Raw genomic sequence first — 70,090 nt, 5'->3', positions numbered from 1 at the left:
CTGTCCATGTCAGGAACTGTCCAGAGCAGGAGAGGTTTTCTATGGGGATTTGCTGCTGCTCTGGAGAATTCCTGACATGGACAGAGGTGGCAGCAGAGAGCACTGTGTCAGACTGGAAAGAACACACCACTTCCTGCAGGACATACAGCAGCTGATAAGTACTGGAAGACTAGAGATTTTTAAATAGATGTAAATTACAAATCTCTGGCACCAGTTAATTTGAAAAAACAAAAGTGAACTACACCTTTAACAGTATATATAGATTGGTCCCTTTAAGAGTATCTCTTCTGATAAGACTCCTCTGCAGGCCACAATCTGAAGGATAGAAGGAAATAAATCAGATGAATAAGAATCCACCTACCTCATACTATAGGGGGGTGCGGATCGTGAGACGCGTCTCGCATACAGTTCGCTGTCAGGCGACGACCTTTGTATTTTGCAGTATAGTATAGAAAACCCTAAGTACCGGTTAATGATTTGTCATTTATTACACTACTAGGAAGGGAGCTGTGCATAAGTCCCTATACAGGGCACTCAGTAACATATGGTATAGTGTATGAGATGGGGGCAGCATCAGCATGATGGTTTGTGCAGTCATACGTGGCCTATAGAGGGCGCTATATGCATCCACTATACAGCTGACACAGGGGTGCCCCTTACACTATTTAGGAAGCTGTAGGCTCATGTTATGTGCTTGGTGTAGCAGAGCTGAATTTGTTGGTTCAAGATATGTTACAAAAAAAAGCTGGGTGGAAAGTGGATTTTAGATGAGAAATACATGGTAGTAAACATAGAGCAGCCAGACTTTTGAGATCTTTCCATCTAAAACTGCAGATTCTCTCTTCATATCTGCTGAGGGGTGGAGTCTTCCTCCACAGCCAATCAAAGTTCTTCTCCCTGCTGCTGCTCATCCTCCCCTCTCACAGACACAGAGAGAGAATCTGCAGCTGCATCCCCCTCCTGTGTCTTCTATTCTCAGTTTGAGACTATGTATACACAACTTATGTGTTGTAGAAATCACGGCCGTTGTGTCATCAGAAAGTAACTTATTGTATAAATAATGTTTTTATGTTAAACACATTTTTTTTTTTAGGAATTTTGGTGACTTTTTTACATTTCTCTCTATATTATAAAATAATCCTGAGATCTTGCTGTTCTCAGTCTCTCCACTGGGGAGAAAATTAAGCTGAGACTTTCTGTTGTGTCTGTAGTGATAAGAGGAGACTGCTGTAAAGTGATCTGTACAGCATTGCAGCAATATGTGACACTAGTACAGGAGACAATAGCAGCTCCCTCTTCACAGGTCACAGAGTACTCTCAGTAATGTTTCACATTCATCTCAAGGGGATAGACTCTGTCTATTGTTGTCTATGTCCATGAGCTTTGCTGTAAAGCATGTCGCCAAATGCTGTTAAGAACAGCCCAGGCAAGATGGCTGCCCCCATAATAATGTACAAAAAGTGAAATAAAAAAATTAAAGTCAGAAAATAGAAACAGATTGGAATAAAAGAACAATTTTTTGTATCTGGCTCTAATAGGCAAAAGAAAATTTAAGTGAGTCCCTTACTTTTTTTTTTTTTACATTTTATTATCTATTTTTAAATTAATCCTTATATCTTGCATTTTTTTATTCTCACCACTGAAAACTAAAACTTAGCTGAAACTTCCTGTTGTATCTGTGATGATAAGGAGGGGTTACGGTAAAGTGATCTGTGCACCTTGAGGCCCCCTGTTTCCTGACCATAAAAATAAGGGGGGAAAAACCATACTCTACAGCTCCTCCAGCTTCTCACTCTGTCTTCTGACTCTGGCTGTGTGAGCACATGGGCAACGTCACTTATGCGTTTCAAAGTTGGCACAGAGAGAGTGCCCTCTTGTGGCCAGCAGCATAATGCCGCCTCTATCCAGAAGAGGCCTTGTCAACCGCACTTCTGGGCAGAAGCAGCATTATGCCGTCGGCCACAAGAGGGCACTCTCTGTCAAACACAGCACCACATTTAACTGTATGCGCTCTGTGATTAGGAGCATGTACAGTTAAAGAGCCAGCATCAGCAACCCAGGGACGCTTGCCCGGACTGCCAAGCAATGGTTCCCACTAAATAATGTATCCAGACCCTCACAGCTCAGCGTCCGTCCCCCCAGTAAAGTTCTCAGAGCATGTCCAGTAATCTTTCCCATTCATGTAAATAGGATAGCCTAAGTCTATTGTTGTTTATATCCATGCTATTAAAAGGACAAAATGTGTTTGTTTTTTTAAAATAAAAAAAATACAATCAGAAAAGAGATTCTTGATCTGGATCTAATCAGGGGGGAAAAAAAATCAATTTATTGCTACTTGTGTTGCCCATGTGGATAACAGATCTCCAGAATAAGGTCCTCTCTCTGTCCTTCAGGCTTCACATTGACTTTGATTCCCGTTCCTGGCTCCATCCATCTTGCTGCTGGTCATCTTCTTCTAATCTCTTCGCCTTATGACATTGTGAGTCCTGGTGGGGGGGATAATATATGTGTGTAATATCTGTAAATGTTGTCAGCTCCCCCATGACCCTTGTACACGGGTCTGGACTCCCTATAACTATTACGACTCTACAAAGCAATGCTTTATCCTGGACACCATCTGTCCCAGCAGGGGCTTGCTACATTCTGAGCCATGTTATGAACCATGGTTGGGGTCACTTACTTAAAAAGTTGACAGCGTCTTGGAGTCCTCCTTCCTTAGATAGGTGAACCTGTATTTTTTGTGCTCTGTGCACCCCTTTGCCTTCTAAACGTGCACACTCTCTCTATGTCAACTTAGTAGGTGGAGGCTCGGGTGGAGCACTGACAGCCAATCAGACGTTTCCTCCCTGTTTCTCCTCCTCCCCTCTCATAGACACAAGGAGAGAGAGGGAATCTGCAGCCCCATACCCTTCTTCTCTGTCTTTTATGCTCTGTATTATACTTGTGGTACCCACCACAGTGGTGATGAAGTGCACTTTAAAGTTTCGCCACTAGATTTCAGTATTTTGTATATGTATGCATTTATGTATTGCACAGCTAAAGTTAGGAATGGTGTGCCATGTGACTTATAGGAGATTCTCTTTACTTCTCATCTTTCTTCTTTCTTTTGCACACATTCCTTTCCACCACTCACAGGGTAGATAACAAATCCCCTGTAGGAAGTTACTTGGTGGGAGGAGTTGTAGCGTCAGTTCCCACCCAGATTCTGGTGGGAGAAGGACACACGGAACAGATGTCCCTGCTGTAGCCAAGCCAGGACTCGGCTCTGCCAGGACCCTTGTCTGGGACAAGTCAGTCTAGTTCAGTCTGGTCTCTCTTGACAAACTCCTCTCTTCTATGCTACTTTACTCTTCCTTTAACTTTTTAAGCACCACTACCTCTACTCTACTTCTTAAAGCATCTCCACAACACAAACGAGCTCATGCACTAAAGTCTATGAAAAGATTTATCTACTGCTGCCAAAGTGTTTTGTACTATTAAGAGACTGCACAGTAAAGCTGTTCTATTTTTCACTGGGACTCAGTAATGCTTTTCTCCGCACCAGCACCTATACACACTGTCACTGTACGATAATGTATAACACAACAGGTATGGAGGAAATAAATGGTTATCTCACCAGTCAGTGGATTCACTCGGTCCGGTATGAACCTTCATGCTCTGAGGATCCAGGACACAAAAAACTCACGAATGCCTTCTTGACATATATTCCTTTTATTTTTATCAAGTTCACATTACATGCTGCAGCTCACAGCTGATGTATCCATCAGACACGGACGCCCATGTACGTCCAGACCGCGGACGTTTCGGAGGACATAGACTCCTCCTTCCTCATGCGCACTGTACGATAATAACATATACATATACATATGCTGGGATATACATATACATATGCTAGGTAAACGTTAAGAGGCTGGAGCTACGTATGGTGCCCATATAGATAGCGTAGCTCCACAATGTCCTGTCATGGTCCTTTAGGCTTCACATTGACTTTGATTTCTGCGATTGCCTTCATCTATCTTCTCCGGTCTCTTCTCTTTATAGATCCAGTAGGAGACAAAGCTCCAGTGAAGGGTAATGTATGTGTGTAATATCTCTAAATGTTGCCAGCTCCCCTCATGACCCTTGCACACAGGTCTGGACTATTAAAGGGTCTGTGACTTCACAAAGCAATGCTTTATCCTGGACACCATGTGTAACAGCAGGGACCTTCTGAGCCCCGAGCAGAGTTATAAACCATGGCTGGGGTCACTTTAAACGTTTTATCTTTATGACTAGTTAGAAATTAACACAAGGATTTCATATGTTGTGACATGTCACCAGGGTCTGGGTCATCTGTGCCAGGAAGAACTGCACCAGGGTCTGGGTCATTTGTGCCAGGAGTGACTGCACCAGGGTCTGGGTCATTTGTGCCAGGAGTGACTGCACCAGGGTCTGCGTCATCTGTGCCAAGAAGAACTGCATCAGGGTCTGGGTCACCTGTGCCAGGAGTGACAGCATTAGGGTCTGGGTCATCTGTGCCAGGAGTGACAGCATTAGGGTCTGGGTCACCTGTACCAGGAGTGACTGCACCAGGGTCTGGGTCACCTGTGCCAGGAGTGACTGCACCAGGGTCTGCGTCATCTGTGACAGGAAGGATTGCACCAGGGTCTGGGTCATTTGTGCCAGGAGTGACTGCACCAGGGTCTGCATCATCTGTGCCAGGAAGGATTGCAACAGGGTCTGGGCCATCTGTGCCAAGAAGAACTGCATCAGGGTCTGGGTCCTCTGTGCCAGGAGTGATTGCACCAGGGTTTGGATCACCTGTAGCAAGCATAATTGCACCAGAGTCTGGGACGTGTGCCAGGAATGACTGCACCAGGGTCTGGGTTATCTATTCAAGGAATGACTGCACCAGGGTCTGGGTCGCCTGTGCCAAGCATAATTGTACCAGGATCAAGGTCATCTGTGCCAGGAACGATTGCACTAGGGTCTAGGTCATCTGTGCCAAACATAATTGCATCGGGTTATGGGTCATCTGTGCCAGGAGTGACTGCACCAGGGTCTGGGTGACCTGTGCCAGGAGTGACTGCACCAGGGTCTGGGTCATCTGTGCCAGGAGTGACTGCACCAGGGTCAGGGTCATCTGTGCCAGGAGTGACTGCACCAGGGTCTGGGTGACCTGTGCCAGGCTGGGACATGATAACACCAGGATGTAATAGATTTCCGGAATGGTTGCAGGACAGACGGTTACTTGAGAATAACTTATTCACTGGAAATCTAAAAAAAAAATGTGTCCCTCCCTGGAGATTGCAGCCTTGGATGTGACATTGCTAAGAAATTTGTTTCTCCTACTTTTTATGTTGGTTTATTGCCTTCCTATAAGTATCATGTAAAACATGGTTCATCCTGAGCCTCCTGATTCATGAATAGAATGCCAAAGCTACAGTGCAGACTGAAATACACGAGCAGTGCCCATCTGTGCCACAAGCTGGCGCCATCCCTCATTGCAGAAAAAGTCATGCTAGCCCTGGGATGGGGAACCTCGTCTCTCCAGCTAAAGCTTTGGCTGTCCACGCATGATAGGAGCTGGTCCATTGTCTCAATAAGATCAGCTTATCTGAAATACTCTGTGCTGCTGGAATTGTGGCCCCCTCGTTTCCGTTCTCCTGCTGACATTATGACACTCCCCATATTGCGTACAACCCTGTCCTTGTCACTTCTGATTTCCACAAGGTCATCACAATCCTCATCTGAAATACTCTGTGCTGTCGGGGGACCCCCCACCATCTGACAACCAGGTTTCTATATTCTCTCCATTTTACTTCTCACATCATGAGACCCCCCCCCCTATAACACTGTCCACACATCAACACATAAGTGGACAAGCCAGAGCCTACCATTAGATTAGCATACTCCTCTCCTGAAATACTCAGTGCTGCTGGGAGAACCCTGCACCTCCGCTATCTGTCAACTAGAGCTATCGCTGTTCTCAATTCTCCTCCCAACATCATTACCACATGGTCCAAACATCATCACATGAGTGGATGGGTCTTTGTTTCCAATAAGAGACAACTCAATCCTGAAATACTTTGTGCTGCTGGGAATACCCTGCTTCTTTCACTTTTTGTCGATAGGATCTCCCAATTTTCTTATATTCCCTCTTCACGTTATAAAAAGAAAAAGATGACCCAAAAATTCACGGTCAAATCCTTCCACAAGGTGAACACACACTAATGCTGAAATACTCTGTGCTGCTTGGAGAGACCCTTCCTCCCCCCCCCCCCCTACACACACACATACAAATGTCAACTGGACCTCCCAATTTTCTCAACTCTCCTACTCGCAATATGACTAAGCCCTTGTCACATGGTCCAAACATCACCCTCCATAAGATGAAGTCACATCTCTCCTGAAACACTCTGTGCTGCTGAAAGAACCCTGCATTTTCCACAAACAAGGCTCCCTTTTTAATTTTTTTATTTCATGGCAAAGCCCCCTATCACATGTATAAAGCATAAATCTATGAGTAAACAGGTCATTGCCCTCCATAAGCTCAATCAATTTCTTTCCTGAAATACTTTGTGCTGCTGAGAGGAACCTCCACCTTCCACTATATGTCTATTGCATGTCCAAATTTGTCCAGTCTTTTCCTTATGCTGCCAAAGTCCTTGTCACATGGTCCAAAAATAATCACATGGTAGGAAGGGTCACTGCTTTCCGAAAGCTTGGTCCACTTCTCTCCTAAAACACTTGCACCTTCCACTGTAATTTGTTATGATGCCAAAGTCCTAGTCATGTGGTCCAAACATCATCACATGGGAGGACGGGTCGTTTACCTGGCACAATCTTATTGCATTCCTCTTCTTAAATACTCTGTGCTGCTTTAAGAATTGTGAATCTTTCATTATCTGTAGCCTCCTTACATGGTCACAGGGGGCCTGACCTCACCGGGGTGGACAGATCAGCGGTGACCGTCATGTCCAGGGCTTTCGGTCACGGTAGTGTCTTCTCTAATGAGAGAGTCGGAAAGGCATTGAGGCCGTGCAGACATCTGTGCGGAGATTACAGGTTGTGTCAGTGGCCGTGTGATATACAGACGTAATTATACACAACAGCACCTTGGACAATATAACATTTGTTACCGTTTTACCCCGAGCGCCTTCCAGGATCCATGTTTCCCATTACGCGCGCGGCGCTCTGCATGTTGTGTCGTAAATCGTTCAGCGTTATCAGGGGGAAGCGTTCAGACGTCTCCCTGATACATAGTTACCTATTACCCGCTCGCACATCTGCGTCTGCCGGATCCCCGTAGGTTTTTCTTCCATCTTAATTGGGAAGTTACCGCGCGCCAAAACTCTAACACTGAAAATAGCCGAGTCTTATCGGATCTCGGTGACATAAGTCGTAAATTCACACGTAGCGGTCTCTGCGGTTCAGGACGAGCAAATCCAAAATCCCCCCCCAGATAATTCAATTATGATGGCTTCCAAATGTCTCAGTCCGAAGGCGTACAGCTCGTGAGCACCGACGTCCGAAAAGCAGCGGCTTGGTTGCTATTGTAAGCTCGGTGCTCCTATACTTTTTTTGGTTAATTATGCTAGTTTATTGTCCGTGTCTGAAATTTATTGGCCGTGTGACCATGGATAAAGGGGCTTACAATAAAAAAAACAAAATTCTATACTTACCCTTCCCTGCTCCCCCACCACCTCAAGTATCACAGATCTCTAGTCCTGCCGTGCAACAGTTCCAGGTTTAGGGCTGGCACATGGAATTGGCCACTCAGCCAATCAGTGGTGGAGGCGGGGCACTGCTGCAGACGCTGATTGACTTTGTAGGCAATACCATATCAAACCAGGAAGTGCTGCTCGGTGGGACCAGAGGTCCATGTTAGCAGTGGAGGTGGGGGAGCATGAAAGATAAGTATAGTTTTTTTTTATTATTATTATTTCAGACTTCTAAAAACCATATATCTGGTGTTTCTGTGGTGTCCCACTAGGGGTGTTGCTTTACATACACCCTTCGAAAAAGTCTCTTATTGTATTATTATTGTGATGAAAGTAGTACTAAAAGTTTGCCACTAGATGTCGCTGTATTATGTATGTGTATATAGAAGCTGCACAGCTAAAGGATCGCAAAGGGTTATTGTTTTTATGTGTCGCCAGAATCTGTAGACCAGTAGGGTTTCTGCTTTCTTCTCTCTCACAACTTCTTCACTAATCACACTATAAAGCACTATGCACTGTTAAACTCCTCTTAAGAGAGGACTAGCCAGAGATAACCTCAACCCAGGCTGAGGACAAGGAGAAGTCACAGTGCAGGACAGTATCCATAACAGAGCCACAGAGCCAGGAACTGATCCGGACAGAGCAAAGTTGCAGTAGCCTAGGAACTCTGTCTTGCAGCGCAGGTGTCAGCAGGGAACCCTCAGCATTCCGCTCATCCCAGGTAACAAGGTCTGGGGCCTGTGTCACCCATTAGCAAGGTTCAGCCGAGTCTAGTGGGCATAAGGTGGTGTGAAAACTGAAGTCAAAGGTCAATACACAAGCACAGATGGGCACAGAAGGGGCGCAGTAGCAACCCAGCAGGACACTGACCACAGAGGGAAAAGGTACAACCGGCCTTCCAAAATAAAAGCATGCGTACCATCACACCTGTGTGCCTACCAGGCACTGGCGTCACGTGAGAAGATACCAAGGACCGGCTGTATCTCGGCCAATCACCATCGGAGTGGTGTAACACTACAACACCTAGCAATAGAGATGAACGAACCGGGTTCGGGTTCGAGTCCATCCCAACCCGAGCGCTCGGCATTTGATTAGCGGTGGCTGCTGAACGTGGATAAAGCTCTAAGGTTGTCTGGAAAACATGGATACAGCCAATGACTATATCCATGTTTATATCCAAGTTATCCAACTTCAGCAGCCACCGCTAATCAAATGCCGAACGTTCAGGTTCGGATGGACTCGAGCATGCTCCAGGTTCGCTCATCTCTACCTAGCAAGTAATGGCCGTTCCTCCGACCAACATTACCGGGGGTACACCACATTTCTACATATCCTGGCGTAGGTTTGGGTCTCTTACATGAATCTTGTAGATGCCACCATCCATGTTGGTCATCCTCTTCTCCTCACTCGAATGATAAGCTGGCCATATTTATTTTAGATCCTTCCATATTCAGTCGAGTGAATTCTGAATGGGGAGAGCGCCACTGGCAGACATCTGTTATGTCCATGAGAACACTTAGGGTCTCCATACACTTTAGACTTTGATCTGCCAAACACCCTGGTCGCGGTGGATTTGACTGACAATATATGGCGTATGAGGCCCTCTAGAACCACCACCGACATCATCTCTGATGGAAAATCACGGCCAACCCCTTTGTTCACTCAAAAGATAAACCATAGCGAGAGCACTCCCGCAGCAGCTTACCCCTACCCTTCCTATAGAGAACACAGGAACATACAGCTGTGCCAAATGTTTCTGTGCATGGGGTGTTGGGCAGACAACATAACTGATGTCTGGACGATCATTCAGCCATTAGTTATTGAAGGCGTATGAGAGGCTTTAATGTTGAAATCCAGCATTATGCCCAATTCTTCTCATCCCTCATTAGCCTTACCCGCCAAAATCAATGAGTTTAGATGACTTTAATCTAGTGTGTATGGTTTACTTAACTACATTTCAGCTCCTTTAGATGTTCTTGAGTATTGAGCCCACCAGGACTTATTGTAACAATCTGATAGTCCTCTGCTATTAGGTCTTACCCTGGTCTTGATATCTTCAGAATAAACAGAAGGTCCATATGGGTAATAGCCGTGAAAAGTTGAAGCTTCATACTGATTTGACCAAAGCTCATTTGATGGTTTCCTCGCCAACTGCAGTGATTTTGATCCTTGACAAGTCGCAATGGTTTATCTTTATTTTCAGAAATGTAAGTTTGGAATAAAATTGAAACTCATTGGGATGGAATGTTCTCTTCCCCCTTTCTTCCCAACAGCTTATTCAACGTAGACACTGGACTTGGTTGATCTTCCAAGTCACTTCCCTTTTTCTAAAGGGTGGTAGGTGCTCTGCGGAAGGCAAGGATCCATAACACAAAGGCAAGTCAGAGTTGACCAGAATTTCCAGGGATGAAGTTATAGTTGGAGATCAATAAGAGGAAGTGGGAAGGTGACAAATTCATAACCAAGGTTACGACAAGGAACACTAACCTGAGGTTTGGACAAGTGTTGGAAGACGATATTACTTTTTAAAAATTCTGGTTTAAGTAACTTTCATGGACCAGGCCAAGTGGCATGGCCAAGCACGTCTCCTGAGGAGGACACCACACATACAATACAGTGTAGCAATGATTACTGCACACATGACATCAACTGTGACTAGGATTATCCATAAAATTCAAAAAATTGCAATGAAACTATGACTTCACAGCTTCATTCACGGAGGGAGAGTGGGTCAGACGTGATAAAATGCTGCCGTGAATACAAATCACTGTCCGTCTCACGGACAGATCCCCGGCCATGGAATAATGTTACTGGTACTTGTCTCGAACTAAAAATAAAGATAAAGGCGGGCTCAGGAGTGGAGGCATCACTCGCCACGTCTTACAGCAGACAGCACTAATCTCTTTCAGAGAAACTGTGATTTACAGATTAATGCTGTCTGCTGCACAGAGTGGATGGGAGCTGGGGTTGGGGGGCGCCACATTCTGTACAATGCTAAAAGGATAATAGCATAGAATACCATTGTGGCGCGCTCACAGTAAGTATCTCTGATATGTACATGTTTGGTTAATGGGTCTGTGGTACCAAAAAAAAAAAAAAAAAAAAGATGATATCATTGATACATAACGGAACATACATAATCAGGGGTAAACGATTATGTCAATGAGTGCCAGCACTTCACAAATGTCTTAAAGGGTATGTCTACCAAAAAGAAAAAAAAAAGTAATGGTCAAAGTTTTTTAAGTATATTAACATAAAATATTACTTTATGTACATTTTTGTTCTGATGAATTTATAGGAAGTCATTGTGAATATGTTTAAGATCATACAGTATTAAGTAGATGCTATGGAAAGGGGAGGGGTTATGACAACCTCCCAAAGTGCATGTGCAGCTTTGTTGTAGAAATATGAACTTACACAGCTCAAGTTCTCTGTTTGTGGAGCTGCAGGTTTGAAGCTCAGTGGGTGTCCTTTGCTTGTGGAGCTGCAGTTTCAGAGCTCAGTGGGTTTCATTTGCTTGTGGAACTGCAGGATCAGAGCTCAGTGTGTGCCCTCTGCTTGTGGAGCTGCGGGATCAGTGCTCAATGTGTATGCTCTGCTTGTGGGGCTGCAGGATCATTGCTCAGTGGGTATGCTCTGCTTGTGGAGCCGCAGGATCAGTGCTCAGTGTGTGCCCTCTGCTTGTGGAGCTGCAGATTCAAAGGTCAGTGGGTGTTTACTGCTTGTGGAGCTGCAGGATCAGAGCTCAATGGGTGTCCTCTGCTTTTCAGGATGTGGGATCAGTGCTCAGTGGGTGTCCTCTGCTTGTGGGGCTGCAGGATCACAACTCAGTGGGTGTCCTCTGCTTTTGGGGATGCAGGATCAGTGCTCAGTGGGTGTTCCCTGCTTGTGAAGCTGCAGGTTCAGAGTTCAATAGGTGTTCTTTTGTGGAGGTACAGATCAGAGCTCTGAGTGTGTTCCTTGCTTTTGATGGTACAGATCACAGCTCTGTGTGTTTTCCCTGCTTTTAAAGGTACAGGATCAAAGCTATGTGGATGTTCCCTGCTTACGAAGCTGCAGGTTCAGAATTCAGTGGGTGTTTCCTTGCACATGGACCTGCAGATTTGAAGCTCAGTGGGCATTCCTTCTTGTGGAGTTGAAGGGTTAGAGCTCAGTAGGTGTACCCTGCTTAAAATACTGAAATTTCAGAACTCAGTTTTTCCTATTTTTTAATAGGAAGGTTCAGTGCTCAGTAGGTGTTCCCTGCTTATAGAGCTGCAGATTCAGAGGTCAGTGGGTGTTCCCTGCTTATTGAGCTGCAAGTTCAGAGCTCAGTGGGTGTTTCCTGCTTATCTAGCTTAAGGTTCAGAGCCCAGTGGGTGTTCCCTGCTTATAGAGCTGCAGGTTCACATGTCAGTGGGTGTTCCCTGTTTATAGAGAGCTGCAGGTGCAAAGGTCAGTGGGTGTTTCCTGCTTATCGATCTGCAGGTTCAGAGCTTAGTGGGTGTTACCTGCTCATAAAGCTGCAGGTTTAGATGTCAGTGGGTGTTCCTTGCTCATAGAGCTGCAGGCTCGGAGCTCAGTGGGTGTCCCCTGCTCATAGAGCTGCAGGTTCGGAGCTCAGTCAGTGTTCCCTGATTATAGAGCTGCAGGTTTAGAGCTCCGTGTTCTTTGGGAAGCACCTTCTTCTCACTTTCCTTGACTCAATGATCTAGTCTAGACAGACAAAATAGCTGTCTACTTCAGCACACTATTCTTTAGTGTTGATTCATAGAAATTTAAAACAAACTCTAAGAGATCGTTGTCAGTTATAAGGAATCAAATATTTTTAGGCACTTAATATATCAGACTAGGAGCAGCACAATAGAACACAATTCAGAGATAAGACAGGACTTTTCTTCTGTCAAATACAGCTCTCAACGTGTAATAGCATTAATTTGTAATACTACAAAAACAGAACATGCAATTCCTGACCAGTGCATTATACAAATTACACTAAAACATAAATAGGGTCTCTATGTAGTGACATCTTCTGGTCATTGTTTGTACTGCAACCTTTGCATGATTTTCTTTTCATGCGTAAAGCAGACATTGTTATGCCTTGTGTGTCACTTTTACAAAATTTTATTCCCAGCTGTGAGCCCAAATAATTTCTGCCCATAGAACGTGTTTTGAGAAGATGAAAAGAAGACCTAGGCTGCAGCATCACTTTCATATAGATATATTGCAAGGTCCCCAGAGCTGGAGAGGGAATTAGCATTGTATGGCAGGTTGAGGGTATTTCTGCCAAGATAGGGGCGGGGCTTAAAATGTCCCATGGATGGGAGTCAAATGTCGGTCGGGCTCTTTAAGACTTGTGAGAGAGAGAGACGGACTGGACATTACAGCTGTGTTATAATTACCAGCAGAGATTATAACATTCCTTCACAGGCAGACTGTAATACAACTTAATCCCCTCATCCATGAACAGTAGATCAGGAAGGCACTTAGGACCCGTTCTCTACTTCATCATCCTGTCCACAGTCCTGCTCTCCATCCACAGTGCCGCAGAGGAGCAGGCCTTATCACCCCATTGATAACATTACAGTATTTAGACTTTTCCTTTACATTTTTCAAATTTATACTAGAAAAAGTTCTCTCTTTTCTGCATTCTGGAATTTCAATTTGCAATTTTTTTTTCTTTTTGGCCTTTGATTCCATAACGCAACTGTATGAGGTTTTTGTCTTTTGTGGGACAAATTATAGTTTGTACCTTGTTCTTTAAACTTTTATGCACTTTCTTTTTTCTTTTTATTATTTTTCTAAGCATTACAAATATTTGCACTTCATTTAACAAGACCTTTTACAATCTAAAATATATATATTTAATTTAAAATATAGTTTGGGTTAAATGTGTATGCTTTCTTTTTTATGATATTTTATAACTTTAATATTAATATTTTATTATTGTTTATAATACTATTTTTTTTACCTTTTTGTTTCTACAACTTTATGCACATCTTGGTTGGTCCAGCATTTATTGGAATATATATATATATATATATATATATATATATATATATATACTTACAAAACAGTATCCATCTTTAAAATTATATAGTACATGTTTTTTGTTTTCTTAACGAATTCGACCTGCTGATAAGGAGGGTATGTCTATTACCTTTCTCCTCTGCACCGTTACGAGCACTGCCCCGTCCCAGAGCGCGAGGCGGCCAGCCCCTTCTAATGATAATAAAGAAGGCCAGATTACACTCTGGGAGCGGGGCAGTGCTCCTAACGGTGCTCCGGACTGAGGGTTAACAGCATGGAAACGGTGCAGAGGAGGAAGGTAAGAGACATACCTACCTGTGCTGATAAATCCCATGCTGATAGTTCATATGTCACTGTACTGCATCCATCAAAACCTCTGTGTACCATGTTTGCTGTTATGTTGTAAACTTTTCGTGCTGTATATGACAGGGGCCATGACTGCCTTTCCGATACTGGGTGGCCATACACTTTATAAGGTGTATAAGGGTTGTATGTGATGAATTTCCAGTACTCAACTCAACTGGTACCAGAGCTGTCTGTCTGCAGAGACTGCAGCATAGTCCTCCCCATACGGTTACTGAAAGCCACCTTTAGGGTATGCTCACACAATGAAAAATTAGTGCAAAACAACGGCCATTATTTAAACGGTTTGCTGTACATGTCCATACCCCCGCTGATCTCCATTTCAGGCCCTCGTCTTCTTTGTTCTGAATATTGAATGAAACGAGCGGCAGACTTCACACTTACTATGATATATATGTGGTAGTTCGTTGGTGGTAGTACTTGGCCAGTTATGGTGATAGTCGTGACGCCGGTGCTAGTCCAGCACACAGGTGTGATGTTGATACCTGCTTTTAGTGTGGCCAGTCTGTACTGTCCCTTGGGCCTCTGTCACAGTAGTCTGGAGTGGAAATTGACCCACCCACACTATCGGTACTACCACCCACAGTAAGGGGAAAACTAACCCAAGGTGTGCGGCTAGTGCAAAGGAAAGGATGACTGAGTCCCAGTGACGAAAAACTAAAACAGCTTTACTGTACAGTCTCTTGAGAATACAAAACACTTTGGCAGCAAATAGATAATCTTTATACAGACTTTAATGCTTCAACTTGGTTTGTGTTGCGGAGATCCTTGAAAATGTAAAATAGAGGTAGTTGTAGTGGTGCTTAGAGAGTTTAGAGTAGAGTGGAACAGCGTAGTTTGTCAAGGGAGTCCTAACCCAATATTGTACTTTTGCTCTGCCTGAACTTAGGAGACACTTGAGAGTGAGAGTGATACTTGTACCCGTGTCGAGGTACTCGTCCTACTAGAGTGATACAAGCCCCAGCCGTGGTTACCTGGGTGAAGCTAAGTGTCAGAGTCTTCCGAGTTTTACTTGCACTTTCAGATAGAATACATAGACCTTCTGGTAGCTTTGTTCTATACAGAATTCCTCTGGTGTTGTAGGATACTGCCCTGCACCTTTTAGACTGGTTCACGGCATGAGCTAGGGTTATCCCCGACTCTTCTCCCTTGGTAGTGTCTAGCACTGCATAGTAGATATAGTGGATGGGACTGTAAGAACTGAGTGTCTCTGGTTGCTTCTGCATACATGTGTCTCTTACCTGACTCACTCACATACTGTCTCAACACTGACTGAACTTCCTCCCACATGGGACTAAGTAGCTACTTCCCCAGGGGCTGTGTGTGTGTGTGTGTGTGTGTGTGTGTGTAGAGCAAGGATAGGCAGAGAAAGAAAGAGCATCTCCTATAGGATAACACTAAACATATGGTATAATGGCAACAGTAACCCTTTGCTAACTTCAGCTGTGCAGGAGATTACAATGCTTTAAAGTAGCACTGACACCTAGTGGTGAAATTATAGAATGCTACCTTCATCACCACTAAACTGAAGAGAGAACTTTACGACAGGTGCCTAGGGCACTCAACTGTGGGACACCACATATATGTATTATGTTATGATATATATATATATATATAGTATGATATGAGATGTACAGCCAATGGCACAATGGCAGATTATTTTTTGACAAGTCAAAAGTTAGTGATCAGCAGGGACAGCAGTCACAGTTCTTGATGCCTGAAACGCCCATGTTAAAGATCTTACATTTGGGGCCTGGTGTAATGGCATTGACTGGTCACTAGATGGCAGAAACAAACTCCTCCTATAGCAATCACCTTTCCAGGGTCTTAACCATGGTTTGACTACTCAAACCCCCCCAGAACTTACAGTTGGGCTGAATAACATAACAAAAACAAAGTCACAAGATAAAAAAATATATGAAAGCACATATCAATGCAAACAGGTAACAGATAAAAAGAATGGAATCTCAGTTATAGATGACAGGAAATTAATGATAGTGGGATGAAGAACAACAGGCCCTAAAGACAAATAAAAAACTAGTAGTAAGCTATGGAGCAAATGCAGCAAGTTAAACTGATCACAAAAACAGAAAATTACAGGAACAGGAAGTAAAGTAGGCTAGAACAACGTACTAGAGAAATACAAGGAAAGTATAATCCACACCAAACTGCAAAAGACTGGAATCTTCAAAGAAAGTTTAACCAATGAGAAGCTTATATTCTAAAGGTCTGAGCTAAAAAGTCATCCCGGGTAAGAGATCAGCTACCAGATACGATTTTGTTAATACTCTGCCCAAACATTTAACCCTTACATTTTTTTTAGATCATTGTATATAATTGACTTTATATACTTGTTTTTTATTCTTTTAAATTCTTTTTATGTATATAAAAATATGTTTGGCCTCAACACAAAAAGCACCATTCTGGCCCAACCCTTCTCGGCCATTGTGTTTGACATAAAAAGCAGACATCGATCAAAATCCTGGCACTTCACACTCTCATATTTGTTATTTCAATTTTTTTTTTTTTTTTTACTATAGATGGTGTTAATAAATGAGTTGTGTATGCAGCTGAGCAAATACAAAGCGGGACTGGGAGAATACATCTTTCTTGGTAATTATGTGGAGACGTGCAGGTGAAAATGAGGCCGGTGGCAGCCAGTGGACCTCAGATGGCCCAGCCAGGGGGACCACACGTGTGTACAGCGCCAAATTCTCCCATCATGATGAGACTTGTATAACGGCTGCTGACACAGACACCACTTTCACCCGGAGTATTATCACTTCTGACTTACAGAAAAGCTTTGAAGACTGAAGGGGAATTCAATGACACCACAGGCGCTGAACCTCTACATGTTTATCCTTCCAAAAATTCCATCTTTTGAATATTTGTTTTTGTAATATTTTCTGGGATTACCCAACACTTATACAGTATAAGATATATATAATTCAGGGGGTCAGACATCACAATTACTTTACTTTTACTGGATGTTCTGGTCTTAAAAACAAGAAAAATAATAGAAATTATATTATATAAGAAATATCCACTAAATAAATTATATAGAATATAAGAAAAAGGCTTTCCTGTATAGACTGAAAAAGGATTAGCAGAGTCATCTCAATATCATTAGAAGGAGGGGTCAGCAACATCATCTCATTATCATTAGAGGGCGGAGTCAGCAGAGTTATGTCATTATTATTAGAGGGAGGGGTCAGCAGTCATCTCATTATCATTAGTGGGTGGGGTCAGCAACATCATCTCATTATCGTTAGAGGGCGGGGTCAGGAGTCTTCACATTACCATTAGAGGGCGGGGTCAGCAGTCATCTCATTATCATTAGAGGGCAGGGTCAGCAACATCATCTCATTATCATTAAAGGGCGGGGTCAGCAGAGTTATCTCATTATCATTAGAGGGCGGGGTCAGCGGTGTCACCTCATTATCATTAGAGGGCAGGGTCAGCAACATGATCTCATTATCATTAGAGGGCGGGGTCAGCAGTTATCTCATTATCATTAGAGGGCGGGGTCAGCAGAGTCATCTCATTATCATTACAGGGCAGGGTCAGCAGAGTCATCTCATTATCATTAGAGGGCAGGGTCAGCAACATCATCTCATTATCATTAGAGGGCGGGGTCAGCAACATCATCTCATTATAATTAGAGGGTGGGGTCAGCAGTCATCTCATTATCATTAGAGGGCGGGGTCAGCAGTCATCTCATTATCATTACAGGGCGGGGTCAGCAGAGTCATCTCATAATCATTAGAGGGCGGGGTCAGAAGAGTCATCACATCATTAGAGGGCGGGGTCAGCAGTCATCTCATTATCATTAGAGGGTGGGATCAGCAGAGTCATCTCATTATCATTAGAGGGCGGGGTCAGCAGAGTCATCTCATTAGAGGGCAAGCACAGCAGAGTCATCTCATTATCATTAGAGGGAGGGGTCAGCAGTCATCTCATTATCATTAGAGGGAGGGATCAGAGTCATCTCATAATTAGAGGGAGGGGCTAGTAGAATCATCCCATCATTAGAGGGTGAGGTCAGCAGAGTCATCTCATTATTACTAGAGGGAGGAGTCAGCAGTCATCTCATTATTATTAGACGGAGGGGTCAGCATAGTCATCTCATTACCATTAGAGGGCAGGGTCAGCAAAGTTATTTCATTATCATTAGAGGGAGGGGTCAGCAGTCATCTCATTATCTTCAGAGGGCGGGGTCAGCAAAGTCATCTCATTATCATTAGAGGGCGGGGTCATCAGAGTCATCTCATTATCATTACAAGGCGGGGTCAGCAGTCATCTCATCATTAGAGGGCGGGGTCAGCAGAGTCATCTCATTATCATTAGAGGGCGGGGTTAGCAGAGTCATCTCATTATCATTAGAGGGCGGGGTCAGCAGAGTCATCTCATTAGAGGGCAGGCACAGCAGAGTCATCTCATTATCATTAGAGGGAGGGATCAGAGTCATCTCATAATTAGAGGGCGGGGCTAGTAGAATCATCCCATCATTAGAGGGTGAGGTCAGCAGAGTCATCTCATTATTACTAGAGGGAGGAGTCAGCAGAGTCATCTCATTATCATTAGACGGAGGGGTCAGCAGAGTCATCTCATTACCATTAGAGGGCGGGGTCAGCAAAGTTGTTTCATTATCATTAGAGGGAGGGGTCAGCAGTCATCTCATTATCTTCGGAGGGCGGGGTCAGCAAAGTCATCTCATTATCATTAGACGGCGGGGTCATCAGAGTCATCTCATTATCATTAGAGGGCGGGGTCATCAGAGTCATCTCATTATCATTACAAGGCGGGGTCAGCAGTCATCTCATCATTAGAGGGCGGGGTCATCAGAGCCATCTCATTTAATAATGTAACAGGTGTAATAGCTGACATCTATGTAGTAAAACTGCACAGACAATAAATTCCACACTTAATACCAAAGTTAACTTCTAAATAACTTTACATGAGTACATCAGGAAAATGCAAAATACTCTTGGCCCTCTACACAGCTGCCTCTAGGTCAGGCTTTTATCCACTGTGGGTCTTTATTGGAACAATAAGTCCCATGTTGATTAGGTTGGACTATGGGAACTAATTTAAGACTAGGATATGTGACCAAAGGATTCAAAGGTTTTGCTTAAAATTCTCACCAATCCTCTGTGCACCATCACTATCCTACGAGGATAAGAGAACACTGGCAGACTTCCCATTACAACCACTGATATAGGTGACACCACTGCTATTCCATACACCAGTTTACTACACAGCTCAATACTGTCTCCTTTCAGACATGTATCCTCCAAATTCCTGCTGTCCTAGTGCCCAGGAATCCTCTATCCGTGCACTGAGGATCACACAGGCTATTATGTGCGCCTGCCACTGACATGTGCAATTAGCTCCATTGTCTCCTTGTGATGTGTAAACTCATATGATGAGAATGACCTCAAATATTCAAGTCAGTGACCTGAGCTGAATGTCTGGATGGGTCATCTTCAGGCCAAAAATCTGTCCAGTCCCTAAATTCTGGATCATGCTGTGATGACTGATAGGGAACAAGATCTACATGCAAAGTACAATATGTCTAGAACAAATCAATATCATTAATGAGGATTTATAACTTACAATACAAACAAAAATAAAAGATATTAATTCTGATAAAAGAGCAAAATATAAATACATACAGTACATACTGCCCTCTAGACCCAAAATACAACTATTATAAATCTGGCAACTTTGTACAAGAACATAACTACTATGATACTGAGCCTAAATACAAGAATATAACTACTATAATACTGCCCCCTATATACAGGAATATAACTACTATAATACTGCTCCTATATACAAGAATATAACTGCTATAATAATGCTCCTATATACAAGAATATAACTACTATAATGTGGCTCAGGGAAGAAACAGAGTGCTGCACCTCACACCTATGGCTGATACTAGTGCCGCTTGGCTAAATAAAAAACACATCAGAATTTTGTGTATGAATTGATCAAGCCATACTGCCCCATGTACCTCGTGCCGGTATCTGATACACATGGGTCCCTACACTAAGTCCACACCGTGCCAGTCAGTGGCCACCAACCCCGCAGGCGTGCACAGCCAGGGAACGGGGGCCATGGGACGGCCCTGCGACCCCCATGCCACAGGACCAGACCCAAAAACACCACACCAGAACCCGGCCAGCACCGCCGGCGGAGAAGGTCGCCCCCAAGCAGCACAAGTCTGGATAAGGTATTGCGCTCACCATAGCTGCAGCAAACAGAATGGGAAAAAACAGGAGGGATTAAAACCATGTGCACTCAGGTGTCTCCTGCTAATTGCGGTCATGTGGGTCTCACCAGGGGGAGTGCAATACACGGAGAAAAGAGAGAAACAAAATGTGGCTCAGGGAAGAAACAGAGTGCTGCACCTCACACCTATGGCTGATACTAGTGCCGCTTGGCTAAATGTTGGCGGTCGCTGACCGACACGGTGTGGAGTTAGCGTAGGGACCCGTGTGGACCAGAGGACCTGCGCGGTGGTACACGGGGCAATATGGTTTGATCAATTCATATACAGACACTCTGGTGTTGATTTTTAATATAGGCCTGGCGGCATTAGTATCAGCCATAGATGGGATGTGCAGCCGTTCCATTCTCTCCAGTTCGTGTTTTGCATAACTACTATAATACTGCTCCTATATACAGGAATATAACTACTATAATACTGCTCCTATACACAGGAATATAACTACTATAATACTGCTCCTATATACAAGAATATTACTACTATAATACTGCTCCTATATACAGGAATATAACTACTATAATACTGCCCCCTATATACAGGAATATAACTACTATAATACTGCTCCTATATACAGGAATATAACTACTATAATACTGCTCCCTATATACAAGAATGTAACTACTATAATACTGCTCCTATATACAGGAATATAACTACTATAATACTGCTCCTATATACAAGAATATAACTACTATAATACTGCATCTATATACAGGAATACAACTACTATAATACTGCTCCTATATATAGGAATATAACTACTATAATACTGCTCCTATATACAATATAACTACTATAATACTGCTCCTATATACAGGAATATAACTACTATAATACTGCTCGTATACACAGGAATATAACTACTATAATACTGCTCCCTATATACAAGAATATAACTACTATAATACTGCTCCTATATACAGGAATAGAACTACTATAATACTGCTCTTATATACAGGAATATAACTACTATAATACTGCCCCTATATACAGGAATATAACTACTATAATACTGCTCGTATACACAGGAATATAACTACTATAATACTGCTCTTATATACAAGAATATGTAAATTCAATGTCTATAGGATTGCCACTCAGGTGAAGCAGGGCGGTGTAGTGACTGATTCTCTTGGGGGTCAGCACTCAGGTCTCCAGCAGACATGTTTCTCCTGTTTCCTCCATGGTCCTCAGTGAAGTTCTGTGCATAGAAATGTGGCATAATGCAGCAATAGACGAAGCCTGCAGAGGGAGATCTGTGGAGTTTCTCTTTAAATATTTCCTGTATAATTTATTGCAGCGCCCCCTATACACAGACACCTGGTATGGAGGAATCAGGAGGAATGAAGAGCTTATGTTACTCTTTAAGTTGTTACATTGTATGTAGTGAGGATGATCCATTGTGTTATGTACAGTTATGGTGTCATTGTTTGGTTGCAGCACATGTGACCCCTGATCCCCGGCAGTGTCTGTTTCTTAAATCTGCTAAATATGGGCATTTTGCTCAATATATTTGTCCTGTCAGGATGAAGAATATTAGATCAGTGTAGAACCCCTACCGATCACATCACTGGCTGAGGAATGTGCAGGACAGAGGGGTCAGACGAGACGGGGTGTCAAAGGTTCATAGAGAAGACTGTCCGGATAATGGGAAAAAGATTAAAGGAGAAAAAAACCATAATAAAGACCGTAGTGAGAATAAAAAGTATAAAAATATCATCCTGGGTCAGAGCAATGTCAGTACACAGCAACACGTGTGCACCAGTATCACCAGTGTTATATACAGCGAGGAAGTATTACAGCAGTTATATTCTTATATATAGGAGCAGTATTATAGTAGTTATATTCTTGTATATAGGAGCAGTATTATAGTAGTTATATTCTTGTATATAGGAGCAGTATTATAGTAGTTATATTCCTGTATATAGAAGCAGTATTATAGTACTTATATTCTTATATATAGGAGCAGTATTATAGTAGTTATATTCTTGTATATAGGGGGCAGTATTATAGTAGTTATATTCCTGTATATAGGAGCAGTATTATAGTAGTTATATTCTTGTATATAGGAGCAGTATTATAGTAGTTATATTCTTGTATATAGAAGCAGTATTATAGTAGTTATATTCTTGTATATAGGAGCAGTATTATAGTAGTTATATTCTTGTATATAGGGGTCAGTATTATATTAGTTATATTCCTGTATATGGAACAGTATTATAGTAGTTATATTCTTGTATATAGGAGCAGTATTATAGTAGTTATATTCCTGTATATAGGAGCAGTATTATAGTAGTTATATTCCTGTATATAGGAGCAGTATTATAGTAGTTATATTCTTGTATATAGGAGCAGTATTATAGTAGTTATATTCCTGTATATAGGAGCAGTATTATAGTAGTTATATTCCTGTATATAGGAGCAGTATTATAGTAGTTATATTCTTGTATATAGGAGCAGTATTATAGTAGTTATATTATTGTATATAGAAGCAGTATTATAGTAGTTATATTGTATATAGGAGCAGTATTATAGTAGTTATATTCTTGTATATAGAGAGCAGTATTATAGTAGTTATATTCTTGGATATAGGGGGCAGTATTATAGTACATACATTCTTCTAATAACAACATTGTACTACAGACATCCTGTATGTTGCAGTACGTATCTCTGTTTTGGTCGGTGCTCTGCAGGGGGGGGGGACATCTGGGGGCAGTTGAGGATGGGAATGACACCTCAGGCTGTAGACTAAATAAACAGGACAAAAGGACAGTTATTCCACTTTTAAGTTTCAGTCATTTTTATATGAAGAATTTCAGGGGATAATCTCCGTTCTCAGTAGGGGATTATGAGGAGGTAACCTAACCCCTGTGCTCCTGTCCTGGTACTGCGGGCACATAACAGCTGAACTCCTCTCTAATTCTCCAAGTTGTTGTGAAAGGTCATATGGAAATCAGACTTCAAAAAAGAGACCCAGCAGGCCGAGCAATGTCACCATCCACAGCTCTTCTAGTTTTCAACATGTTGGGCAGCGCATTTGGGTAATGTGTTTGTGGGGGAGGAGAATATTTTATAATGTGTTCTCAGGGCAGAGCTGATATCTGAGGTTACGTTGGTGTCATAACACAGTAGAAGGGTCTCTAAACATCTGAGATAAGGTATTTGTTTCCCATGTCATTAACACATTGATGAAGAAGACAGAGAGCATATCCGGATGTGAGGAAATTAAACAGTTTCTAAGTCTTGTCTGGTTAAAGGACTAAACATAATTTTTTGTTTTGGGAATATGTATTCCCCATATGGGTGAGACTTGGTTATATGTGGTATAGGGCCAAAAGGGTTAATTTGCAGCACAGTCTCATTGGTTGTAGAAGAGTTTCACATATCAAGCAGTATACAGCATAATATAATACTGCTCCTATATACAAGAATATAACTACTATAATACTTCTCCTATATACAGGAATATAACTACTATAATACTGCTCCTATATACAGGAATATAACTACTATAATACTGCTCCTATATACAAGAATATAACTACTATAATACTGCCCCTATATACAAGAATACAACTACTATAATACTGCTCCTATATACAAGAATATAAGTACTATAATAGTGCTCCTATATACAAGAATATAACTACTATAATACTGCCTCCTATATACAAGAATATAACTACTATAATACTTCTCCTATATACAAGAATATAACTACTATAATACTGCCCCCTATTTACAGGAATATAACTACTATAATACTGCTCCTATGTACAGGAATATAACTACTATAATACTGCTCCTATATACAAGAATATAACTACTATAATACTGCTCCTATATACAAGAATATAACTGCTATAATACTGCTCCTATATACAGGAATATAACTACTATAATACTGCTCCTATATACAAGAATATAACTACTATAATACTGCCCCTATATACAAGAATATAACTACTATAATACTGCTCCCTATTTACAGGAATATAACTACTATAATACTGCTCCTATATACAAGGATATAACTACTATAATACTGCTCCTATATACAAGAATATAACTACTATAATACTGCCCCCTATATACAAGAATACAACTACTATAATACTGCTCCTATATACAAGGATATAACTACTATAATACTGCTCCTATATACAAGAATATAACTACTATAATACTGCCCCCTATATACAAGAATACAACTACTATAATACTGCTTCTATATACAGGAATGTAAAGTCTCATTAAGATGCTGCCGATATGGAAATTGACATTGAGTGTATTTTTACATTTTTGCAGCAGATTCTTCCCCTTTCTCTGTAGCAGTGAGATGGTGTGTGCACGTACCCTTATATCTGGAGCTCAGCTCTGTGGCACTGGTATACTCCTCTTTGCTACTGGGATCTGATTCACTGCGTCTGGATGACTGTAAATCTCTGAGAAGTGATGAGCGCTCATTAATATTTCTTGCAGAGTGTCCATTCTGTGGCTTGTTAACATCCTGTGGGGACGGCATCTCCATAAATTCATGTACTTATCACTAAGGATAAGATTTATCCCAGCTCCAAACCCGGATTTTGCTCCCGGGTAATATGAGCTGGAAACATAAATCTAATGTCAGAAGTTGCATGATTTCTGCTAGAGAAGGAAACATAAATCACATCCAGCCTGCAAGTCAAGAGTGTAACAGTATCTAGTATTATTATCATATCTATTGTCTCCACCTCCAGACACCAATGTACAGTTTACCTATAGAAGGGGAAAAAAACACTGAGTACACAGATTACATTACTGATCCTCAGTTACATCCTGTATTATACTCCAGAGCTGCACTCACTATTCTGCTGGTGGGGTCCCTGTGTACATACATTACTGATCCTGAGTTATATCCTGTATTTCTTTTATAAAAATTTTAAACATAACAATAAATAAATACAGAAATAACGCACCATATCTGACCAGAACAAAACAATAAATAGAAAAATGAAACCATAACATAAACCACTGGTCCATCCCCGCACTCATTCCTCCACACAGACAACCCATATACCTATATACAATATATACACCCATATACAATATATACACCCATATACCTATATACAATATATACACAATATAAACTATTTAGCTAAACATATTAATAAACTATATACACTACTATATACAAATCTATATATACTACTATATACTATACACCTATAAACACACCTATATACACTACTATATACAATACACTTCTATATACTATACACCTATATAAATAACTAAATGTGAACCCCCTGGCCCAGTTGCATTGTGCACAACCTAATACCACAGACACAATTATACTCAACCCAACACCAACTAAACAAGACATCATTACACAAATAAACTAAAACTAAACAAGACACAATACAAAATAATAACCTACAACTAAACAATACATTTAATATTTTTAATACATTTTTTTTTTTTTTTTTTTTTTTGGCCCAACAAAGTCCCACAGAAGCCCCCTCCCCCCTTTTACCCACCACCCAACCTATCATTAAACCCGAACCCCAGGTGCAAAAAAAACATATATAATATATACAGTATATACAATTTATACAAACATACAAAGACAATCACAATACACAACTTTTGAAAAAATATATAACCTACTAAACCCAACAATAATGAGACTTCTCAGCCCTACACACAACCCGAAAGCCCAAGATCAGCGCCTGCAAGCCCTATACTCCAGTATCTCTACAGCACAAAACAAAAGACTAAGGTGTTAGCATCAGCCCACCACCAGGAGAGGAGACGTAGGCTAAGGAACCTTATAGGCAAAGCCCCTCCAAAGACAAGAGGCCCTACCAGCCCCCAGCCTCTCGTACTCCAGAGAGCGCACCTTCACCAGGTCACCGAGTGTGCCCCTAACCACCTCATCCACAGGGGGCGCTGTGCCCCTAACCACCTCATCAACAGGGAGGATTTTACGCTGCGTCGATACTAAACACCGTGCACTCCACGTGTGGTACCTGACCACTATGCTGACTAGGAATAAAGAGCTCCGGTCCCAGCCACCACGGAGGAGCCCTCCATTTCCAGAGGTTTGCAATGTTGGTCTTAAGAAAAGTATCCACTAGGAACACCACGGGGGTTGACCATACACAACCCCCCTTGTCTCCTCGTACGGTAAGTAACCTCCCTCTTGACTAAGTTCAGTCTATTCCACCATAACAGTTGGAAGAACACACTGTAGACCCGAGTCCAGAGCGGCAAAATGGCAAAATGCAAACACTGCCCAGATATATCAGCAAAGGGAGCAGGAAAGTTTTGATCAGGTTAACCCTTTCCCTGAGGGTCAAAGACCAACCCTTCCACTGATCCACCTTCTGAGCGGCGATCTTAAGCCTGCTGTCCCAGTTTTGTTTGGGGTAATCCCCTTGGCCGCATTTGATGCCGAGAACTTTTGCAGACTCCTGGGGCTCTGGAAGGGTGTCCGGGAGATCAAATCCAGGATCTCCATCTCCCAGCCAGAGACTCTCAAACTTATCCTGGTTGATCTTGGACTCAGATGCCTCTGAGTACGCTCCACCTCTGACATCACACACTGCACCTCCTCTTGCGAGGAGACGAATATGGTGACATCATCGGCATACGCTACCACCCTCAGAGTGGAATCCTCCTAAGGAATGGATCAATTGCAAACACGTACAACAGTGGGTTCAAAGGGCAACCCTAAAGGACACCAGACCCAACCTCAAAAGAGAGGCCAATTCAATCATTTACAAGCCCCGGCATGCAAGGTCTTAAGCCAATCAACAAACCCCCCCGGCAGGCCATATCTTAGAAGAACAGACCAGAGGTACTCGTGGTTAACCCGATCAAACGCTTTTGCCTGATCCAAGGACAGCAAGTACCCCTTCCAGTGACCTGCCCTACCCTGCTACACAGCCTCCCGGACACCGAGCACAGCACTAAAGGTACTGCGGCCTGGAACAGAGCAATGCTGGGCCCCCGAAAGGAGCTGGGGTGCAAACTTCACCAGCCGATTAAACAGCACCTTTGCCAGAATCTTTCTGTCCACATTGAGAAGTGCTATGGGACGCCAATTCTCAATGTGGGTCAAGTCTTTACCCTTTGACAATATGATCAAGGCTGACCTCCTCATTGACCTCGGCAGAGTGCCCGAGGAGAGACACTCATTAAATACCTCAGTCAAGAGGGGTACCAAAGTGTCCTTAAAGGTCTTATAGAACTCAGATGTTAAGCCATCTGGACCGGGTGACTTCTTGAGGGCAAGACCATCAATAGCCACCCTGACTTCCTCTTCTTCGATCATCTCTGTCAAAACATCAAGAAAGGGGTCTACCCCTGGTTCATGGACAGTTTCAGTCAAGAAAGCTGAGGCCTTATCTCGATCTAGATCTTTCCTTCCAAAGAGGTGCGAGCGGTACTTCCCATAGTCCCTCTCAAAAACCAAAGATGCGTGTCTATCATACTGGCACCTCAGTAGCAAGGCTTTCACTCTGGAGATATCATCACGACTACCTCCAGTCGAGACAAGACGTTCAAGTTTCTTCCTCAGGCCCTGGTACAGGCGATACCTGTCCAGACTCCTGAGGCTCGAGAGCTGGCGGAAGAATCTTACAACCCTTTTTTTTAACATCTCCCACCACTCTGACTTACTGCTACAAAGGCCCAGCAATGGTACCTGGCTCTGAAGAAAATCCTCAAAGGACTGTCTTATTTCTGCTTCTTCCAAGAGAGACAAATTGAGCTTCCAGTATCCTCTACCCATCCGGGGGGTCTCTGTAACATTCAGAGAAAACAAAATTAAACAGTGGTCGGAGAACTCCACCTCAACAACGGACACCGCTGAAGAGACGGCTTCCTCCTTTAAATAAAACCTGTCTATCCTGGACCTACAACTACCCCTATGATAGGTGAATCCCGCGTGGCCTGGTGTATGCCGGATGTGAACATCCACCAGGCGAGCCTCACTAGCTATACTATTCAGGGCGACTCCATCATAAGTCAGCTTGTCTCTGGAACCTCCCCTATCCTGGGCCTCGTGACAGCATTGAAGTCCCCTCCAAAGACCACCTGCCGACTTGTAAAAAGATAGGGCTTGATCCTCATAAAGAGACACTTCCGATCCCACTTGGACTGTGGACCATAGATGTTAATAAGGCAAAGTTCTTGTCCCTTCATGAGGACATCTAGAATCAGGCACCTCGCCATTTCTAACTCAATAACCCGTCGGCATTCTACCAGTGCGGCAAAAAGGACCGCAAGAGACCATTCCCTTCTGGCTTTAAATATAGATGACATGTCTGTTAGCCTGGTGCCGCCATCATGGGTGATTGAGTTAGACAGCTTTCTTTTTCCCATTATCCTTTCCATCCTGCCCGCCACCTTCGTCATCTGATGATGGTTTACCTCTCTTTAGTGAAACGGATGTATCCATATCCCCTTTATTTACAATTTCCTCGTCCCCTGACTCTGGGCAGATCCTCCCCCCAAAGGAAATAGGTTCCTCAGGGAGAGAGGATTCGACGTCCCCTGCAGGCCCCTCCGTCATCGCACCAACCTGAACCTCACCCTGTGCCTCCTGCACCTCCGAGGAGGAAATATCCTGGAGGGTTTGGAACCAGTTTGAGAGACCAATCAGAGGGAGGATGGTTGTACCTTCCTTTGGCATCTGGGGGTGGGAGAAGATCTTACATCTCCCCTTTTCTTATTCTTTTTAGTACCCCGCTTGTGCTCCACCCATCTCCCACTCTCCTCATCCACGCTCTCACCATGGGAGGACAGTGAAGAGATGGTCCCTTATTCTTTCCTCATCCTCTAAATCTCCTCATCCAGATCACTGTCCCTCACAGCCTCAGCAGTAAGATTGGCCTCATGGATGAGGTCAGAGGTCACCACAGTTGCCCGAGGCTCCTGAGACTCCCCCATCTCCCTCTCCCTTTGGCGCTTATCCCGACGCCTCAGTTGGGCTGGCGTCTTTTGCTTACTTTTCTTCCTTGGCTCTTTTACTCCTTCACCTCCGTCAGCTGCCCCCCCTAGTAGATTCCTCCTCACGACCTTTCTCCACTGGGGTAACAACTGCGTTGGCAAAGGAACGAGGGCAGCGACTGAATGGGTGACCTAAGTCACCACACAGGTGACACCTAATCTCCGCACAGGATGCAGCGAGATGGCCTATTTCCCCACACATTGAGCACTTCGTCACCGTGCACCTAGCACTGAAATGTGTGGGGTCACCGCATCTGTGACAGAGCTTAGGCTTACCCTGTTAGAAGACCTGGATTCGATCCCTTCCTAGGAAGGTGGAAGATGGTATGTGGGTAACGGTGTTTCCTGAATACCTAAGTTTGACCATAAAGGTCCAAGCCCCTGACCAGATGCCATATTCGTCCCTGTTCTTTTTTGGGACTTCCACCACCTCTCCATACCGGCCAAGCCACGTCATGATGTCAATACAAGAGAGTGATTCATTACGGGTTAAAACGGTCACTCCCTTGACGTTGTTTTGGCGAGACACCGCCTGGATGACAAAGTCTCGCCAGCCGGGCTCATCCTTTACCAGCTCATAGTTCGACCAAAAAAGCTCAAGCCCCTCCGGCCAAACAAAGCTGATATCGAATTCAGGGGTACCAAAGGGATGTATCAAGGCAAAGATGTCAGCTGCCTTGAAGCTCATCCTCAGCAGGAGCTCAACAACTTTAGATCTTGGGGGACATGTATCACTGCCTCTCCACCTCAGACGGACCACATTCCTTCGGACATCGCCCGGCCCGGCTGTTGGGAGAGACCACAGTTTCCCTACCCTTTTCCTCTCGGAAGGCTGCAAGGCCATGCCTTTCTATCAAGAAAGACAGATCAACCTCCCTACCCTCTACATTGATTATTCTCTCCCCTCTCTTTAAGGCCTGCAGGACACGTCGATGCAAGTCACCATCCCCAGGGCCCGAGGACGAGGAAGGCACCCCTTTTGGACCAGGCCCTATGCTCCCACCACTAGTCTGTGCCCCTTCACCACCCTCCTCCACATAATCCATACCCACACCAATACCACATGTCACACTGCCCCGACCTCCCTCCAAAGCCCCAGACAGATTTCTCCCTACATTCACTCCTGCCTTCCCCCCAACATTTATTCCCCCATTCACACTGGGTGGACTGGTGTGTTCTGGGACAGAAACAAATTTTGTACCATCAACGTCACTAGGTACCAGGACCGGAGCCACCTCCACAGGACAGGCCACCAGTCCCTTATGAAAGGACCGAACAGCCTACCTGGACTGTTTAGAGGCAGCCCCTGCCCTATTTCTGCTGGTACCCTCTGCCTCATCAGTACTAGAGTCCTCAGCTCGATCTGGTCCAGCAACTCCAATACAAAATAAAGGCTTAAGTCCAGTCTTTCTCTTGGGAGGCGAAGGCATCTTAGCCCCGGCAGCATCCCGGCGACGACACAAAGGAACAGCAGCGCCAGCGCCAAGAGCCACCGGAGCTCCCGTAGCTGACTCCGGCACACAGCTGCTCCCCCCTCCCATCAGGGAGCGAGATGATGCACCAGTGCCTTTAACGTTACTGCCCACCGCTGGGCCATCTCTCCTGCCACTGCCCGCCGCTGGGCCAATATCACTGTCCGACCTTAAGGTTAGTACCTCACCTGCTCCACTTCTGCTACTGCAAACAGAGATGGAGCTTACCACCATACTAGACTCCATACTCTCCCCATTCTCCTGCACTGAGTCCACAACAGAACTCAGGCCGGGCTGAGATATGGGGTTCACACAGTGAGCTGACCCTGAGGCCAGTCCGGGGGGCACAGGGAGGGGGGAATATACAAATGTTACCTGCTCCTGAAGCTTGGTGGTCTTTACCTTGGTCTTTCTCCCAGGCGTATCCTCTGGTAACTCATCTCCGAATACGAAGTCCTGGAGGCGCCCAGGTGACTTCAGGAGCTGGATCTGGGCCATCAGCGCCCCTCCCTGGTAACTGGTGTTGCTTTCATCCCCCGAACCGCGGCTAGATGACAATGCTGCTTGCCCTGCAGGGAGCCCACTGTATGGGGTCTGTTGTTGCGGACCCCCGGGTGGATTCGGCTCAACATCACGTACCTCCGCAGCTTCTCCTTCCTCCTCCACCCGGCTCTCTGGCTGGAGCCCTCTCAGCCTTCTCTGCCTTTCTCTCTCTGTTTGAGCAAAACGATCGTCATTCTGCAGTTTCTCTTTAAACGGCCCACTGTTCTCCAAAATAAAAGTTCTCTTTTTCACTATCTTTTTGATGTCGGCTTTCAGACATTTTCATTTTCGCTGATAAATCAGTCTTTTGCTGCTTAGCAGCAGTGTCCATCAATGCTTTTACAGCACATACCTCCTCCTGGAGCTTGTACAGCTGGTTTCTGGCTTCCTCATACCCACAGAGGCTCGCAGCAATCCGTAGGCCATAACTCTGCCCACTCTCCTGGTCCCGCTGCACCCCCCAATCTTCCTCCACATCTTCATGGGCAGACAGCCTTGCTCCAGGAGGAGTGTCACTGCACAGATTTTCCTGGCTGGTTTCCACAGTTGTTCCAGAACTTCTGGCAGGGCCGCTTTAACCGGAGGGCACATGGTGCACGTGCACCGGGCCCACTGGTTAAAGGGGCCCCCCCGAGCAGGCCGGCCGTTGCTATGTGCGACCAATGCAGTCGCACAGGGCTCCGGCCACCAGCCTGTCAGGGGGGAGCGCCATGGATGGGTAATCTACTTACCCCTCCATGGCGCCCCCTGCAGGGCCCCGCCGTCCGCCGCTGCCCCCGCCCGCTGCTGCTGCGGCGCTTCAGCGCTGCAGCAGCAGCGACACTGACAGAGACAGAGCCATTGGCTCCCTCCCTGTCGGTCACTCTTGTGGCCGCACTTCCTGCGGTCACAAGAGGCCGCACTCTCCCTCTAGCGGCCGACGTCACTGGAGCGTCGGCGCGAGGGTAAGGGGAGCGCAGCCTCTTGTGACTGCAGGAAGTGCGGCCACAAGAGAGAAGAGAAGAGGAACGCGTGGACCTAGGTGAGTAACAGTGTGTTTTTTTTTCAATGTTATATGGGAGGGGGAGCTATATACTATTCGGGAGCACAGGGGGCTATATACTATGGGGGGCACAGGGGGCTATATACTATGGGGGGCACAGGGGGCTATATACTATGGGGGAGGACAGGGGGCTATATACTATGGGGGAGCACGATGGGCTATATACTATGGGGGAGCACAGGGGGCTATATACTACTGGGGAGCACAGGGGAGCTATATACTATGGGGGAGCACAGGGGGCTATATACTATGGGGGAGCACAGGGGCTATATACTACTGGGGAGCACAGGGGGCTATATACTATTGGGGAGCACAGGGGTCTATATACTACTGGGGAGCACAGGGGAGCTATATACTATGGGGGAGCACAGGGGGCTATATACTATGGGGGAGCACAGGGGCTATATACTACTGGGGAGCACAGGGGGCTATATACTATTGGGGAGCACAGGGGTCTATATACTACTGGGGAGCACAGAGGAGCTATATACTATCGGGAAGCACAGGGGAGCTATATATTATGGGGGAGCACAGGGGAGCTATATACTATGGGGGAGCTATATACTATGGGGGAGCACAGGGGGGCTATTTACTATGGGGGAGGACAGGGGGCTATATACTATTGTGGAGCACAGGGGGCTATATACTATGGGGGAGCACAGAGGAGCTATATACTATGGGGGAGCACAGGGAGCTATATACTACGGGGGAGCACAGGGGAGTTATATACTATGGGGGAGCACAGGGGGCTATATACTATGGGGGAGCACAGGGGAGCTATATACTATGGGGGAGCACAGGGGACTATATACTACTGGGGAGCACAGGGGTCTATATACTATGGGGAGCACAGGGAAGCTATATACTATGGGGGAGCACAGGGGAGCTATATACTACTGGGGAGCACAGGGGAGCTATATACTACTGGGGAGCACAGGGGGCTATATACTACTGGGGAGCACAGGGGGCTATATACTATGGGGGAGCACAGGGGAGCTATATACTATGGGGGAGCACAGGGGGCTATATACTGTTGGGGAGCACAGGGGAGCTATATACTATTGGGGAGCACAGGGAGCTATATACTATTGGGGAGCACAGGGGTCTATATACTATTGGGGAGCACAGGGGTCTATATACTATGGGGGAGAGCACAGGGGGGCTATATATTATGGAGAGCACAGGGGGGCTATATACTATTGGGGAGAGCACAGGGGGGCTATATACTATTGGGGGAGAGCACAGGGGGCTATATACTATTGTGGGAGAGCATAGGGGTCTATATACTATTGGAGAGCACAGGGGGGCTATATACTATTGGGGGAGAGCACAGGGGAGCTATATAATACTGGGGAGAGTGCATAGGGGGGCTATATACTATTGGGGGAGAGCACAGGGGGGCTATATACTATTGTGGGTGAGCACAGGGGGCTATATACTACTGGGGAGAGTGCACAGGGGGGCTATATACTAATGGGGGAGCGCACAGGAGGGCTGTATATAACTGGAGGAGCACATGAGGGTCTATATACTACAGGGACACCTTAAAACTATGGAGGCACAGAGGGGTGTAACTATGTAGGGGTACAGAGGGGTGTAACTACTGTATAGGGGTATAAGGGACCTAACTACTGTATGTGTTGGAGCCTAAAATATTTGTCTGGCAGATTCTGGAGAGAAGATTCACAGCCAGGAGAAGACTTCAAGGTGGCCCAGGCTGGATGGAGAGAAAAAGAAAAGGTGACAGACTCTGATCAGAGAAGACGCCCCCGGTGAGTCACTGGATGTAACTGCACTCTGTTACAGGGTTGTAGTGTTAGGGGTCATGATGTGGCGGTATTATGTAATGGTATCATTGGTGATATCTTTCTGTTTTGTTTAGTGCAGTTTTTATGTAATATGTAATCACTGTATGGTGGAAATAGTGTTATAAGGTAACTACTGTATGTATTGGGGCTCTTGATACAGTGTGGGGGCAAATTCAGTACATTATACAATGTGCCGAAAGGGAAGGGGGGGGCCCCACTCTTGAGGGCTGTGCACCGGGCCCACCAATGTATTAAAACGGCCCTGACTTCTGGCACTTGTAGTTCCACAACTTGCTGTAGCCTTGCGGTTGCCCTTTGTTACCTCTGGTTCAGGGGCGGTGGAGAAGCATCGCTGCACCTCCTAGTAGAATGCCTCAGCCCTGGGACCTCTGATGGTATTCCCTCTGTTGGTCGCTGGATTCCTCTGCCCCCCACGGACCTGGTTCGGGGGGCAGGAGTTGGGACTCTCCTTGGCTCGCTCATGCCTGAAAACCTGCTCCCTCCCTGGGGAGGAGAGAGCAGGCCCAGGGGCAGATCTTGCTTGCCTGGAGCTCAGGAGCAGCAGACTTGCACGGCCTCTCACAGCAGGACCACACCCCAAAACTAATTGGAGCTGCAATCACCACTCCAGAGCTGCACTCACTATTCTGCTGGTGGGGTCACTGTGTACATACATTATATTACTGATTCTGAGTTACATCCTGTATTATATCCTTGCATGTGGGTATGCTTTTGTCCCCCATTTTGCCTCCTCCCCTCTTTAAAGCGACTCTGTACCCACAATCTGACCCCCCCTCCCCCCCAAACCACTTGTACCTTCAGATAGCTGCTTTTAATCCAAGATCTGTCCTGGGGTCCGTTCGGCAGGTGATGCATTTATTGTCCTAAAAAACAACATTTAAACTTGCAGTCCCGTGCCCAATGGGCGTGGCCTAGATTGTGTATGCATTAGGCTGGCACAACCTCTCTGTCCCTCCTCCCCGTCCTCCTCATCATTAGGAATGCCACTGGAACATTTTCTCCATGTTGAACATTGCACACGTGCCTTAACGATCCAGCCCATGTGCCGGGCTGACACAGGTGGGGGGAATAGGAGACAAGCTGCCTGGAGCATTCCTAATGATGAGGAGGGCGGGAAGGAGGGACAGAGAGGTTGTGCCAGCCTAATGCATACACAATATAGGCCACGCCCATTGGGCATGGGGCTGCACGTTTAAAAGTTGTTTTTTTAGGACCAAACGGGCCCCGGGACAGATCTTGGATTAAAATCAGCTATCCGAAGGTACAAGTGGTTTGGGGGGGAGGAGGGGTCAGATTGTGGGTACAGAGTCGCTTTAAGTATAGGGAACCCTATAGTTCTAAGAAAGGACCAGTCGCTGGTGTATAAACTTAGTGACCTGATGGGTAGGACAGTGGCTTGGTGGTTAGAAACAAAGATTGCCGGCAGATAAAGCCCACTGCTCCATCTAGTCTGCCCTTATATTATTTCTTTTCTTATTATATTAGGATAGATATGTGTATATACCAGGCAGGTTACATTTTAGTTATTGTTGATTTACCAACCACATCTGCTGGAAGTATTTTCTAAGCATCTACTACTCTTCTCAGTTAAGTCATATTTTCTACAGCTGTTTCTGATCGTTCCCCCAAAAACCTCAGATTATGGCCCATGGTTCTTGTATTCAGTTTCTTCCCTCCTGTAACATATATATAGGTTTCCATAATGTCCTCCTTTCCCTTCTTCCTCCTGTAATATATATATAAAGGTTTCCATAATGTCCTCCTTTCCCTTCTTCCTCCTGTAACATATATAAAGGTTTCCATCATGCCCCCCTCCCTTTCCCTTCTTCCCTCCTGTAACATATATAAAGGTTTCCATCATGTCCTCCTTTCTCCTCTTCTTCCTGTAACATATATAAAGGTTTCCATAATGTCCTCTTTTTCCCTTCTTCCTCCTGTAACATATATAAAGGTTTCCATCATGTCCTCCTTTCTCCTCTTCTTCCTGTAACATATATAAAGGTTTCCATCATGTCCTCCCTTTCCCTTCTTCCTCCTGTAACATATATAAAGGTTTCCATCATGTCATCCTTTCCCTTCTTCCCTCCTGTAACACATATGAAGGTTTCCATCATGTCCCTCCTTTCCCTTCTTCCTCCTGTAACATATATAAAGGTTTCCATCATGTCCCTCCTTTCCCTTCTTCCTCCTGTAACATATATAAAGGTTTCCATCATGCCCCCCCCCCTTTCCCTTCTTCCTCCTGTAACATATATAAAGGTTTCCATCATGTCCTCCTTTCCCTTCTTCCTCCTGTAACATATATAAAGGTTTCCATCATGCCCCCCCCTTTCCCTTCTTCCTCCTGTAACATATATAAAGGTTTCCATCACATCCTCCCTTTCCCTTCTTCCCTCCTGTAACATATATAAAGGTTTCCATCATGTCCTCCCTTTCCCTTCTTCCCTCCTGTAACAAATATAAAGGTTTCCATCATGTCCCTCCTTTCTCTTCTTCCTCCTGTAACACATATAAAGGTTTCCATCATGTCCCCCTTTCCCTTCTTCCTCCTGTAACATATATAAAGGTTTCCATCATGCCCTCTTTTCCCTTCTTCATTCTGTAACATATATAAAGGTTTCCATCATGTCCTCCTTTCCCTTCTTCCCTCATGTAACACATATAAAGGTTTCCATCATGTCACTTGTTTCCCTTCTTCCTCCTGTAACATATATACATATATAAAGGTTTCCATCATGTCCTCCTTTCCCCTCCAGAACTATACAGATTCAAATCCTTAGGTCTTCCCTGATATGTTTTATGCCTCACACCCTCCACCATTTTTGAAGCCCGTCTTTGGACCCTTTCTATTTTATTAATATCTCTATGTAGGTGAGGTCTCCAGAACTGGACAAAGTATTCCAGATGTGGTCTCACTAGAGCTTTATATGTAGTGTCCCGGCACAGATGTGCCACTAAGTCTTTTTGGGCATGGGCAAAGTAACTCACTCAGGTTCTCACAGTGGGATATGGTCAAAGTGTATTCTATGTTTTCCCAACTAGCTGGCACTACTGTGTTTTCTACGTGCCTTATAGTGTGTACAGCTGAAGGAAGCAATGGGTTAATTGTTTATGTCACATGTCTATTTTCCTCCTATATCAGATGAAGGTGTTTTCCCTCCTTTTTCTATGCTATCCTCTTTCCTCTCTCTTCTACATCACACATCCCCACCAATCACAAGTAAGCTACAGTAGTTAGCCCCTATAAAAAGGAGATCAGTTCCTGGTGGGAGGAGTTCTTTGGTCAGTTCAGTGATAAAGACACACAAAGCTGCAGTGAAGCCAGGACCCTTGTCAGTCTGTAAGCTCATGCATGCGAGCAGGGCCCTCCCTCCTCAAGTAGAGGCTGGACGTAACGTAGTTTAAGGGAGGCCGGCATGACAGGGAAAATGGCACATAGTGGGTTAAGGTGGAAGGTTCGGCTAGGGCGGGAGTTGCTAGGGGTGGAGTTGGTTGGGAAGGGAGGTGTTACAAGGCTCCTACAGAGCAGGAAGCACCACACGTGAGGGAGCAGTGGAAGAGTCCCACCCACCCTCCCTGTATGTTTGTTGGAGGTTTTTGGTTGTGTTGGCCCGAGGGAGGTGGCCGGGGGTTGTTTTTTGTTTGTCACGGCAGCGTGGCGGGGTAGGGGGTCCTTGGGGTTGGCTAAAATGGATGGAAAGTGGTACACGAGGAGTCGTGCACCCCTCTTTAGTTAATAGATCATCGGGTTACTTGGAGGATGTTGGGCTCCTGGCAGGGTGGTGTCCCGGGGAGTATGTGGGTGTTATACATAATCGGCCAGGGTAATTGCAATTGGGCTCCTGAGCCTGGGGTAACCGGCTGGGGGCAGTATCTATAATATTACAAGTATAGCACTAATGGGGAGTGCATTGCTGTGGGTGGCCGGTTATGTTTTAAGCTTCAAGGACCCCATCCCGTGTTAGAGAAGTTGGGATAAGTTTAGTTAGCATATTTATTGCTATTGATATTGTATTACTGTTATTTTATGTTTGTATTGATGTTAATAAAGTTGGCTGCTGTGGCCAAATTTATCCAAAGCTGGGGTCAGTGTTTTATTTCATAGGGGTTAAGCATAAATATAGGGGGAGGCCACGGCGGGATCATTTTTCCCATGTCATGTATGGATAATTATATGTATATCTCTGTAATATCTATTTTTGCCTATGTATGTACCCCCAGAATTGTAAAGTGCTGCGGAATCTGTTGGCGCTATATAAATAAAATTATTTTTATTATTATTAGGAATAAAAAGACTTTTCTATTTTTATGCAAGTAACCACCACTAGCATGCAGTGCTAGACACCTCAGGAGGAAAGGACATCCTCTGAGGAAAAGAAATCCTCCACGCCAGGGATACTCTCTACAAGACACAGGGCAGCATACATGAGTTAGGTACTGACCCCAGTAGGACAATGCTGCAACTCACCTACGTATCGTACTGTAACATAAGGCTGTTCTGCAAAGTTTTGGGAAGTCTGCTGAGCCCATCACAGGGACCTGGGACCTCGTACTACCCTATCAGGACCGGTATCTTGACACTGTATGGCATAAGGCGGTCAGATCCAAGTTATCGATATGTTAGTACAAGTATCTTCTTCTTCTCTTCTCAGCTACGCTATCCCTGCAGAGTACACTGCTACCTTGGACAGGGCCCTAATGATGCTCTTATACTCTCACTTCTACAGTAACTACTTCTACCTTTCGCCTGCACCTGCAGTTACTGAAGCCTTGTTTTTGTATTGCACTGGAGAATTTAACTAAATGGACATTATTCTGGTTAGGCTGCTGGACTGTCATTCTACCGTTACAAGTGCCCAAGTGACCCTACACCCACCTAGCAGTCACAACACGGCCAAAGCTACCCCAGCCAACAGCAAATCCGACTGCTTTGCCGCATATACAGCAGGATCACAATCTCCCTCCTCCTACTGGTTATACCTCTAGCCATACAGCCCAGCATACCATTATCTATCCCTACTTCCTAGTTGCACTGGTGACTCATTGTGAGGTGTCAGAAATGTCTACCCCTAATTCCTTCTCTTCTGAAGTCTTTGCCAACACAGAACTACTGATATGATATTCGGATAAAGCATTCCACCTCACTAAGTGCTTTATTTTACATTTGGAAACATAAAACTGCAGTTTCCATTGTTTTGATCAGCGCCGGGGTCCTGGATTCAAATCCCACCAAGGACAACATCTACAAGGAATCTGTATGTTCTCCCTGTATTTGCATGTGTTCTGAATGAAGAAAGGGGGGACGACTGCTGCCGGGCCCCCCAGATAGCTTATCTCTCTGAGAACAAGGATTGGGTAATTGAAAGCCAACCTGTGATCCTCTTGTCGAGAGTGAAGTTGATTAACATTGACTGATACATTAACTATATATATATATATATATACAGTGGTGCCTTGGATTACAAGCGTAATTCGTTCTGGGACCGTGCTTGTAATCCAAATCCACTCTTAAACCAAGGCAAATTTTCCCATAAGAAATCATAGAAATGCAGACAATTGGTTCCACACCCCAAAAATAATGATTTATTATTCTGAATAACATGTAAAACAAATGAAACAAACATTCAGAAACAGCAGAATCTGTGATATTATAAGTTATTGTACAGTAATGGAGAGGATGGGAAACACAAGGGCGGACAGAGACTGCAGGGAGCAGGAAGGAATGAGCAGTACAGATGTGGGCACAGTATAGCAGCACTCACTGTCCGGGGAGAGAGGGGTTACAGCTATGAAGAGATTACCTCCACAGTCCTGTCCCCTGAAGTGAGCCCCAGCCTTAAGTGGATCTGATATGGATTGGAAGGTGATGGAGACTTCCTGGGTCAGAGTACAGTGCTACAGACCCCGCTATGCAGGCCATGCCCCTCCTCCACTCGCACTCCCACCCAGTACAGGGAGCTCTTACACCAAAGCAACGCTCTTAAACCAAGTCACAATTTTGAAAAATGGTGAGCTCTTAAACCAAGTTACTCTTAAACCAAGGTACCACTGTATATATATATATATATATATATATATATATATATATATATATATATACACACCACTATATGGCTGTGTTATAAAATGAATGAAACATGGAAATCCTTCTGACACTGAATCTGTACGAAAGTTTGGAAACATTCTAGAAAAACTTCACTACAAGCCAAAGTGGAGAAAACACTGCGGGCTGCTGCCATGTGATTTATAACTAAGTGTCAACTAGAGATACTCAACGCAGCCAGATAGGTCTCTCCATGTTTCTGAATTTCATCCTGGCCGTACCTCTAAACACCCTCAGGACTCCATCAGGAGAATGTCCCAGATAATGGGCCCAAATCATGAATAATCACTGACGGATCGGACTGCACAAATCATAATGGAAACCAGAGGGGGGAAGAGGATTGAACGGAAACAAATGCGTTTTACAGCTTGCCTTCAGTTCTAGCTCTTGCTTTATTTTTACAGATATTGCTTGTATTATTTATTAAGTTATTTTTATTATGTTATTATATTTTAGTAAACTGAATTTCTTTTCGTTCTGCCCTTAAAGGGGTATTTTGGCAAAAAATAAAATTCTTTCAAATCAACTGGTTTTAGAAAGTTATATACATTTGTAACTTACTTCTATTTAAAAATCTTAAGTCTTCAAGTGCGGTTTGTATTCCCCAAGGAGCGTCCGGTGATTCCTTCATAATTCAAGAATAAGGTGTCGGTTCAGATCTGCTGCTTTCCAAGATTTCTGGATCACTAAATTCCCTTCATTAAGTCATGTCATGTGTACAATCCACTCAGGTGAGTGTACATCCTACTAAGTAAAGTGCTGCTATCACTCAGTGAAAGTAATTCTGCACATACAGTGCCAATTGTGTTCTTCTTTTTTCTACATATTGATCTAAAATCCTAAAACGAGAAAAAGACGGGAATGGCAAAAAGTCGCACTAACACCAAACTCAGCCGCTCTGCCAGCCCCCTAGTCAGCCCCTGTACTTAGGGACCGCTCTAAAATTCTCCTTAATGCAGTAGACGTGTCGCACGGAGGCATGTCTACTACAGATAACCCCTGATGGTTGATGTCACTTCCTGGACGTGCCGCAGAGGATCCTGGAGGTCAGAGGAGAAGAAGCTGCCGGGAGCAGGAAGAGTAAGAAGACACTGTTGCTGAGCAGCGATGTGACAGGTGAATATGCTTTTTTTTCTTGTTTCAGACGGGGCTGCACAACAAGGGGTGGCATATTGTATATGAGAATATTACAAAGGGGGTGCCAAATCTTTATGGGGATGTTACAAAGGGGGGGGGGGGGCTAGTCTATATGGGAATATTACAAAGTGGGGGGACTGTTTTATATGGAGATGTTGCAAAGGAGGGGCCTTAATATAGGGATGTTACAAGGTGGGGGGGTGCTATTTTATATGGGACTATTACAAAAGGCGGGGAGACTTTTCTGTAAGTGTTACAAAGGAAGAGGACCTTTTTATATGGGAATGTTACAAAGGAGGGGGACTATTCTATATGAGGATGTTACGGGGGGGGGGAGGCGGTCAGATTCTATATGGGGATGTTACAAGGGGGGCTATTCAATATGAGGATGTTACAAAGGGGGGAGCGGATTCTATATGGGGATGTTACAAAGGGGGGGGGGCTATTTCATATGGGGGTGTTACAAAGGGAAGGACTACTATTTGGAGGCACAAACTGGGCCTAACTGCTTATATGGGGGCACAGAGGGAGCGAAGGTTACTTTGTGAAGCAATGCTCTCGGGGGGGTTTGAATATAGATGTGGATGATGCCAGAGAAAGGAGCCTAAAATGTTTGTCTGGTAGATCCTGCAGAGAGAAGTCATGGCCAGAGAAGTCTTCATGATGGCCGAGCAAAAAAAAAAAACGAACAACTTCAGCAAAAATGCCACTTGCAATTCATGCAGAGAAGACGCCTCCTGTGAGTCACTGGATGAAATTGCACTATAGTCACTCCATTTATAATAATTCTTTTCATGACCAGCTGAAGTGTCACAGCGATAGCTGCAGCACTGCCATGTATGTCGATCAGTTAGAGCAGGAAAAGGCGGGGACAGGAGGTGCAGCTGTGTCTCCGCCTCTGTGACACTTCAGCTGGTAATGAAAAGGAGGATTACAAAATTTTACACTGGACTAAAGGTCCTGTCACTTATTCTGTATCTCCCCCACAGCTTTCTACAGCTCTGTACTGGGTATAGACTTCACAGATTCCCTTTAGGGCACGTACATACCTAAATCCATTGTGGATTTGATGCTGCTGTAATACACAAATATGCAACATCAAATCCACAGCAGATTATGTTGTATCTTTATTTTTATGCGTTGATGGTGGGGTTCACATATTTAAGTAAGTAGTGAGGAACGTGGCAAATTGAAGCAGAATTCGTTACAGCATGTATAGTACACTGCTATCTATAATATATCAGGGAGGATATACTATGTGAGCTGCTGGGGTTTGAGTGCCAGGACTGAATTTAAGTCCCAATCCGGCCCTGCTAAGAGGCATGTGCCTCTTCATAAATCCAGCGGGGCACTTGGGGGTGGGTTCTAATTAGGGACCGGCGTGATCTTCGTCCTCCTTAGAGTTTACAGATTATCTCTGGGGGATCCATTGGCAGAATTTAAATGTCACCTATATCACAGTGAACTGGAATCTATTGAAGATTTTTTTTTATAGGGGTCAGAGAACCCTTTAAGAAGACAACTGACCTCTATTTCCTATGTCCTACAGGGCATATGCTTATCACAGAGTGTCCCCCATCACTAGGTACAGTGCAGACACACTTACAAAGAGTAACTATAACTACTGTTGACCCAGGAAAAAAAAACTGTGAAGGAAACTATTGGGCTATTTCAAATTAAAATAACCTTTCCATAGGAGATGGCAGGGGGTCCGACCACTGATTTTCCGAATGCGTCTCTGACTCTTTGTTGTGGATGGAGTGGTGAGTTTTACATTCAGTTCCCCAGTGCTCGGTATAAAGGGGCTGTCATCTACTGTATGAGTCCTCCTGGAATGACTTTGAATTATTTCCTTTCTGAGTCTTTTTCATAGAGATGTTTCCAATAACCAAGCCTTAGTCTGGACACGATGCGGCCCCACCATCAGAGGATGAGGTTACGTGCATTGGCACTGGCACAGAGTTGTGTGATAATGGGAAGCGGTGGGGCAGCTATCTGGAGAGAGGCTTTGGCAGGGTGAGAGTGGTATTTCTGCTTTACACCTGTGATGAGGGCCTGTCATCGGGGGCTTGTGACACATGCCAGACCCCGACATTCCACATCAATAGCGGCCTCAGCTTTATCCCCAGTTAATAAGATGAATGTGACAGTCAGGCCATTAAAAGCTAAAAATCTAACCATTTTCTCCTGAGGCAGGCATGGCAGGAATCAGGGGTGTAACCCGCCTACTGCACCTGTACATAGGATATTTCTGTATTTTATGTACGTGATTTGTCGTCTGATCACTAACTATACTACTATAAAATATATGAGACGATATGGGAGGTGTAGAGGGGTGATAGAGCAAACTATAGACACAGGAATTACATATTATAAAGAATAATCTTATGATAAGGCTTCCCACAGATGAATATATTGCCTGCTTACTTTGGCGTATATACTGCCGTACACCCGGTGACACAGTGACCCCACCAGCAAAATAGTGAGTGCAGCTCTGCAGTATGAGGCTATGTTCACACAACGTATCTTTTCGTAAAAGTACGGCCGTTGTTGCTATCAGCAACAACGGATGTACTTTTTAAGGAAAGATACGTTGATTGGTCTTATATGGAATCCTGGCCGGAGTGTATACACATAGTATACGCTCCGCCCGGGATCTCTCGCGGCGCCGCAAACAACTGACATGTCAAGTTTTCTGCGGCTGCTATTCACTGAATAGCGGCCGCAGAAAACCATGTCAGTGCACACTATGGAGCGAGTGGATCCGGCCGTACGCTCCATAGTGTGCTGTGGAGAGTTCTGATGCGGGCGCGCACGGATGCACCCGCATCAGAACCCTGCGGGGCTAAAGATCATCCGGCCTGTACTGCAGTACCAGCCGGGATGATCTTTTCAGAGACCGGCTGGGTCACAGAACGGCCAGTCTCTTACATTGTGTGAATATAGCCTAATACAGGATGTAACTCAGGATCAGTACAGGATCAGTAATGTAATGTATGTACACAGTGACCCCACCAGCAGAATAGTGAGTGCAGCTCTGGGGTATAATACAGGATGTAACTCAGGATCAGTAATGTAATGTATGTACACAGTGACCCCACCAGCAGAATAGTGAGTGCAGCTCTGGAGTATAATACAGGATGTAACTCAGGATCAGTAATGTAATGTATGTACACAGTGACCCAATCAACATAACAGGGAGTACAGCTTGAAAATATATACAGGATTTAACTAAGGATTAGGGCATGATAAGTAAACTTTTTATGAAGATTATCTTACAACAAGCCAGTGTTCAGTTCCAAGATCGGAGAGCATTGCTGCCCATTGAAATTGCAACTTAATAGAAACTCTATTTAATGCTTACTGGCAACTGTTTAAGCACAACTGAAAGGTTCATGGCCGCTGAGAGACAGGACACGTAGGTCAAAGAGCCGTACAGCCAGAGGGAAAGGAGATGAAAGTTTGGTCAGCAGTAATACCCCTAATACTTTTCCTGTCTAATCCTCTACAGCTTTGTACTTTGGATGGGCGATACCACACAAGGTGTGGGAGCTTTTTAATTAGCTGGACATATTAATGGGCTGGTAACAGGCCACAGGCTTATCCTTCCAGATGTGGCAGCAACATTCACCTTCTTAAATCATCCCATGGGGCTCATGCAGTGAGAAAGAATATTTTATAGCAGCTGTACTAGTTATAATACTGCCATAATATAATCAGTTATAGTGTATCAGTTATATTCTTGTATAGAGGGGACAGTATTATAGTAGTTATATTCTTGTATATAGGAGCAGTATTATAGTAGTTATATCCCTGTATATAGGAGCAGTATTATAGTAGTTATATTCTTGTATATAGGAGCAGTATTATAGTAGTTATATTCCTGTATATAGGAGCAGTATTATAGTAGTTATATCCCTTTATATAGGAGCAGTATTATAGTAGTTATATCCCTGTATATAGGAGCAGTATTATAGTAGTTATATTCTTGTATATAGGAGCAGTATTATAGTAGTTATATTCCTGTATATAGGGGGCAGTATTATAGTAGGTATATTCTTGTATATAGGAGCAGTATTATAGTAGTTATATCCCTGTATATAGGAGCAGTATTATAGTAGTTATATTCTTGTATATAGGGACAGTATTATAGTAGTTATATTCTTGTATATAGGAGCAGTATTATAGTAGTTATATCCTTGTATATAGGGGGCAGTATTATAGTAGTTATATTCCTGTATATAGGAGCAGTATTATAGTAGTTATATTCTTGTATATAGGGACAGTATTATAGTAGTTATATCCTTGTATATAGGGGCAGTATTATAGTAGTTATATTCTTGTATATAGGGGGCAGTATTATAGTAGTTATATTCTTGTATATAGGAGCAGTATTATAGTAGTTATATTCTTGTATATAGGAGCAGTATTATAGTAGTTATGGTTCAGGGAAGAAAAAGAGTGCTGCACCTCACACCTATGGCTAATACTAGTACCTCTTGGCTGCATAAAAAACATCAGAATTCTGTATGTGAATTGATCAAGCCACACTGCCCCATGTACCTCGTGCAGGTATCTGATACACATGGGTCCCTACACTAAGTCCACACTGTGCCGGTCAGTGACCACCACCCCCGCAGGCGTGCACAGTCAGGGAAGGGAGGCCATGGAACGGCCCTGTAACCCCCATGCCACAGGACCAGTCCCAAAAATGCCACACCAAAACCCAGCCAGCACCACCGGCAGGGGAAGCTGCCCCCAAACAGCACAAGTCTGGATAAGGTATTGAACTCACCATAGCTATCAAAGATAGAATGGGACAGACAGGAGGGATTAAAACCATGTGCACTCAGGTGTCTCCTGCTAATTGCGGTCATGTGGGTCTCACCAGGAGGAGTGCAATACACGGAGAAAAGAGAGAAACAAAATACGGTTCAGGGAAGAAAAAGAGTGCTGCACCTCACACCTATGGCTGATACTAGTACCTCTCGGCTGCATAAAAACATCAGAATTCTGTATGTGAATTGATCAAGCCACAATGCCCCATGTACCATAATCAGCAGGAGATGCCTGTGCTCACATGTCTGGACCCTATGTCTTCCCCATTCTGTGAGAGCAGCAATGGTAAGTGTAATACCATATCCATACTTGTGTCGTTTGGGGGCAGCCTTCACCGCTGGTGTTGCTGGCCGGGTTTTGGTGGGGCTTTTTGGGTCTGGTCCTGTGACATTGGGGTTGCAGGGCCGTTCCATGGCCTCCCTTCCCTGCACGTGCACGCTTCGCGGGGTTGGCGGTCGCTGACCGACACGGTGTGGTTAGCGTAGGGACCCGTGTGGACCAGAGGACCTGCGCGGTGGTACACGGGGCAATATGGCTTGATCAATTCATATACAGACACTCTGGTGTTGATTTTTAATATAGGCCTAGCGGCATTAGTATCAGCCATAGATGGGATGTGCAGCCGTTCCATTCTCTCCAGTTCGTGTATTATAGTAGTTATATTCCTGTATATAGGGAGCAGTATTATAGTAGTTATATTCCTATACATAGGAGCAGTATTATAGTAGTTATATTCTTGTATATAGGGGCAGTATTATAGTAGTTATATTCCTGTATATAGGAGCAGTATTATAGTAGTTATATTCTTGTATATAGGAGCAGTATTATAGTAGTTATATTCTTGTATATAGGAGCAGTATTATAGTAGTTATGGTTCAGGGAAGAAAAAGAGTGCTGCACCTCACACCTATGGCTAATACTAGTACCTCTTGGCTGCATAAAAAACATCAGAATTCTGTATGTGAATTGATCAAGCCACACTGCCCCATGTACCTCGTGCAGGTATCTGATACACATGGGTCCCTACACTAAGTCCACACTGTGCCGGTCAGTGACCACCACCCCCGCAGGCGTGCACAGTCAGGGAAGGGAGGCCATGGAACGGCCCTGTAACCCCCATGCCACAGGACCAGTCCCAAAAATGCCACACCAAAACCCAGCCAGCACCACCGGCAGGGGAAGCTGCCCCCAAACAGCACAAGTCTGGATAAGGTATTGAACTCACCATAGCTATCAAAGATAGAATGGGACAGACAGGAGGGATTAAAACCATGTGCACTCAGGTGTCTCCTGCTAATTGCGGTCATGTGGGTCTCACCAGGAGGAGTGCAATACACGGAGAAAAGAGAAACAAAATACGGTTCAGGGAAGAAAAAGAGTGCTGCACCTCACACCTATGGCTGATACTAGTACCTCTCGGCTGCATAAAAAACATCAGAATTCTGTATGTGAATTGATCAAGCCACAATGCCCCATGTACCATAATCAGCAGGAGATGCCTGTGCTCACATGTCTGGACCCTATGTCTTCCCCATTCTGTGAGAGCAGCAATGGTAAGTGTAATACCATATCCATACTTGTGTCGTTTGGGGGCAGCCTTCACCGCTGGTGTTGCTGGCCGGGTTTTGGTGGGGCTTTTTGGGTCTGGTCCTGTGACATTGGGGTTGCAGGGCCGTTCCATGGCCTCCCTTCCCTGCACGTGCACGCTTTGCGGGGTTGGCGGTCGCTGACCGACACGGTGTGGTTAGCGTAGGGACCCGTGTGGACCAGAGGACCTGCGCGGTGGTACACGGGGCAATATGGCTTGATCAATTCATATACAGACACTCTGGTGTTGATTTTTAATATAGGCCTAGCGGCATTAGTATCAGCCATAGATGGGATGTGCAGCCGTTCCATTCTCTCCAGTTCGTGTATTATAGTAGTTATATTCCTGTATATAGGGAGCAGTATTATAGTAGTTATATTCCTATACATAGGAGCAGTATTATAGTAGTTATATTCTTGTATATAGGGGCAGTATTATAGTAGTTATATTCCTGTATATAGGAGCAGTATTATAGTAGTTATATTCTTGTATATAGGAGCAGTATTATAGTAGTTATATTCCTGTATATAGGGGACAGTATTATAGTAGTTATATTGCTGTTTATAGGAGCAGTATTATAGTAGTTATATTCTTGTATATAGGGGCAGTATTATAGTAGTTATATTCCTGTATATAGGGGGCAGTATTTTAGTAGTTATATTCCTGTATATAGGATCAGTATTATAGCAGTTATATTCTTGTATATAGGAGCAGTATTATAGTAGTTATATTTTTGTATATAGGAGCAGTATTATAGTAGTTATATTCCTGTATATAGGGGGCACTATTATAGTAGTTATATCCCTGTATATCGGAGCAGTATTATAGTAGTTATATTCCTGTATATAGGAGCAGTATTATAGTAGTTATATTCTTGTATATAGAAGCAGTATTATGGTAGTTATATTCCTGTATATAGGAGCAGTATTATTGTAGTTATATTCCTGTATATAGGAGCAGTATTATGGTAGTTCTATTCCTGTATATAGGAGCAGTATTATAGTAGTTATATTCCTGTATATAGGAGCAGTATTATGGTAGTTCTATTCCTGTATATAAGAGCAGTATTATAGTAGTTATATTCCTGTATATAGGAGCAGTATTATGGTAGTTATATTCCTGTATATAGGAGCAGTATTATAGTAGTTATATTCCTGTATATAGGGGGCAGTATTATAGTAGTTATATTCTTGTATATAGGAGCAGTATTATAGTAGTTATATTCCTGTATATAGGAGCAGTATTATGGTAGTTATATTCCTGTATATACATACATTCTATTATGTAACCAAAAAATTGTTTCCCTTTCGGTTTAAAAAAAAAAAAAAAACGCCTATCATTCTGAGGTCAAAATGACGTCCATTATCTCGCAGTTTGGCCGCCCATCATTGCAATGACAGCTGTTGGTACATAATTCTGGTTCAGGTGGACTAACTGCCCTTTGTGTGTCTTTAATTGAATTGGTCAATTGAATTTAATAGAAAAGACAGAGAAAGGACAGTGGAAAAAAAAGAAAAACTGTGTGTGAACAACTAAGAAATAATGTCCGTTGATTGCAAAAGACGTCAGAAAATAATTGTCACGATCATTATTTTGACGTCCGTGCAGCCAACATCCATCATTTTTTACACTGCGTGCATCTCTCTCCCCAACCTACTCTGTGCACTCGCTAAGTATTAAACTTTTTCCACAGTGTGCACTGACTGGGTTTTCAACTGACATGTCAGTTGTTTGTGGCGCCACTAGGGATCCCAGCAGGAGTGTATACCATGTGTATACACTCTGTCCGGGCGGCAATGGCATGTATATTTTCGTATTAATCATGTCCTTTGTTGCAATCGTAAACAACGGCTGTAGTTATACGAAGATATATGTTGTGTGAACATAGCCTGAACATGCTCCTTAGAATACTTTACACAGGCCTCACCAATTACTGTGCCCCTATACTTATTCCAGCAATTCTCTTCTCACATGGTCATATGGGCCCACAAACCACCTGTCTGGCTAAAACTATACTATACCATCCTAGGGCACACAGTGGTCTGAGTCTCCCAAATAGCTACCACCATTGTGTCGGAGCGCACCTCTCTAGATTGCTGGGCTAGCATAGACATGGATTAACCAAACTATGTGTAAGGGTACAAACACACACGGCATATACGCTGCGTATTTACTGCTGCGATACGCAGCAAATTAGATCTAAATAACTGAACACAACATCAAATCTGCACCATCAAATCTGCTGCGTATCTGCTGCGTATACGCTGTGTGTGTTTGTACCCTAAGGGTCAGTTCACACGTACAGACTCGCAGCGTGTCTGTCAGGTCCTGGCAGTTCCCTGTCACTACATACTCGCAGCTGTCTGAACTACCGCTGCGCGTATGTAATTTTTCCGGCCCCCGCTCTGTATACATTACCTCTCCTCGCTGCACGGGGTCCCGGCGTACTGGTCTCCCGCCCGGCCAATCAGTGGCTGCGGCTGGGCAATACATTGATTGGCCAGGCGGGAGAGCAGTACGCCGGGACCCCGTGCAGCGAGGAGAGGTAATGTATTCAGAGCGGGAGCCAGGCGGCAGCAGAAGGGGTTAAGGGGCCGGCAGAATTACATGCACGCAGCGGTCATTCAGACAGCTGCGAGTATGTAGTGACAGTGAACTGCCAGGACCTGACAGACTCGCAGCGAGATTTACGCTGCGAGTCTGTACGTGTAAACTGACCCTAATAGTGGAAACCACCCTTCCTTCAATACCCCTACTGGCTGCTCCATGGCTCCCTTCCCCCACCCCCCTTCTCAAGTACACACCCCACAACAGTCCTCAAATTGAAAATATGCCACAAACATCTATCCTCCGGATTCTTAGCATCCTGCTCCTCCTCACTATTTCAGCATTCTCCCCAGGTGGAGGACCCCGTGTTTTGCAGGTGGTCTATGGCAGACACCTTCAGGGCAAAGTCCTTCCTTCAATCCTCTACATAGCTTTCCCTTGCAGTTCTTAAAGACCCTGTGGATCCCTGTCCTTTGGGGTTCTGGAGAGCATTACAACCCCATCACTTCCTCCTCCTTCCCCCATACCCTTACCCTTTTGAATCGCTCTGTCTAGCCTCTGGCCCTCTCCCTCCTCTATGCCATATTGGGCTCTTCACCAGAGCAACCTAGCCTTTACCTAGCCCTTCCTATTTGTCCGCTTGGGAAACCAACCTATGCTTCTCATCGGCAGCCCAGATGAGTATACATGTGCACCCAATCCTCATCAATCTCCTTTCGCCAACAAGAGTCAGGGTATAAGGTGCTCTCCCACTGTTACTCTGTTCTCACACACATCTACAGGATATTCCCCAAAGCTTCACTGGAGGAACTGTGGTGAAGGAGGCTCTCTCCTCTATATTTTTTGGAGCTGCCCAAAACTGGCCCCCTTTTCAAAGGGGATGTGGCGCTTAGCTCCCACTTTTAAAGACCACCCAAACTACCCTGCAGCCCAGCTTACTTTCTCCTGTTCATTGCCAACATCCTGGTCAAAACTTATGGTCATGTCATGCTCCATCACTTGGTCAATGCCGCTAAAATCTGTATACCGGTTAAGAAAATCCCGGCACTCACCTAGTAGAGTTATGCTTATTTATTATGTGCAAAACATCATAAGGTACAGGAGGACGTGTTTCGGCATATAGCCTTCATCAGCTGATGAAGGTTATATGCCGAAACGCGCCCTCCTGTACCTTATGATGTTTTGCACATAATAAACAAAAATAACTCTACTAGGTGAGTGCCAGGATTTTCTTAACCGCTACTTCTGGGACGCAATCCCACCACGAGCACCACCACCACAGAAGTGCCATCTCCTCTACACTACAAAATCTGTATACCGGCCCCCCAGACCCCCTCCTCTATCTCCATGTGGTTACATAAGGTTGAGGACATTAGGCGACTGGAAGACCTCACGGCCCAGTTACATGACCACTCCTCCACTTTTTTCTAACATGGTACTACTGGGACCAATTCTCAGAAATCACTGTGCAGATCACCTTTAGTTTAGTAAGGGAATTCTCCTTCCCTTTTTTCCCCCTCTCCCTTTGCCTCCTTTTCTCTCCTCTCCTTCGGCTTTCTATTTCCCCTTCTTCTCTTTTTCCTCTTTGATTCCTTAGGGTATGTTCACACTGAGGAATAGGCAAGGAATTACAAGCAGAATCAGCACTTAATTTTACCTGTATTTCAATTGAAATTCCGCCTGTAAAATATGCACAGAGCAATGTCCCATTGTGTTGAATGGTTTTTTAGTTCTGTTGTTCCCACGGCAGAATTTACACATGGATTTCTTTGGCCGGATTCAACTTGAGTAATCCCATAGAAGTCTTTGGGGCTTTGAATTTCCGCTTTTCGCTTACATTCAACTCAGATTCCGCGCCTATTCTGCCAGAGCTGAGGAAGAGAACTTTAATAAACTCAGAATGTAAAAAAAAAAGAAATTAAAAGTCAAGTGACCATCATCTAAGTTAGGTAGCTCCACAATTTTCCGTTGTAGTAGATCATCAATACATGAGGAATACGTCAATCCAAACGGTGTAACTTAAACCTCCTGGTCCCTAATGGAAAATCCTTACTATCACACTTTGTACTGTTGTATACAGTTTCCAACATGATTGTGACTGTAACCTTTGTAAACCTTATTGTTACATCACTCCGTCAATTGCAGGGATTTTTAAGAACATTACACTTTATAGCTGGAGTCCATATATAAAAATATCTTCACCAAGCTACAACTCCTCGGTGCAAATACTCCACTTGCACTTTGCAAACCAATTAAGGCAAATATCCTCCAGCTGTACTAAATAAGCATTTTTAAGCAAAAAAATAGTAATGAAATTCCGTAATAATAACGCTGAACCTGAACGTATGACAGTGTAATCCTGGCGGGTATCCATATATCAGGAGAATGGCAATGGAGGTGACAGATGTATTTCGGAGAATCAGAGACAGGAGGGTCCGGTAATCCAGTCTCATTCTTCATCGCCGCAGTTATGACTTCTCTGGCATTCCACAAAAATAATTCAAAAACATTTATTTCCATCCATCATGCAGTGAACGTGGGAATGCAGACTGCAGAGAATATTTTTGGAAGCACCACATGCAGCAATTATTCTCCCTGCTCCGCGGCTCAGGTCACATCCACACAATAATATTTTATTTGCTGACTTACAAATGGGAGTGTAATGTAAGAGGCGGACAAGCTGAAGGGGGGGGGGGGGTTGTTGATGAAGTGGAAAATGAATGAGGGCCAGTGCTTCAGTGTGGGACTCTTGCAGTCTTTATAGCAATCTAATGTTTGCTTTCCTAAACATGGTGTAAAAATTGTAACCCCTCTAAACATTCAGGATTTCCTGCCATTCTGCATTTAATGGGTAACCATCACTTCGGGATTGCGTCAGGACACAATAAAAATCGTGCAGGTGGGCGGTACTGACGCAAGCGGGATGCGGAACTCCCAGAAGCACCGCTAACTGCACTGTAATAAACTTACAATGCAGTCTACAGCACTTCACCCGCAACAGAAGAGTATCCTGTTGTGGACCCAAAGTGATAGGTACGTGTTAACATAGTCATAATTTTGGATTAGATACTTCTATTTGAATAGCTACGTCTGCTCACTGCTCAGTGTTTTCAGAAGGAGGCTTTGACAATCACATATGGCTGCACACAGCATTTCCTCCAGTTATAATGCTTTAGCTCCAGTGTTTTCAGAGGTCGAAGTTTCATAAGAACTTGCCCGTTTAAAGTTGAATAAGTCAATGGGTCCAGATGACGTCCACCCCAGGCTTCTTAAACAACTCGGATCTGTGAGTACTGCCCCCCTGACAGATCGGTATAAACAATCCCTCCGGGAGAGGTTTCCGCTGTTATACCCATCCAGAAGAAGGGGAGTAGAGAAGAGCCCAGTAACTACAGGCCAGTGAGCTTGAAATCTGTAGTAGTAGAAATTATGGAAACTCTTCTAAAAAAGAAGATAATGGATCATCTTAAAATCAACAATTTAATGGATCCAAACCAGCATGGCTTTACTGCGGGCCGATCATGTCAGACTAATCTCAATGATTTCTTTGATCATGTCACAAAAATGCTGGATGAAGGTGCCGGGGATATCGCCTATCTGGACTTCAGCAAAGACTATGATACAGTTCCCCATAAAGAGCGGATAGAGAAGCTACTGAAAACTGGACTTAATCCCTGGATAGCTCAGTGGATTTGTGGTTGGTGAGGGATAGATATCAGAGGGTTGTTGTTAATGGTGTATATTCCGAGGAGAGACTGGTTACATGTGGTGGCCACAAGGGTCTGTTCTGGGTCCTGTTCTATTTAATATTTTAGTGACATAAGAGAAGGTTAGGTAGGTAAGGATAGTGATATAGGAGAAGGGTTGGTAGGTAAGGATAGTGACATAGGGGAAGGTTTGGTAGGTAAGGATAGTGACACAGGAGAAGGGTTGGTAGGTAAGGATAGTGACATAGGAGAAGGGTTGGTAGGTAAGGATAGTGACACAGGAGAAGGGTTGGTAGGTAAGGATAGTGACATAGGAGGTTTGGTAGGTAAGGATAGTGATATAGGAGAAGGTTTGGTAGGTAAGGATAGTGACATAGGAGAAGGTTTGGTAGGTAAGGATAGTGACATAGGAGAAGGTTTGGTAGGTAAGGATAGTGACATATGAGAGGGTTTGGTAGGTAAGGATAGTGACATAGGAGAAGGTTTGGTAGGTAAGGTTAGTGACATAGGAGAAGGTTTGGTAGGTAAAGATAGTGACAGGAGAAGGTTTGGTAAGTAAGGATAGTGACATGGGAGAAGGTTTGGTAGGTAAAGATAGTGACAGGAGAAGGTTTGGTAAGTAAGGATAGTGACATAGGAGAAGGGTTGGTAGGTAAGGATAGTGACATAGGAGAAGGGTTGGTAGGTAAGGATGGTGACATAGGAGAAGGGTTGGTAGGTACAGATAGTGACATAGGAGAAGGTGTGGTAGGTAAGGATAGTGACATAGGAGAAGGTTTGGTAAGTAAGGATAGTGACATAGGAGAAGGTTTGGTAGGTAAGGATAGTGATATAGGAGAAGGTTTGGTAGGTAAGGATAGTGATATAGGAGAAGGTTTGGTAGGTATGGATAGTGACATAGGAGAAGGTTTGGTAGGTAAGGTTAGTGACAGGAGAAGGTTTGGTAGGTAAGGATAGTGACAGGAGAAGGTTTGGTAGGTAAAGTTTGTCTATTGCTGATGAAAATTGTGCAATAGGGTTGATATTCCTGGAGGTGTCAGTAATATGGACAATGATTTAGCATTACTAGATATGTGGACCAAACAATGGAAACTGCTGTTCAATATTTCCAAATGTAAAATAAAGCACTTAGGGAGGAGGAATCTTCTATCTGAGTATCATATCGGCAGTTCTGTGTTGGCAAAGGCTTCAGAAGAGAAGGATTTAGGGGCAAAGATCTGACAGCCATAAAATGAGTCACCAGTGCTGCCAGGCGGTAGGGAAAGCTAATTGTATAATATATATATAATTTTATGCCGTGCTCTATATATTGGTATGCTGGGCTGTATAGTTAGAGGTGTAACCAGTAGGAAGAGACTGTGATCCCACTGTATAGAGCTCTAGTGACATCACATCTGGAATACTGTGTCCAGTTCAGGAGACCTCACCTACAGAAAGATATTGATAAAATAGTCCAAAGGCAGCAACAAAAATGGTGGATGGTGTGAGGCATAAACCATATCAGGAAAGACTAAAAGAGTCACTGTCGTTAAATTTTTTTTTGCAGAAATCAATAGTCCAGGTGATTTTAAGAAACTTTGTAACTGGGTTTATTAGGCAAATATGCCATAAGGGGGGAACCTGCTAACCCCACTCCCACGGGCCCATACCCCCAAAAAACACAATAAACACATATCTGGCAGAAATTGCAGCATACGCTGCACTTTAGTTAACATTGTAAACATAAAGGGGGGAGGCCCGACACAAATCACGACCTTTCAGCCAGAAAACTAAGAGCGACCATTTACTGAGGGTAGCCCGGACCAGACCTGCCCTCCCCCATTGGCAGCAGCGCTCCCCTATAGGAGAACGGTCCCTGCCAATCGGCCCTAAACAAAGAGCAAACATGGGCTGAAAGGATCATGATTTCCGCCTCACAATAGCACAGTCAGTACAACCAAATATACACATAAATACAATAAATCCAATAGATAACCAGGGTTGGAGGGTGGGATCTTGAAAAGGGCTGTGTCCCTGGTCTGGCTACCTGTCCTTTTATACTCCTTTACCACCTAGCTCAGCTCACTACCTCCCCCAGGTATTCCCTCCGCATACTAATGACCCATTTGTCTCTACACAAAGGCCATACCTGTTCCCCCCTCCCCCACTCTCTACCAGTCGCTCTTAGCTGTAATCAAACTACTGCCACCATTACACTCAGACTTCCACCTAATATACAAAACCCCACTAACCCTGTCGTGGTCGGAGAGATCCCCCTTATGGCTCCTCGCTGGGAGGCTCCTTTATCCCCAACTCGTCACATTTTATCTGCATTTAAAAAGCCTTTTCCCAGGTCCCCCCTCCTCTCCTTTCTGTCATCCACTGCTCAGAATCAGGAAATCTCTGTTTTTTTAATCAGTCTGATCCTAATTGTACTTTGCAATGACAGGCTGAAATTTTGCATAAAGTACACTGCGAAACCAAAAAAAAATTCAAAGTGGGGTGAAATTGAAAAAAAAAAAACGCATTTCTTTTATTTGGGGGGTATTTGTTTTTACGCCATTCGCCCTGGGGTAAAACTGACTTGCTGTGCAACAAGTCGTTACGATTACAATGATATATAACATGTATAACTTTTCTTGTATCTGATGGCCTGTAAAAAATTCAAACCATTGTTAACAAATATACGTTCCTTAAAATCGCTCCATTCCCAGGCTTATAGCGCTTTTATCCTTTGGTCAATGGGGCTGTGTCAGGTGTCTTTTTTTGCGCCATGATGTCTTCTTTCTATCGGTACCTTGATTGCGCATATACGACTTTTTGATTGCTTTTTATTACATTTTTTCTGGATTTGATGCGACCAAAAATGCGCAATTTTGAACTTTGGGATTTTTTTGCGCTTACGCCGTTTACCGTGCGAGATCAGGAATGTGATTAATAGTTCGGGCGATTACGTGCGCAGCGATAGCAAACATGTTTATTTATTTATTTATTTACTTTTATTTAAAACGTTCCCCCCACTAGACACCTGAGAACAGCTGAATCCGGTAATCGGAGGCAGCTGTCAACTGTGACAGCTGCCTCCGATTACCTAATTAGCGGGCACTGCGATCGGACCGTGCCCGCTAATAGCCGCGGTCCCGGGCTACACGCGGAACCGCGGCGGTTCAGATCGGGGTCACCGCGCGGCCCCACTCTGAACACCTCCTGGAAACATATGACGTACGGGTACGTCATATGTCCTTAAGAGGTTAACCCTTAGGCGACCCTGGGCGTACCCGTACGTCCAGGGCCGCCTCCATGAGTGGGGCCGTACGGCGGTTGCGCTCTGAACCGCCGCGGTCCCGGGTGCCGCTCGTAGCCCGGAACTGTGGTTATTAGCGGTCATGGTCCGATCGCCGTGCCCACTAATACAGTAATCGGATGCAGCTGTCAAAGTTGACAGCTGCATCCGATTACTTGATGTAGCCCTTCCCTGGTGTCTAGTGGGGACGTTGCCCCGGAGGAGCGATCCACACATCTTACCCCGTCCGGGGTCAGCAACGGCTCGGCACTCGATTGCTTCCGGCTGCAGCCGGAAGCAATCAATGTGCCTATCTCATTAATCTATGTTGCATATCTATGCAGCATAGATCTGTATGAGAGATCAGAGCACTTATACTAGAAGTCCCTCATGGGGGTATCTAGTATAAGTGTAAAAGTAAAAATAAAAGTGTTGTTTTTAATAAAAAGCCCCCTCCCCTAATAAAAGTTTGAATCACCCCCCTTTTCTCAAGTTATAAATAAAAATTTATAAACAAACAAACAAATAAACATGATTGGTATCTCCGCGTGCGTTATCGCCCAAACTATTAATTAATCACATTCCTGATCTCGCACAGTAAATGACGTCAGCGCAAAAAAAATCCATTGCATCAAATCCAGAAAAATTGTAATAAAAAGCAATCAAAAAGTCGCATATGCGCAATCAAGGTACCGATAGAAAGAAGACATCATGGCACATAAAATGACACCTGACACAGCCCCATAGACCAAAGGATAAAAGCGCTATAAGCCTGGGAATGGAGCGATTTTAAGGAACATATATTTGTTAACAATGGTTTGAATTTTTTACAGGCCATCAGATACAATGAAAAGTTATACATGTTATATATCATTGTAATCGTAACGACTTGGGGAACATATATAACAAGTCAGTTTTACCCCAGGGCAAACCGTGTAAAAACGAAAAAAACCAAAAAAAAGAATTTGGTTTTTTTTTTTGTTTCTAGGTGAAAAAATGCAAGTGCTATGGCCTTTTAAGCACAAGGAGGGAAAAACAAAAAAGCTAAAATTTTAATTGGCCCGGTCCTCTAAGGGTTAAGGATTTGAATCGGTATAGTCTGGAGGAAAGAAGGGAAAGGGGGGACATGATCGAATATGTTAAAAGTAATAGATAAGGTTCAAGAGGGAAGTGTTTTTAGAAGAAAAACTAAACTCAAAACACAGCACAGTGAGAGGTTAAAAGGGGGAAAGATCAGAACTCTCTACTGCGATATCCCGCCAGCCTCTGTGTTATACAGGCAGTCTATGGGTGGGCTTATGTCTCCTCTCTCCACTCGGAAAAATGAACATGCTCTACGCTTACACCGCCCTTCCATCCATCCTCCCCACCCTCTTCACCATTAGGAATACCCCTAAGCAGCATTTCTCCTAAACATCACTTGTCTGAACACTGCACATGTGTTGGATCGTTAAAGCACCTGTGCAGTTTTCAGACAAGGGAAGAATGGGAGAAATGCTGTCTGGGGAATTCATAATGGTGAAGAGGGTGGGGAGGAGGGCCGGAGGGCTGGTGCAAGCCTAGGGCACAGACACTCTAGGCCACGCCAATTTGACACAGGGCTGCAAGTTTAAAAGTTGTTTTTTAGGACAATACCTGTATCACCTGTCGAACGGACCCCAGGACAGATCTTGTATTAAAAACAGCTATTCAAATGTACAAGTGGCTTGGGGGGGTCAGATTGTGGGTACAGAGTCGCTTTTAATTGTGGACATAACATTTATATTTAATAAGGAATTAAGAAGTTAAAGGAATAAATCACTAGTTTACACGTACGATTATCGTTCGAATTCGACCGTTCTTGTGCGAATTTGCACAATAATCGTTCTGTGTAAATGTAGCATAACAAACATATCTATCTATATCTCAAAACACCTGCTTAGCTTATTGCCTGCAGATTAGACTACAATTAAATGACTAGAAATCTACGAAACTGACGAAAGCCAAATACTGTAATGTTCTTTTCTTCAAACCTGTTTTTATTTAATTTTTTACACTTAATTTTGAGCACATTATTAAGGGAGCAGCCATCTTTCCTGAGTTTTTTTTTAACAGAATTTAGTAATATGCTTTACAGCAAGCCCAATATATATAAACAACAAAGCAATGACTTGTTCCATTGACATGAATAGAAAATGTTACTGTGCATACTCTGTGACCTTTAAAAGGGGGTCATTCCAAAGAGAGGGGGAGGCTGAGCTGGGAGCATCATCTATTGTCTTCTCTATCTACTGGTGTTACCTTTCACTGTACTGCTATGCGGATCAATTTCCAGCAGCCTCCTCCTTATCATCACAGACAGAACAGGAAGTTTCAGCTTAGTTTCAAGACTAGTAGTGAGAATAAAAACTGCAAAATTTTATTATATGGACAGTAAAATCTAAAAAAAAAAATCACCTAAACATCAAATATTAAAAATAATCAATTTTCTGGTGACACATTCCTATTAAACACAATACAGTAGTTTAGTGGGAGCAGTGAATGGGGTTATTGTTTGGCACTAATATTATGTAAGCACTTATGCATTATTTGGGCACTTTATAGCTCTACGGTAGGATTAGTATGCTATTTGGGCACTGTATTACATGATAAATCCATGCTAACCTTGGGATTTTCTTTACAGAAGACACTGTTGTAGTTGCGACTGTTATGAAAGGAAGAGCCTAAGGGGCCAGACATACGGTGTAATTTTTCAAAATTTTTCCAGTCAGACACTTTAAAGGGAACTTTCATCCTTGCATGACCTTCTGCTTCACGTACATGCCATAGGCTTGATATCAGACTTGCCAATGTCTTTGTACTCCAACAGTTTATTGTTGAAGAAAAATGTTGGCATCCCTTAAATAACTGATAACATTAATCCTGTTATAGTGCGCTCAATGTTAGAATTGGAAACTACAATGGGATGAGATACGGATAGGAAAGAAAAATCAAAGCCTGGAATGTTTTAGTCATAACAATCCTTTAAACATGTGCTGTAACCTTAAATCCAGACCGCTCACACCATCCAACACGTATATTACACTATCAGGCTATGTTTACACGGCGTATGAGCCCGGCCGGGTCACGGAACGGCCGGTCTCTGCAAAGATCATCCCGGCCGGTACTGCAGTACCGGCCGGGTGACTTTCCGGCAGCAGCGCGCGCCCGCATCACAACTCTCATAGCACACATTGTGTGAACTGACAGGTCTTTCTGAACATGTATGAGATCCCGGCCGGAGCGTATACGATGTATATACGTTCTAGTCGGGATCCCAGAAAATGTTCATGCAGCGTTCCACCCGTACAAAGTACGGCCGTTGTTGTGGAGGGCAACAACAGCCGCAATTTTAAAGCGACTCTGTACCCAAAATCTGACCCCCCAAACCACTTGTACCTTCGGGTAGCTGCTTTTAATCCAAGATCTGTCCTTTCGGCAGGGGATGCAGTTATTGTCCTAAAACAAGTTTTAATCCTGCAGCGCTGTGTCTAACGGCCGGGGCTTACATTTGTATATGCATTAGGCTGGCACACCCTCTCTGTCCTTCCTCCCCACCCTCCTCAGCATTAGGAATGATCCAGGAACATTTACTGCTGTTTGAGCTTTGCACAGGTGTCTTAACGATCCAGCCCATGTTCATTATACACACAGTGGGGAATAGAAAGCAATCTGCCTGGATCATTCCTAATGTTGAGGAGGGTGGGGAGGAAGGACAGAGAGGGTGTGCCAGCCTAATGCATATACAAATCTGAGCCCCGGCCATTAGACACAGCGCTGCCGGATTAAAAGTTATTTTTATGACAATAACTGCATCCCCTGCCGAACGGACCCCAGGACAGATCTTGGATTAAAAGCAGCTAACCGAAGGTACAAGCGGTTTGGGGGGGGGGGGGGTCAGATTGTGGGTACAGAGTCGCTTTAAGCTGTGTGAACATAGCCTTATTATTATAAATAATAAGCTTATTTTTATATGTTCTCAGGCTGGGCTAAAACGTTTACTTACCTGCCATGCTCCCCCCGACTGCCGTACCAACGAAGCTTTGTCCTACTGCTACATGGAAGTGCCTACTGGCTGATGGGGGTCCCAGGTATATTATTGTATATAGGAGCAGTATTATAGAAGTTATATTCTTGTATATAGAGAGCAGTATTATAGTAGTTATATTCCTGTATATAGGGGGCAGTATTATAGTAGTTATATTCCTGTATATAGGAGCAGTATTATAGAAGTTATATTTTTGTATATGGGGGCAGTATTATAGTAGTTATATTCTTGTATATAGGAGAAGTATAATAGTAGTTATATTCTTGTATATAGGAGCAGTATTATAGTAGTTATATTCTTGTATATAGGAGGCAGTATTATAGTAGTTATATTCTTGTATATAGGAGCAGTATTATAGTAGTTATATTCTTGTATATAGGGGGCAGTATTATAGAAGTTATTGTTCAGGGAAGAAAAAGAGTGCTGCACCTCACACCTATGGCTGATACTGGTACCTCTCGGCTGCATAAAAAACATCAGAATTCTGTATGTGAATTGATCAAGCCACACTGCCCCATGTACCTCGTGCAGGTATCTGATACACATGGGTCCCTACACTAAGTCCACACCGTGCCGGTCAGTGACCACCACCCCCGCAGGCGTGCACAGTCAGGGAAGGGAGGCCATGGAACGGCCCTGCAACCCCCATGCCACAGGACCAGACCCAAAAATGCCACACCAAAACCCATGTGTATCAGATACCTGCACGATGGTACATGGGGCAGTATGGCTTGATCAAGTCATACACAAAATTCTGATGTGTTTATTTAGCCTAGGGGCACTAGTATCAGCCATAGGTGTGAGGTGCAGCGCTCTTTTTTCTTCCCTGAACCGCATTTTGTTTCTCTCTTTTCTCCGTGTTTTGCACTCCTCCTGGTGAGACCCACATGACCGCAATTAGCAGGGGACACCTGAGTGCACATGGTTTTAATCCCTCCTGTCTTTTCCCATTCTGTTTGCTGCAGTTATGGTGAGCGCAGTACCTCATCCAGACTTGTGCCGTTTGGGGGCGACCTTCTCCGCCGGCGGTGCTGGCCGGGTTCTGGTGTGGTGTTTTTGGGTCTGGTCCTGTGGCATGGGGGTCGCAGGGCCGTCCCATGGCCCCCGTTCCCTGACTGTGCACGCCTGCGGGGTTGGTGGCCACTGACTGGCACGGTGTGGACTTAGTGTAGGGACCCATGTGTATCAGATACCGGCACGAGGTACATGGGGCAGTATGGCTTGATCAATTCATACACAAAATTCTGATGTGTTTTTTATTTAACCTAGGGGCACTAGTATCAGCCATAGGTGTGAGGTGCAGCGCTCTTTTTTCTTCCCTGAACCGCATTATAGTAGTTATATTCTTGTATATAGGGAGCAGTATTATAGTAGTTATATTCCTGTATGCAGTATTATAGTAGTTATATACTTGTATATAGGGGGCAGCATTATAGTAGATATATTCTTGTATATAGGAGGCAGTATTATAGTAGTTATATTCCTGTATGCAGTATTATAGTAGTTATATACTTGTATATAGGGGGCAGTATTATAATAGTTATATTCTTGTATATAGAAGCATTATTATAGGAGTTATACTCTGGTATATAGAAGCAGTATTATAGTAGTTATATTCCTGTATATAGGAGCAGTATTATAGTAGTTATATTCCTGTATATAGGGGCAGTATTATAGTAGTTATATGCACAAGCCAAAAAGACAGAAATGGCTGCACATCGCACCCATGGCTGACACGAAAGCTTATTCAGCTACATTTAAAACCAACATCAGAAGTTAGTATATAATTTGGCCAAACCATATTGCCTCATGTACCACGTGCAGGTCTTCTGATACACATGAGTCCCTAACCAAACAACATCACTGTGCCAGTCAGCGACCACAATCCCCGCAAAGCGTGCGCAATCAGAGAAGGTGGGCCACGGAATGGCCCTGCAACCCCATTGTCACAGGACCAGACCCTAAAGGGCCCCCCCAGACCCCGCAGGCGCCACCGGCGGAAAAAGTGGACGCCAAGCAACACAAGTGTGAACAAGCTCTTACCTCTCTCCATCCCTCTGCAGGTAGAATGGGAGAATACTAGGAGATCCTCCCCTTATGTACACAGGTGCTTCCTGCTAATTTGGATCACATGGGTCTTACAAAGCACAAGTGCTAGCCACAATGAAAAAAGGGACAGAATACATAAAATATGCACAAGCCGAAAAGACAGAAATGGCTGCACATCGCACCCATGGCTGACACGAAAGCTTATTCAGCTACATTTAAAACCAATTGGATTGTGGTCGCTGGCCGGCACAGTGATGTTTTTTGTTAGGGACTCATGTGTATCAGAAGACCTGCACGTGGTACATTAGGCAATATGGTTTGGCCAAATGATGTTGAATAAGCTTTCGTGTCAGCCATGGGTGCAATGTGCAGCCATTTCTGTCTTTTTTGGCTTGTGCATATTATAGTAGTTATATTCTTGTACATAGAGAGCAGTATTAGGCTATGTTCACACTACGTCAACACCCGGCCGTTCCGTAAGTACCAGCCGGGTGATCTTTCCGGCCGCGGAGCTCTGATGCTGGCGCACCAGCCCGCGCCCGCGCCCGCATCAGACCTTTCCATAGCCCACAGTGAAGCAAGCGGCCGGAGCCGCTTACTTCTCTGCGTGAACGGACAGGTCTTTCTGCGGCCAGAATTCATTGAATTGCAGCCGCAGAAAACTGACGTCAGTTTTTTCCGGCGCCGCATGGGATCCCGGCCGGAGCGCATATGATGTGTGTGCGCTCCGGCCGGGATCCCATTAAAAATAACGCTATGTTCCACCCCTCAAAACTACGGCCGTAGTTCTGCAGCGAGAACTACGGCCGTAGTTTTACGTAGTGGGAACATAGCCTTATAGTGGTTATATTCTTGTATACAGAAAGCAGGGTTGTTTTTTTTTAAATACACATTAAGGAAAATGTTTTATTGGGTATTATTGCTCCATTATACAATAATACTGATTGTCTCCATGTATTTTAGACAGAAAAGTTCTTATAAGTCTGTGCAGCTATGATATTAGACGGCCGTTCAGTACAACGGCAGCGATTTCAAAGATAACACCATTTACAGCCTTGGCCTTTCAACAATTTCCAAACTCGTGTAACAGAAACTGTAAATATTCCTGACACAGTTCCCTACATATAACCTCTTAGTAGATTCTATTTCTTTCCCAATTTCCTCATGCACTGAGGTTGATGCCCCCACCCCCACCTATCCTTTTTACAAGTTGGCAATCGCCTTCGTGTTTGCTGGAATGGAGCCATTTACAATAATGAAAGAGGAGATGTATCAGAAATGGTAAAAGTCGCACTCTGCAAATGTCCAAATATTTTCATCAGCACAATCAAAAGATTTCCCAGTATAACCAAAGACATTAGGAAATTTGCATGCAGACAGCTACAATTCAAATACGTTTCTAGGAATAAGAAGCTCCATAAATCATAAAAGGAACAATAAATGCATGGGCCCCGGTATATACAGTGCAATGGTGGGTGGCCCAGATGCTGCAGATCTCCACATTCCCAGTCACAAGATAAGTATCCAGCCTTATACAGGAAAAATGGAACATTAGTCGATTGCTGCTTCAAAGAGAAACAAATGACAATGTCTAGAGCTCTTACAGAAACACTTTCCTTTCTTTTCTCTCTATTGTACGTCACTAGTTGCATATGGACCCTACCAAATGCCAAGCACTGACCCATGGTGATGGTGTATGTGACAATAAGGTTCTTGTTAGCTCACTGTCACCAGTCAGGGTAAGAACCTATTATAAATAATGCCGGCACAGATAGTACTGCTACCCTGACTCTCACTATATGTAGGGTGGATACTGCACTGCCCTCCCCTGTAAATGTAGACAAATATAACATTGTTTCCATGTCTCTACTCACAGCTAATAGACATAGACACTGCCTCCCTTCTTCCTGTAACTGATGTAGATACTGATAGCACTGCCTCCTTGTCTCTCATTATAAATTGCTACAAACAATGTAGGTACAGGTACTACTGCCTCCGTCCCTTTCTGTAAACAATGTAAGTACAGGTAGTACTGCCTCCTTTTCTCTCCATAGATACATAGAAGATTGTCAGCAGAAGAAAACCACCTGCTCCATCTAGTCGTCCCTTTTAGTATTTCCCTTCTTATTATCTTAGTATAGATATATGTATATACCAGGCAGGTTTAACCTCTTAAGGACCAGGCTAATTTTCGTTTTTGCGTTTTTGTTTTTTCCTCGTGTATATAAGGCCATAGCAGTTACATTTTTACACCTACGGACCCACATGAGCCCTTATTTCTTGCGTCACTAATTGTGCTTTGCAAGGACAGGCTGAATTTTTGCATAAAATATGCTGCGAAACCGGAAAAAAATTATATGCGCGGTGAAATTGAAAACAAAAATTATTTTTCTTTGGGAAGGCTTCGTTTTTACACTGTGTGTCCTATGGAAAAACTGACATGTTATATATGTTCCTCAAGTCGGTACGATAAAAACGATATGTAACATGTATAACTTTTATATTAATTGATGACTCGTAAAAAATTAAAATCTTTTACAAAAAATAAACGTTCCTTAAAATCGCTCCCTTCCCAGGCTTATAGCGCTTTTATCCTTTGGTCTATGGGGCTGTGTGAAGTGTCATTTTTTGCACCATTATATGTACTTTCTATCTATACTTTGATTGCGCATATGCGACTTTTTGATCGCTTTTTATAAATTTTTCTGGATTTGATATGACCAAAAATGCGCAATTTGGCACTTATGCCATTTACCGTGCAAGATCACGAATGAAATAAATTAATATTTCGGGTGATTACGCACACGGCGATACTAAACATGTTTGTTTGTTTATTTATTTATAAAATGGGAAAAGGGGGGTGATTTGGAATTTTATTAGAGGAGCGGGTTATTTATTAATAAAAACACTTTATTCTTTTTTTACATACAGTAATGTGAAGCCCCCTGGGGGACTTCTATATACACAGCACTGATCCCCCTGGGAGACTTCTATATACACAGCACTGATCCCCCTGGGAGACTTCTATATACACAGCACTGATCCCCCTGGGGGACTCCTATATACACAGCACTGATCCCCCTGGGGGACTCCTATATACACAGCACTGATCCCCCTGGGGGACTCCTATATACACAGCACTGATCCCCCTGGGGGACTCCTATATACACAGCACTGATCTCCCATTGAGATCAATGCTGTGTATATAATAGAGCACCCATCCATCAAATCGGTGCTCTATTACAATGGTCTGCAGCAGACCATCTACATAGATTGCCGAGCCGGAATCAGCGTCATTCCGACGCTGAGCCCTGGCCGGCTCATTTGAACAGATCTCCGCGATCGCATCGCGGGGGGGGAGATCCCCCACTAGTCATCAGGGACAGGGGCCACATACAGTATTCAAATGCAGCTGTCAGCTTTGACAGCTGCATTTGAATGGTTAACTAGCCGGCCACGGCGGCTAATACCCGCGGTCCCTGGCTGCACATAGCAACCGGGGATCGCGGGCTGCAGAGAGGGCTCACGCCGGGAGCCCTCTCTGCTTCCCCTTAACGGCCGCATGACGGGTATACCCATCACGCATCGTTAAGGGGTTAAATTCTGTTGTTGTAGATTTACCAACCACATCTGCTGGAATTTTGTTTCAAGCATCTACTACTCTTTCAGTAAAGTAACTGATTTTCTCACATTGCTTCTCCCTATAAATGATGAAGGTACAGGTAGTACTGCCTTCTTGTCCCTTTCTATAATCAATGTAGGTAAAGGTAGTACTGCCTCCTTGTCCTTTTCTGTAAACAATGTAAGCACAGGTAATACTGCCTCCTTGTCCTTTCCTGTAAACAATGTAGGTACAGGTAGTACTGCCTCCTCGTCCCTTTTGTAAACAATATAGGTACAGGTAGTACCGCCTCCTTGTCCTTTCCTGTAAACAATGTAGGTACAGGTAGTACTTTTTCCTTGTCCTTTCATGTAAACAATGTAGGTACAGGTACTACTGCCTCCTTGTCCTTTCATGTAAACAATGTAGGTACAGGTAGTACTGCCTCCTTGTCCTTTTCTGTAAACAATGTAGGTACAGGCAGTACTGCCTCCTTGTCCTTTTCTGTAAACAATGTAGGTACAGGGAGTACTGCCTCCTTGTCTCTCAATATAAATTATGTAGGTACAGTTAGTACTTCCCCCTTGTCTCTTCTGGTAAGAACTGACAGTAATGCCTTACTTGAACTACTACCCGACCACTTTCATCTAACTGTGCTGCATTACTCTCCTCTGTGTGACCAGTGGGATCTGCAATCACTATGATGATGAGGCCAAAGTGAACAAATTCCCTGCTTTTATGTTGATCCAGTCAAGTAACCCCAGGTCCCCTCTCCACCATGACTGTATGTTTTAATCGCTGCTATCCTAGTAGTTTTATGTCTGTGTTGTGATAACAGTTACAGGGCCGATGTCCCACTGCTCACACAACTACACCTTGTTTATTTTGGCCACTGCTGTGACCTCCGTATTGGTGTCCTGTTGTCCGTCACTCAATGGCTAAAAAAATAAAAAATAAATAAGAAAAATGAAAATACTAGAAGAGATTCCAAGATCTGTGGTAACGTCTGCTCCACACACTTCAGGTTTTTCAGGTTTATTTATTCATTCATCAAACCCTCACTTGCGGGCCTAAGGATTTGCTACAAATCAGCGCTCTTTATTTGTGTAGCGGGCACCACAGTCTGTCACTACACATGAGCTATGGTCAGGACACGGTGATAAATGGCCTGTATGGACTGCGGTAAATAAATCATCACTAGAAGCCGCTTGGCTTCGTCATTATTAGGATTATTTAGGAATATCGGCATCCGGGTACAGGAGGGCCGGCGTTAAACAAGTGCCAGATGTGACATTCAGTGGCCTCAGCTGGGAATTACAGGTGAGAAGGAAAATTGTGGCTTCCTTCTCCGAAATGTAAAATATTAACCCTAATCTTTCCAGAACTATTTTCATACTTCTTTCAAGAATGTGGATCTTAAAGGGGTACTCCGTTGAAAATAATTTTCTTTAAAATCAACTGGTGCCAGAAAGTTACATAGATTTGTAATTTACTTCTTTCTCCAGTCTTCCAGTACTTACCAGATTTGTAAATTTCTTCTATTTTAAAGTCTCCAGCCTTCCAGTACTTATCAGCTGCTGTATGTCCTGCAGGAAGTGGTGTTTTCTTTCCGGTCTGACACAATTCTCTCTGCTGCCACCTCTGTCCATGTCAGGAACTGTCCAGAGCAGTAGCAAATGCCAACAGAAAACCTCTCCTGCTCTGCACAGTTCCTGACATGGACAGAGGTGGCAGCAGAGGGCATTGTGTCAGACTCAGACAACCACTTTTTTCTGAGAGGGATAAGCCGCAACAAGAGCTCTTGTTAAGTCCTTTATCATATATAAAGGTTTCCATCATGTCGCCCCTGTCTGTTCTTTTCTCCAGACTTTACAGATTTAGATGTATTAAGGAGTGTTCTGATTAAAACTTACTTGTCCCCTCTCAGGTCTTTCCTGAGGCTCCATAGAGAATGAATAGAGTCACGGACACTTGCCGACCCGCGGCTGTATTCAAAACAGAGTCCGAAAGCTGGGAGGTACAGAGGTCGGAGCCCTGCAATCTTTTACTTGTCCCTTATCCTGTGGAGGTGAAAAGGAAAAAAGGAAAACAAAAAAAAAAAGAAAATGCCTTAGGGTGCCTTTACACATACCGACTCGCAGCAAAAAACTTGCTGGGAGTTTCTGCTACGAGCCGAGGTCCTGGAAGGCCCCTATCACTACATACAAGCAGTGGTCTGAAAGGCCGCTGCGTGTATGTAATGCAGCCGCTCCCTTAACCCCTTTGGCTCCCGCACCGCTGTCTCCATACATTACCTGGCTCTGGCTGCACAGGGTCTCGGCGTCTTGCTCTGCCGCCCAGCCAATCAGTGTGTTTCCCAGCCGCAGCCACTGATTGGCTGGGCGGCAGTGCGGGACCCCGTGCAGCCAGAGCCAGGTAATGTATGGAGACAGCGGTGCGGGACCGGTGCGGGAGCCAAAGTGGTTAAGGGGGCGGCTGCATTACATACACGCAACGGTCTTTCAGATCACTACTTGTATGTAGTGATAGGGGCCTTCCAGGACCTCGGCTCGTAGCAGAAACTCGCAGCGAGTTTTTTGCTGCGAGTCGGTATGTGTGAAGGCACCCTTAGGGTAGCTTCACGCATAACAGAATCCCAGCGGATTTCACGCACCAAGTTTGAGGCAAAATCGGCTGCAATTCCTCCCGTCAGTTTCAGTAGGATTACATACTCGCATACTTGTCATTTGGTAACTAATATGTAAGCGGCAGCCCCTTAATGCCCCGCGGCCCGGTGCATACATCACCTGGTCCGTGCTCAGGCGCTCAAATTTATTGTACCAAGTGGGAATTCAGAACAATTTGCCCCACACTGCTGATCTGTAAAAGCGTTTCCTACATCAGTACTGACAAGTATCCCTCTTTGTGCTACAATTCCTCATTGTCAGTGAGTGGA

The 70,090-nt window shown here is 44.1% G+C and overlaps 1 long non-coding RNA gene across 1 annotated transcript; it reads right to left on the bottom strand.

The window, feature by feature from the left end:
* Window positions 1–24,733: 24,733 nt before the first annotated feature.
* Window positions 24,734–59,807, bottom strand: LOC138793391 (uncharacterized). The gene is made up of 3 exons (XR_011363252.1): window positions 59,720–59,807; window positions 52,128–52,341; window positions 24,734–24,880 (listed from the first exon to the last, which is right to left on the bottom strand). It is a non-coding gene; the product is annotated as an uncharacterized lncRNA (long non-coding RNA).
* Between the last annotated feature and the right edge of the window lie 10,283 nt (window positions 59,808–70,090).

This window comes from Dendropsophus ebraccatus, chromosome 5 (assembly GCF_027789765.1).
Source record: "Dendropsophus ebraccatus isolate aDenEbr1 chromosome 5, aDenEbr1.pat, whole genome shotgun sequence".
NCBI classification, from domain to species: domain Eukaryota; kingdom Metazoa; phylum Chordata; class Amphibia; order Anura; family Hylidae; genus Dendropsophus; species Dendropsophus ebraccatus.
This window is presented reverse-complemented; position numbering and strand designations above follow the sequence as displayed.